The following is a 72089-nucleotide window of genomic DNA, read 5'->3' on the forward strand; positions in this document are numbered from 1 at the left end:
TTTCGTTCAAAAACCATTACGTTCATACATATTGTTTTCAAAATAGTTTAAACATTAGAGTATCCCCCAGAACCATATCACATAAATCATAAAACATGAGGAGCGGTACGATCACGCCTTCGCCTTGCCACGATCTCCTGAAGCACCTGAAACAATAAACCACAAATGTAAGCCCGAAAGCTTAGTGAGTTCCCCAAAAGTACCCATACACACATAAACATACGCATACAGTAAAGAACAACATACTACGGGTCCAATCAACCTTTCGGTTGGAATGCCCCTGGCCCTCAACCATCGGGTTGGAATACCTACAATACACTAGCCCAATCATCCTACCGGGATGGAATACTCTCGGCCCACAACCATTGGGTAGGAATGCCCAAACGCCTATACTTACAACAATAACTACAAAGGGTCCAATCATCTCACAAGATGGAATACCCCAAGCCCCTCAACCATCGGGTTGGAATGCTAACCTACTATGAGTCTGATCATCCTACCGGGATGAAATACTCCTGGCACACAACCATCGGTTTGGAATTCCCCACTCCCTATGCATACAGTAACTACTACTACTATGGGTCCAATCATCTCATAAGATGGAATACCCCAGGCCCACAACCATCGGGTTGAAATGCCAACCTAGTATGAGTCCAATCATCCTATCGGGATGGTATACTCCTGGCCCACAACCATCGGGTTGCAATGCCCCACACTGGCAAACATGCACACATAACAGGCAACCACAAAATAATCTACAAGACCAACATACTAGGGCCCTATCATCCTACCGGGATGGAATACCCCCTGCTACTGCTCAACATAAGGAAGGACCAACTACAGGTATATAATCATAACTGCTACCCAACTACCAGGGTGCTGATCCAACAGAACTAGCCATCTCTAAGCTATCCATTCCTCAAGGATACTATGCTAACAAGGCATATCCCCATATCATTATCCTATATATTAGGATACTAGCAAGCATATCATCACACAACATAATAAACTATAAACAATAATCCAAAGGGCCGGCCTTGGTGCCTTATGATGGGTTTTGGTCCTAAGAACATCCTATGTGCTCATACAAACCCTAATGCTTGGATCTAGGTTTTTGTATTGTACATGCAAGTTATCCAAGACTATAAACCCTAATTCTAACATTCAAGTAATCATATTAACATGAGAATAGTTTTAAGATGTTATCTTGATTGTTATGTAGCAATAACAATCCCAAATCTCCTTGTATTGACTTTAGAAAGCTTAGAGTCACAATTGTCACTCCTCTAATGGTTCACAAAAACCATAAGCAAGAGGATGAAGAGGAGAGAGGATAGAGGCTGCCCAAAACGTGTTCTAACCCTAGAATAAAGCTTTACCACGTTTTTGGGTCATAAGGGTCTTATATATAGTTAGGCAATTAGGGTTATCTAACAAGGAAACCCTAATTTGGATGCTTAAGCCCTAAGCAACCCATGGACTCCTTTAATTAGGGCCTTGGACGATTTCCTTATGGGTTTCCCCATAGAATTCGTCCACTCCTTAATTTAAGACAATCCATGGCCCAAATTGCAATTATCTTATAATTACAATTCCAGTCCCTTAAGTTTAATTAATCTCTTTTAGTCACAAAACTAATTACCAATTAATTATTGACTAATATTAATTAAACAATATGATTTCTCCTTTAATATATTATTCTCATAATATATTAATAAACCATATTTAATCCTTTCTCTCCATAATTCATCCTATCAAGTTGCTTTGGTGAAGGCAACCCAAAACGACCATGCACCATTGGGTCAAGTACATACCAAAATAGTTATGGACTTAGACACTAATCCAACCGTCTCCCACTTGGATAAGTCTAACAATTATTATGCGTATGACTTCAGATCCTGATCTGCAATCGTAGCTTTCCAAAGCCGCTGTCAACTCTGATCCTATCAGATACGCGTGTCCTTAGATAAGGGATCATATATTCCTCCATTCTAGATATCGTATGAGACATCATTTCAAATCATTCTCTTTGTACTATATCTCGATTCCCGATTTATGACGACTGACTAATTGAACAAATCAAATTAGCCCTAGCCCGGCCGAGCATTTACGTTTGTCATCACTAAACCATCGAGGGGCCCAAAGATATCGCTTTTATCCTACCTTGGATAAAAGGAACGGATAAACTTTGATACAATGCTTGCTTGCACTTACTCACCGAATCACACACAACAATATGTTTTATAACACCAAGTTACTAGTGCGTTTACATATTATCAATGTGCAACCGATTTTCAAGATACAACTCACACATCTCGGTTTCAACAATATAAGATGTTATCGTCTCACCAATTAGTCGTGATACAATTCATGGAGTGATCCAAGTGAGCGTGGGTTTAATCCAATGCTCAAATCATATTCATAAGCACTCATGAACGTTGCAGCAAACATTTGCTTATGTCTAATACTCTTTTAGACAAACCACACACCAATTCATGACAGTCTTCATTCATACCTACTTCCAACATATGAACGACTGTGGCCCGTTCAAATAATTTGACTGTTCTCAACCAATTAAATTATTCTGGAAGTCAAAACATGCAAATGTGAAACACAAGAATAATACTAATCCCATATGGCCTCAAACCTTTGAGTATAAATAAAACACCTTTTATTTATCACCATATCGATTACTCATTATTTGTCGTTTCGGGTAATCAACTTCTTACTTGAATTATTACACTTGTCCCATGCTCCTAGCATGCACACAATGTTTACTTATGGTTCTTACTTTGTGAAATAGATCACATTGAACACATTTCCAATCATACTCATTTCACAACTCCAAATCTTTTTTCATAAGTGTAAGAATATCAAATTCTTGTTACTTATAAAATATGCTAGATTCTAACATTCTATGCAATGATCCTTTTGTAATGTCACTGCACCAAAGTCACAAAGACTATTGCCAATGATATTACAAAGTCCTCTATCGGACATTTTTACAAGACAATTCCTCAAATTACCTTCCTTTGAACATCCTTTTGCATAAAATTTTCTAATCTAGACATAGATTTTCAATATCCAATTCTCAATATGGACACATGACAACTCATTCTTAATAGAATCTTATCTATTCGTAATGATGTTGATATGGTCCATCCAATATGGAAACATTTCCATAATTTCCATATGACAACTCATTCTTAATAGAATCTTTTCTATTCATAATAATGTCGATATGGTCCATCCAATACCATGCTTCCAACTACTCACAAGCGACCAATCCTCGTTAAACTTTGGATTGTCCTTTGATAGTTGTTTAATTATTTTAGTCAAAACCAATTCTAGTCCCTTTTCCCTCTAAATGCGCTCCACATTTGGAAAATTTTAGAATGGTCAAACATTAAAGCATTTGCAATCGATCTTATACCCGAAGCGTATGGGACACGACGCAGAATGTTTTATTTGCTATGTTCTCAAAATTCGAATTGTGAAGAGGAATGTCATAATCATAATCGAAATTTTAAGAACACACTATGTACCCTTGACTAAATTTATTAACATTTCTCAACCTAATCCTTTAGATTTGAAATGAAGCATAATATTCTCTCCCTTAATTATAGCAAAACAACTTTACAACCCTTACGACTTTGCAAGGTATAACTCTTGTTTTCTATAATTAATACTGCCAACTTGCAATACGTGCCTTAATAATCATACAATCATAACATTTATGCTCCCACTATCATGATGATTATTATAAAACATAACACTTATGCTCCCACTAGCTTTGACATGCATTCAGAAACAGCCTAACTTTCAGAAAAAAAAACAATACTTATTGAATTTCTTAAGTTCATGTTTCCAATACCTAATGCTTTGATAATCTTTTATCAAGGCTTCTTGAACTTATACACCTTTGCCTTAGATAGTTCATATGTGTGTCTAAACAATTGCCAAACCTCACAATTCAAATTATGGAAAGGGATACTGTAACCATAATTGAATTCGAGAATGCAATTTTACAATCACTATCTTCTTAAAATCTTTCTTAGTGAAAGCATTTCCTCACAATCATTTTCATGAAGGAGGAAATATTATGACATTTAGATTTAAACGGTGTATGTGTTCCTATCCATGTGAATTTGTTAAAACCAAGGTTTACGACAAATTCAAACTCATATGGACCGAACTTTCTTAATCTCGATTTCTTGCCTTATGGTAGCACAGCTGCCCACCAGGTCTTCCAAGTAGTTAAGCAGCTCACCTTTTCTTATCAATGTACTTTCCATTGATCAAGGCCCTTGCCCTTTATTCATTCAAATGAGAACTCATAGGACTCACATGCATAATTAACTCAATTGGAATGGCATAGAAACAAATTAATGTCAACACGATATGTTGTAAACCTCAACTTGTGTGCTAGTGATGATCGATAAGGTCTATTTGATTTGTTCTTGAAACCTTTCAAGACCAATAAGACTCCCACTGACTCCTTGACATATAAGAATCTCTTGTCAACAACCATTTCTTGACAAACAAATATTCAAGAGTTAGTGTAGCTTTTATCAAAACACTTCATAAATGGGTCCTAGTTGGTCTTTGTCTTATCCAAGACATCACAACTTTCCACATTTGATGAATGTTATAAACCTTTCTAATTCTTGTCACTCAATGTCACAATCTTTATTCTAAGACTTGTTTTGAACGAAGTATGATTGACTTCTTGATTTAACCATTTCTTCATTTCTTGATTCCTCTTCTTAACCATAAGACTCACTTAGAGGATCAATTGAGATATGGTTCTTAATCATTAAGACCTATCATAAAGCATAAAAGCTACTCTCCCTTCTTCTTAGAATGGAGAAACTTTTATCTTTCTGCCTACATGATTCTTCTTATTCGTTTTGCTATTGATTTAAATTTTTTTCAATCAATTCATAATTACACTTAATCTTGTAAGTATAATCATATTTACTAAACCTTTAGTAAATCACGACGAATATCATTGTTACTCTTATGGTGGATTTAATTAACACGCAACTTTGTGTACTCGATCACCTAGTCCTTCACTTGACACTTTGTCAATGAATTAGTCTAATTTCCAAATATGAAATTTCTCATTCATCGTGCAACCAAGTTGCATGATTCCAAGTTTCTGTCCAATTGAAACTTGGGCGATGAGAAACTCTCCCTATTTGGTAAACTCTCAACTTTCCATAAATAACATAATAAGAACCAAATCCATTATTGCTAATAATAGAAACATTCAAACATTAATTTTTCATATACGCCATTGCAAGGATAAATAAATAATATAAAATCAAAATTTATTTTATTGCGGAAAAATTTTGTCCTTACAATGTAATTCATTGAAAAACTATGCTAATACATCTTTCTTAGCTATCTAATTCTAACTCTAAGTAGTAGCTCAAGAATCTAATCTTCGAGAAATGCGATCAAAATCCATTCCTTCACGGTTAGATTCTGCTCACTTCTTCCCTTAATCTTCCTTTCTTTTCTTCGATCCTACAAAACATCAATTGTAATCTTATCACATTATGTATTAAGAATCTACAATAGAAGCTTAAAAGAGTTAGTTAATGGATTTTACCTATATTAGAGCCATACGTTTCGACTCTCCCATCTCTTAGATCTCTTAGGTAAATGGGGCAACTTCGTCTCCAAAGCCCTTTCTCTTGGCAATAAAAGCAAATTGACTCTTTTGGAACATGACATGGAACTAATTTAGACATTGCCTTTCTCTTATGATCAAACCTTTCGATCATAGCATGTCTTTCGTTGCCATCGTCTATATCCATAGAGGTCTTGAAGGCAGATTCACCAATCAACTTTGCTTTTCTATTGCGCCAAACCATTGCTGATTCAGCAGCAATAAGCATATAGGTGAGATCTATAAGGGTCACGTCGCGGTTCATCATATAGTAGTCTCGTACGAACTCACTATATGAGTTAAGAAGTGACTGAAGAACCCAATCAACAACCATTTCCTCACAAAAAACGGATCCCAACATTCTTAACCTATCAATGTGTGACTTCATCCCTAGGACGTGTGCACACACCGACTTTCCTTCTTTATGTTTACTTGCCAAAAGGGCTTGAGTGATCTTGAACTTTTCAAGCCTTCGAACTTGTGGGTTAGGGAGAATAATAGGAAGAGGTGGAGGAAATGAAGCGTGATTTCTTGATCCTCGATCAAATCGTGGAATATCATCTTCATGTGGAAAGCTTGTTCCACGGGATTTGGGAAGACCATAGTTGTAGAACTTTGACATCTACAAAACAGGAGAAAACAAATTCAAGTTAGTTGATTGATTGAGTCCTTAGTAAATCACCCAAATGAGATACTAAGGCTAGGACCCAACACAATATTCTACAACTCGGGAGAGGGATGCCGTAACCCAAATTGCAGAACATTTGAAGGTAAGTGAATGACGATTCACTAATTTCCACCATGAAAAACGAAAAAGAAATTTATGTTTTAAATCTATGAAAACTCCTAGATCCTTTGAGATTCATTGAACTTTCAATGGCATGTTTAAATCTCGATATGCCCCTCTTGTTCGTGACTGGGATGCCGAGGATCACAAAGCGGGTGTGAATAACCATGCAAACTTACATGGTGCCCTCACATGTTACAGTCATCTATTCGATGTGCCGGTAAACCACACACGCTCCACCGAACTATGAAAAACATTGATTCACCCTTTGCTACCTTTGCTTAGAACCATTTAGTGTGCCGGTAAACCACACACGCTCCACTAACGTCTTTGCAAGGGCACAAAGTGTAATTTCATGGAATTGCATCAATTCACTTTTGCCTAAGTAACTAAGATTGAGAATTTTATGAAAACATTTAGTTACTTTAATAATTCATTATACTTATAATGGAAGGTTTCGTCCTATCCTACCCGTTCGGCTAACGACCCTCCGCTAGTCAAGAGTGCGGTGGGTAAGAGTGGATACCCATTCAATCGCCATTTTATAGGCAATTTCCTTAAACACCCCTTATAGACCAGCTTCGTGAATGAGGCCTACTAACGGTAAGACTGACTTTTACTCATACATATATATCATGTTAGACTTTTAATGTTATATATGTAGTATAGGGTGTATTTTACACTTTTAAAGTACTAGGTGGTTAAATTTAACAATTATACTTTTAATTCAATTAAATTGTTAACCTAAACTTTTATGGATTTATTAATCCTCTTTTAGTTATACACCTTAATTAATTAATAAAACCATAAGGGAGTGATTTGAACTTTTCAAAACATTACTAGGGTTTTAGAGTTTAACATTCCTAATTAAACTTTTAATCAACTTTTAAATTCCAAAACTTGAGGGCAAGTTTTGAAACATTTCAAAACATTATGGTTTAGAATTTAAATATACATCAAAATTTAACTATTAATCAAAATTTAGATTCCAAAACTTGAGGGCAAGTTTTGAAACCTTTTTCAAAACATTAGGGTTTCAACTATTTAAATTTCAAAACAACAAAACTTTTGGGTTCAAATTTAAACTATAAAACCTAAAGGGGGAAAATATGAAACATTTCATAACACAAGGTTCAAATAACAAATAACCTAAATTTACATTTAATCACATAATTATCCATATTTGATTTATTAAATGATTTCTTGCAAAACAATTTACCAATTTAATCAAAATACTTAGTCAATTATCACATAAGGAAACAAATATTTTATTAATTGATAAATATCTTCAATTAGATCAAGAATATACTCATATATATCATAAAATCGGATTTATATTGATCTAATATGATAAAGGCAAGTATCTCAAAGATAAATAGCAAGAAATCCCGAAAATAGCTCCATCTGACGCTCGAACTCGCCGAGTACCACACTGTACTCGCCGAGTTGAGGCCTACTCGCCGAGTACACTGTTCTGCTCTCCGATTTCATCAGCCAGGGAGCTCAAAATTCGATTTTGCAACTTGAATAAACACATAATGCATCAATACAATCGAAACCAATCAAGGCTCCGATACCACTGATGGGTTTTGGTCCTAAGAACATCCTATGTGCTCATACAAACCCTAATGCTTGGATCTAGGTTTCTCTATTGTACATGCAAGTTATCCAAGACTATAAACCCTAATTCTAACATTCAAGTAATCATATTAACATGAGAATAGGTTTAAGATGTTACCTTGATTGTTATGTAGCAATAACAATCCCAAATCTCCTTGTATTGACTTTAGAAAGCTTAGAGTAACAATTGTCACTCCTCTAATGGTTCACAAACACCATAAGCAAGAGGATGAAGATGAGAGAGAATAGAGGCTGCCCAAAACGTGTTGTAACCCTAGAATAAAGCTTTACCACGTTTTTGGGTCATAAGGGTCTTATATATAGTTAGGCAATTAGGGTTATCTAACAAGGAAACCCTAATTTGGATGCTTAAGCCCTAAGCAACCCATGAACTCCTTTAATTAGGGCCTTGGACGATTTCCTTATGGGTTTCCCCATAGAATTCGTCCACTCCTTAATTTAAGACAATCCATGGCCCAAATTGCAATTATCTTATAATTACAATTCCAGTCCCTTAAGTTTAATTAATCTCTTTTAGTCACAAAACTAATTACCAATTAATTATTGACTAATATTAATTAAACAATATGATTTCTCCTTTAATATATTATTCTCATAATATATTAATAAACCATATTTAATCCTTTCTCTCCATAATTCATCCTATCAAGTTGTTTTGGTGAAGGCAACCCAAAAGGACCATGCACCATCAGGTCAAGTACATACCAAAATAGTTATGGACTTCGACACTAATCCAACACCTTAGACCCTTGAGTACAGTGAGGAAAACTCACCTTGAAACTGCCGAAATCCTGCAAATCTTTGACTGCTGACTCACCGGAAATCCCAACTATCACATGCAAATCATCACATTAGAATCCATCATGACTTTCTAGGCCAAGTGCCCACAACACTCATTAAGTCCATTATCCTCTTTTTGGGCCAAGACCCAAAATCAAATCCTCATGCAAAGCCCAATATTGGCCCAATTTACAAAATTGGGCCCACCTTTCCAAACGGGCCTAGATCCAAGGTCCATAATAATTATTGGGTCCAATATACTCCATCCATATTGTTTAGTCACGGCCCAAGCCCAGCTAGCCCATAAACAACCCAATTACTCAAGGCCCAAAATTAAAAACCCAACAGAGGGCGTACGCTGAGCGTACTCCTCTGGTACGCGGGGTGTACGCTTGTCTGTACCAAAAATCCTTCCAAGTGCTTAATGGCTTAAGCACTTAAGCCCATATGCTAGATCCAGTGACAAAAAGGGCCTAAGACTCATAAAGTCTTAATCTTTATCCTTTTAGACATCCATAAAGCTCTTAACTCAAGGTCTTAATCCATTAAGACCTTCCTACTTCTTATATGGGACAACCAAAGCCATTGGGAACTCATTTTTCTTACTCAAGACCTCCCCAATAGTCTGAAAGGACAGCTCATCTTAACCAAAACACATCATGCATCAATATGGGGCTTTTGGGACAAGAAATGGTGTCAAAACTTCACCATACATAGATCTACACAAAATAGATGTCAAGCAAGAAGCTTTATACCTTCAAGTGGTTGCAAACGGTGATGCTATCATGGATCTACAAGCTCCAGCCACCAAGTTCCTTCTTTTCCAACCTCTACTTTCTCTTTCTAAGCTTTTCTTTGCCAAACTAAGCTCCACAAGGCCAACACACCCAAGAATGAAGATGTAATGGCTATCTAGGGTTTTCTGAGGATAAGGGAACATATATGGAGGCTAGGGTTGATCCCTTATGTTCTTTAAATAGTGGCTGACCCCAAAATTAGGGTTTTAAGACTCTGAGAGTACGCTGGGCGTAACTCTAGTACGCTGGGCGTACGCGTCCTTGCACCTGCGGTCATTCCTCCTACTACGTTGGGCGTAACCCAGCCTAAACTAGGTGTACCCACGCGTGTCCCAAACGTATGTATGGCCCTTCGTTGACAACTTTTTCCATTAAGTTCCATAAATGTTAATATCTTCAAAGTGTCATAACTCTTTTATTCTAAGTTCGTTTCCGGCGAACTTTATATCCACGAAAAGGTGGCGAGAAGCCCCACGCTTCTAGCAACACACCCCGACCAGAAGCCTTCTCGAATAAAATCCATTGCCCATAAAATACCGAAACGCCCTTACTCTTGATCTCGGGGATCGATAAATAATTACTTTTAGAGCGGGGCGTTACATATGATTAGTGATCTGTTAGATCGTTTGACTATTACATACATGCTAGCATATAATATTTATGTGCACATGATTTTTTGATTGGGGTTGGGTTGAGGTGGACCTGCTTTATGCTGACAGCCAACATACCCTAGGCGGACCGGATAGACTATAGACCCGAGAGGGCATATTAGTCAGGCCGAAGGCCCGACGAGCGGTCCTGATAGGTAGAAGGCCCTGAGAGGTGGTCCATATGTGCCAAAGGCTCGAAGAGTGATCCAGATAGATTAAAGGCCTACGAGGCGGTCCAATCAGGCTGATGGCTCATTATGCATGTTGTTTGTTTATATGATATGATTATGATTGTATGACATTGATATTTTGGGGAAACTCACTAAGCTTCGGGCTTACAATTGTTGATTTTGTTTCAGGTACTTATGATGATAGCGCGAAGGTGAAGGCGTGATCGTGCACCTCATTATGTTTTTATGATTTGATTATCGGATACTCTGACATTAAAGCATTTTGAAAACATGCTTGTAATAATTATCGGTTTTTGAATGATTTAAAAAGTTTTAAATTGGCCTATATTTTATGGACGTTACAACAGAAATGAAAAAGATAGCTATGACATAATTGTTGGGTTATGAGGATATTTTTGCCACAAAGGTGCAAGCACAGCGGAAGCAATATCTAATAAAATTTAGTAACTCATAAAACAAGGGTTGGATCTATTATACAATCGATCACCACAACAAAATATGATCAAAGAGAAAAAGAAGAGAATGACACATTCATAGTATTTGATTTCTTCTTTCTCGCCAGGTCAACGGATGGAATAGAACCCAAAGGAGGATTTCTATGATGTAGTCACATCCAGGAAGCAAATAAGCAACACTTGAAAGGTTTTGAGAAAGGAGGTGCAACACATCAATCGTGAACTGATAAAGTTTTCAGAAGATTTGAGGGTATCCAAATTTCTTTGGGTTTTTCACTCTTGAGAGATCAACCAAATCCTATTTTTGGGTCCTCTATTTATAGGGGAATGATTAAATATCTAAGGGTTAATTACATGGTCACTAACTAATTGTCCTTAACTTTGGTTATTATGTGATTTTCAGATTCTTACACTTAGGCCCTTCAAGATCTACAAGATTCATTTAATTAGTTAAAGACTTAATTAATTAACAAACAAGCTCATTTTAATTCTTCTCTTATCTAATGTTGGGCATATTTATCCTTGCGTGTAACCTAACAGGACACTGTTATTAATAGTAATATTACCAACTTGTTGTGACTATGGATACTATCTTCTAACAGTTACAACACACTAGAAAGAATCAATGTAACCCCCTTGATTCTCATGTTTTTTATGGAAAATAGTTGTCTCGATTTTATGGAACACTCCTTGATGATGTTCTTACTTATAGGAGTAATGTTGGTGCCTTACAATATGTTGTCATCACCTAACCTGAACTACATATGATGCCAGCAAGGTATCTTAGTTTATTCAACAACCTACTGATAAAAATTAGACTGTTATCAAACTGATATTACGATATCTTCAAGGTATTGTTGCTCATGGTCTTATGATACGAAAAAAAATTATCCATATCATTACATACATATTCTGATGCATATTTGTTTGGGTGCCTGGATGATATGAGGTCAACGAGTAGTTTTTTGTGTTTTCTTGGTTCTAATCTCATTAGTTGCAGCTCAAAGAGACAACATACTTTGGCTAGATCTAGTACATAGGTTGTGTATCGACCCATTACTCATATAACTAAAAAAAATATGGTGGCTTATGTCTTTAACTCGAGAACTAAAATTGTCTTTTTCTTGTCCACCTACAATTTGGTGTGATAGTCTTGGAGCCACATATATTGATGCTAATATATATATATATATATATATATATATATATATATATATATATATATATATCCACTTTTTTTAGAGATATGGTGTTATCTCAAAGTTTACTTATACTTTATGTTCACACTGCTTCACGAATGGTAGATATTCTATGAAAGGTATTACCGGTTTCAAGATTCAAACAACTTTGATCCGAGCTTTGCATCTTACATGTTGTTTCATTGTACAAAAATGATTATCGGTTTCAAGATTCAAGCAACTTCGATCCAAGCATCACATCTTACATGTTGTTTCGCTTGAGGGTGGAGATTTTAAATGTTAGTTACATTTAAGTGTATTAGTTATACTTTGTTAGTGGGTTGACTCTCTTTTTTAGGTGGATTTAGATGTTATTTTAAGAGTAGATTATATATTATATTTGTTGGTTCAAATAAAAATAAATAAATAAATAAATAAATCATTCAATATAACCAAAACACACTTCATCTTTTTTCCATTATTTCTTCAATTGTTATATATATATATATATATATATATATATATATATATATATATATATATATATATATATATATATATATATATATATATATTCAAACAGTTCATTTAATTCGTAACAAAAATGATTTTTATATATATAAAACTTCATAAAAACATAAACTATTGCCTATTTATATCATTTGATCCACAGAAGACTTGATGGAAAAAAATAAATAAACAATTCCTGAATAATTTTTGAACATTAGAATTAAAAACATATACTAAAATTATCATTAATTTATTTTTAAAGAATACTTATAATCCTCTAGAAATAGAAACACATAATATTAGACTTGAATCCCCCCCTACAACATAATCATATTTTGATGTCTTACGAATTAAAGCTCACAAAATGAGGGATTAACCTAATCATGATTCATCTAATTAATCAACTTCCTACTTCTAAAAAACGAACGAAAAGTTAAAAAAGAAAATGGGAAATGGGAAATGGAAATTTAGGATAAGATTGCATATGATATCGGCAAAAAAAGGTTAACTTAATTGGGATCTTCTAATAACCGGATTGACTATCTTTCTCTTTTTCCTCTTTGGCATGTGGCACAACCACAAAATCTTAAAACTGTATCGAGACACTAATATGAAGACTTGCTTGCTGGTTCCCTCGGTGCATTGCATCTAAAGCATTCCATTCTACTTGCAAAGTTATGCTCGTTGCATCCAGGTCTACATAAATTAATAATCATTCTTGTTAGATTCCACAAGTATATGTGAATTTGTAAGATTTGCTCATCAAATGATGCATCATGAATAATTCCCAGGACATTGTAGAAAAATGAATGTCAAAATCTTTTTATGTTTGTAAAACATTTTTCTCGTTTGTTTTAATCTGAATTTATTTTTTGCTCTAGTAATTAATTGTTGCTTTCTGTCAATTTACAACTATAGAAATCAACCGATAAAGCAATGTTGCTTAGGGGATAAGAATAAAGATACTAAAAAAGGCTGCAAAAATAAAGATAATTGGTGTAATTAAAAGTATGTTCTTTTTCTTTCTTTTTAGGGAAAACCGTTAACTAAAGCATACCTTCCACATATCCAGTCACCGGACTTCCACCCTGAGCGGCTACTGCCACCACTTCCGCCACCCAACCCAAAGCTCCGGCCACGAACCATGTCACAGTCAAATCCACCACCTCCGGTGGCCAAGTCATCCTTAAACGCACCACACTTGAAGCAACTCGAGCGGCTAGCGAAGTTATGAGCTCCACAGTTTCCCACATTGCAGTACCAGTCTCCTGGCCTCACATCTGGCCCCGTGAAACCAAATACTGACAAGTTCATCCCCCCTCTGGCGCCAAAGCTTCCAAAATCACCACCATAGCCACCACTGCCACCACCACCACCACCAAAGCTCCCAAAATCACCAACATAGCCGCCGCCACCTCCATGCTTAGAATCACCACATCTTTGGCAGGAGTCCCTCCTTTGGAAGTTCAAATGCTGGCATGATCTACAGTTCCAATCTCCTGGCCTGCTCATCTTACTTTCCCTTCACTAAAACATACAATATAATTAAGTTTAAATATATGTAATTATCCATACGTATGCCATGCATCAAATGTCTAATATACCCTTAGAATGACAACAGGACTTTCCCACGTGAAAATGGGCAATTAGGTAATTTTCTTTTTTGCGTGAAGAAAATACCTAAAATACCCATTAACAATTACCAATCAAGAAATCCTTACACCAAAATATAACAACAGTTAATTTCCATGATGGCAGCAAGGATTTACCTTGAAAATCTAACGAGTAAAGGAATACGTTACTTTTGGAATTACTAAATTTAAATGTCTAAAAAAATCCCCATGCATATATTTTAAGAAATCAATACACACCCTTGATGACCAAATATTATCAATAATACTTAGTTTCTTACTAAGACGACAAACGAGTCGTTTTAGCTTCAAAATTATAAGTTTGGGATGTTTTTTCTTGTGTAGAAGAGAAACACAAACACACAAGGGTGAAAAAGAAAACAAATTTACCGATTCATGTATGCATCTGCGAGTTTGTAAGAACTCGAGTGTACGTTGTAGATAAATGTAAATCATCTTGGAAAGTTTGGAAACAAAAAAGAAATGTGAGAATCTGTGTATATGCGGAGAATAGAAGTAGGGCTTACCTTATGGTGGTGGATGGGTAGAGAAAAGTAAAGGTGTAAGTATGTGATGTGTTTTGGAGGAGTTAGTTTGAATATGGTGGTGAGTGAGGAGTGAGTGGTTTATATATACATAAAAAGGCCTCGAAATTCGATGGCAGCTATTGCTATTGCGTACACCTTTTTTCTTTTATATTAATTAGCACTCTATTGTTATTATACGTAATTAGTGTTGGATTAATCACTGAAATACCAAAAAATGAGGTAAACTATTACAAAACAATTATATATTAAGGTATGTTCAACGAAAACTAGCCCGGTAGTTAAAAGTCGTAAACTATACTTTTTAATTACGTAAAAATGTTTAGCAAAAATAGATATATATTTTTAAAAATTAAAAAATAACATAAAACATAAAAAACCCGAAAACCTCTTAAAGCCACATTAAATAATTTTTTGTTTAGAATATATACTTTAAACTTGTATTTACGAACGACGATTTTTTTTTTTTTTTAATTCAAGTTGTTTAGAATATATACTTTAAACTTGTATTTACGAACGACATTTTCTCGACAAAAAATTAAAAATATCTAAAAGCTCTTTAAAACTTATTGAAAAATATATGTTAGTTGAACATATATTACAAACGTATAAGTTCTACAAAATTCTTATCTTATGAAAATACTTTACATATGACATTCTCTATAAAAGAAAGAAAAGGTAATTCTTTTCATAAGATGATCACGTCCTTATGTTTATTAAAACAAAATGATTATTATACTTTATAGATTAATTTCAAAAATTAGTATATATTTTTACCCTATAGAAATTACATATTTTGGTCATGGATTAAACCATCTTCTACATTATTTTAATGATAATGTACCGTTGAAAAAAAAAAAACCTTATTATCATAAAAAAAAATACCCCTTCTTACTTAAAATAGGAATTTTGAGACAAGACAAAAACGTCTGAATCGAAATCCGCATCAGAGAGTTATGATTTGTATAAAATCATAATGGTTGTATAATTATAAGCTAAAAACAAAAGTTAGAATTAGCCAAATCGACCAAAATGAAAATTGTAGTAGACCTACGCTGATAAATATATAAGAGTCATTGGAAACGGAGTTCGAATGCGAGAGATATAAATTTTCAAATTTTATGTAAGGTCTGAGAATGGATCTTACCAGTGATCAAAAGCAAACACAATCACAGAAACAATAGTAATAGTAGAAGAGAAAAAGAATCAAGCTTGCACACGTTCTATTGTTGAAAACATCTTGTACAACTCGATATACGACCGTGAACAACTAGGCATCAACAACAAAACACGACTGACTAACCCTCTATATATAGGGAACTACGACCGTGAAGAGTTTACGACCGTAAGCTCATTACAGACTCGTAAACAACTACCAAACCCACCAAAATACTCTATCTATACACAACCACTATTACAATGCAAAGCCTAGACCAAACCACTAATTGGGCCTTTCAATCTCCCCGTTGGTTTGGTGCTAGCTTGAAGTTAACCCTTGTTGACCACCATAACGTCCGCTTGCCCCCATCGCCCCATTCAACATGCGCTTATTCAGAATCTCAGCAATCATGGTCGTATATACCTTCGCAGCATCCTCAAAACTATCCTTCGCAACCAATATCTGAAAGTTGCTTAGGTGATGAATGTCCCACTTTAGGAATTGTAACAAATCTCTTCGATCATAGAGTCGAATGCATCCATTCTTGAGCTTGATGACCGCAGCAGAAGTAATTTCATCGAAAACCCAACACTCCATTGAGCTTAGATATCCATCTTGATAATTTTGAAGCACATGGAATTGTTTAACCTGTTTAGTTGAAGGCCACATCCCAACTTGCAGAGTTTTGTCGGTTTTTGGATCAAGAATATCAGGATGCTCCAACATAACGGACTCAGCAGTTTTCATGGAAGGGAACCCCTTTTTAACCTGATCTTCAAGAAAGTGCTTGAATTGGGTCGCCTGCGGATTGTTTGTGAGATTTGAAAAAGGTGTTCGTGACAATTCTGTCAAATCTACCCTAGTCCATGAGCTGAAATCATGACTATCTCTATAAAGCTCAGAGTTGCCACTCTTTCTCAGCACGATCCACATATTGAGAGGATCATGAAATCCCCAAGAAACAATTCCTGATCTATCGCCAAATGTATCTCTAAATTGAAAAACCTCAAGATCAGTCACAGTAATCTCAGGTTCATCCCAAGAAGCATTCTGGTTAGGGTTCCTTTTAAACAACAATTGTCCCTTCTTAGCTGCTTCATCCTGAGCATCTTGTATCATTGCTGAGACATGAGGGGCTTGGGGAGGCTCATTCTCAACTCGATCAACATCCCCTGATGTCTGACCAGTTGGCATGGTAACAGGAAAGGCTTGAACATGAAGATTGATTTTGTATTCATCAGCAGGCGTTTGATACTTATCACCGATGTCTTCCTCAAGCTTCTTCTTTAGCTCAAAATAGCTTGAAGTCAAAAGATTGAAATGATCTTGAAGATCAGAAATCTGCTTTGACTTTAACGCTTTGTCCTAAAGAAGATCAGCTACTTGCACACCGAGCCTTGAATTGTCAGATTGAAGTTCAGATACTTGAACATTAAGCTTTGTATTTTCAACTTGAAGATCCAAAACACGGATGTCAAGCTCAATGTTCTTCTGACTAAGCACCGATATCTCCTTCTGAAGCCCAGGGATAGTGAGATTGTCTCCTCCAGAACTGCCGTCCCCAATAGAGATACCTTTACCGTGAGGGGGAGGCATCGAAAATTGCTCCTCAGCCAAGAGCCTGGCTAATCTCACAGAAGCATCATCGTCATCAGATCGAGGAGCAGAAAAACCTGGTGGAAAAGAAGATCCACCAACTTCAAAAGTGGTGTCTGGGCCCACAGTAAACAACTTGGTTGTAGTATGATTGGGAGTAGTGGTAGGTGGTACAGGAAGGCCACTAACAAGATCTGCAATTAAATCACTTTGCCTTGGGTCCTTTCTTCTTCTCTTCAATGGGGGTTGACCGGTCTGTGTTGATGTAAGATCACTCATGAATGGCTCTATGGTAGGAGAAGCAGAAACAGGAGGAGGAAGTCGTATAACCGTCTCCATAGGAGTGGAAGTAATCGCCATTTGATTTGTGGTAGGAGGTGTAGTTTCAAGGACTTCATCAGGCTCCCTTGTCTCTGTCGTTGGAGGAACGACTTCATCGACATTGCTGAAAATCGTGTCAAGCTTCTCGTTCGAGAAAAAATTACCACTACTTGCAAGAGATGTAGTAATATCATCATGATCAAATCCGGTAAGATCAAGATCATCAAAAGAATCATGTTTATCTCCCCCAGCCTCCGTCTCAGTTGCTACAATCCCTTCAACATAGTCACTTTGAACATTAGCAGGGATCAAATTATGTTCTTCCGCCACATCAGCTTCAGGAGTCAGAGTCTCTTCTTCTTATTCTCTATTCTCATCGTCAGATACGGTAATAACATTGTCGTTTGCAGATGATTTCTCAGAAGATGCAGGCTCAGAAGACGCCTTGTCAGAGGACCCATGAGATTCCGAGGACAAATTTAGTTCGGCGAACTTCCCAAACTTCTCAAGAGGATACTTTCCTTGAAAAATAACTTTTCCTCTCCGGTTTTGTTTGATGAGCCCTACAGTGTGAGGACCTAATGATTTCATATCAAGAGTATCGCCTTCCTTTACCATATCTGGAAACTGAGTGTTGATAAACAATTGAACGAACCTATGATAGAATAAGAAAGTATCCCGGGTTGAAGCCCTGATGTTTACTTTAAACTCATCCAAGATACATCTAGAAAAGTTTATTTTTATTCCGGCAGCAAGAGAAACGATCGCTCCAGTATTCCTCATTGAGATTTCATCAGCTCCTGATCTTCTTCCTGAAATGCAGATAACAAACACATGCGCCAAAAATCTCCAATACGGAGGTAAGAGCTTCTTTAAAGTTGGAGGTGAAGTGCCTTCATATCCCATCCTCCTTAGAATTCTCTGAGCATCCTCAATCCCAATCTCCGTGGGGAAATTAGGTTAATCGTCAATCAGCAATGTATCTCTGATAAAATCCTCAGTGATCACTATCTCGCGTCCTTTTACAGTAGCTTTAATAATGAAAACTCCAGCATCATCCATTTCCATTTTGACAGTCGCCCAGAACTCTCTGATCAAATTTTGGTAGACGACTGGATTCACAGTGATGGTTGATGACAGGAAGCATTCCTTGAGTATGTGGATCATCGACTTGAGGTCCGAGTGAACAGCTGGAGGATCCGCCAGGACAATAGCTAGATTATGCATGTCCGCAAATTTGAGGTTCGTCATTGATCTGCACTAACCATACCAAGTAAGATAGAAAGAACCAAACAAACAACAAAAATTGTAGAGAATTTAATTTTGATCCCAACAATAACATGACAATTTTAAAAATTAGGTCAAAATCAATTTTCTTAGTCAACATTGGAGTTTGCGGTCAACAAGGAGTTTGCGGTCTACAGGGGTTTACAGTCGTAAACTATCGACCATCTACGGAGTTTACGGTCGCAAGCAGTTTACGGGCGTAAGCTTGGGCCACAAACTCCGACGGCTCTTCTTTCTCGATTTCTGCCTAAAAAATGCGGTGAATCATGCAATAAGATACATATTAAAACTCATTACCTTCGAGACTATCGGATTAGATTTGCAAGATTTGACGAAATTTTTTTTGAAGAGAGAGAGGGTGGAGAGGAGTTTGCGGCCGGAATCAGAAAAGTGATGGAGATTCCGGCGATAAACTCCTATTTATACCCATTTCACCTTTACCTGATAGCCACTCAGTAGAATATAGTCTCCAACACAGTCTAATATTTTTTTAAAAAAACTTTTGAGGATTAATATTAAAACTAAAATTAAAAATAAAATAAATAAAATAAAATTAACTTTACAAAAATTAAAAATTAAATAAAACAATTTTATTTTTTGCAGTTAACAAAATAAAAATAAAATAAAAAATAAAAATAAAAATAAAATGAACATTAAATTTACTCCAATTAAAATATACAACTCAAAAAATAATTATCGAGGAAAAATTTGTGACGCTGGGATCATAGTTGTTGGACAACCTTATTCCACTTGTCGGTACCCTTATTTTTATGTCTTCGTCTGATCGATCGCCAGTATTGTGGTCCACTTAAACACGAAAAATTTGTGACAGTTTTAGGACAACTTACCAATGACATGACACATTAATGTAAATGATTTTAATTTTATTATCATGATTGGCCCTAATTCTTAAATAAAATTTTCTTATGACCATTTAACTGATTACAACCAGGGATATTGTTGTCCACCTAAATTGAGCTGCGAGATCTACAGACAACCTGTATGTGTTCAATTTTAATTGTACTAGAATGTGTTTCCCGCTTCCTGGCATGCCCCAACCATCAAGGACTTCAATAATACTCCATACACCGGGTGAGCAGACAATTATTAAGAGAGAAGATAGATTTAGAATGCATATGCTGTACATCCAGGTCGGATCTCTTCCAATCACGCAAAGGATGAAACATATGACTAACTGAAGTTTTAGAGGGATTAAGAAGAGAATGGTGCATATACTGTGTACCAGGTCGGATTTTTAGTCACGTAGAGGAGACAGTATATGGCTAACAGATAGAAAGAATTGCATAGATAGAAGATGCAGAGAAATAGAGTTGCATATGTTACAGTCCAGGTCGGATCTCCCGATGACGCAGAGGAGGCAACATATGACTAACAGACAGAAAGAAAGAAAATAACCTTCTACAGACCTAGTTTATCGGAATTCCCCAGTCACCCCCATCCAACCGGAATTAAGGACAGAATCCGCACATCGAGAAAAGTGAATCCACAGTTCTAGATACGGGTTATTTAATGTGGCCGGTAGATTCCCATGTATATGTCCCTGCTTAACCTATCCGAGCATCGTGAAGTCAGGCTAAACAGATCTAATTAGGTCAAAGTTTGTCAAGTCCTTAAATTTATTAGATTCAACTTTCCTTAGTCAAGTCCGTTTAAAACTTTCGTGCCTACCAGCGCATCGAGCACAGAGCGTAGACAATTCAACTTAGGTACATTACGCAGATTCAGATTGCCCTTTATCACTTGCTAATTTCATTTCCGAGTACATCACCTGCAAACAAGACTAACAGCAACATTTCTAATGTTCCGGATTTTTTTTAATGTTTTTCAATTTTTCTGATTTTTTATTGTTTTTGGATTTTTGTTTTTATTTCTCCCCCCTAAATTTGTGCATGGGAGAGAATTAAATAAAATAAAATAAAATGAAATAAAAATAACATGCTCAAATTTAATCTATCCAAAAAAAATAATAATAATAAATAAAAATAAAAATAAAAATAAAAATAAAGATTGAAGAATTAAGAAAAAGAAAAAAAAACTTAATCCTCAAAACGAATCATTTTCAAAAAACCCACAAGCACATCGAAGCGAGCTTTGTTAAATGGTTTTGTGAACAGATCCGCCACATTATTAGCAGTAGGGACCTGTTCCAGTCAAATTAGTAAACGCTCATAACAGTCTCTGATAAAGTGAATTTTAATGTCGATGTGCTTGGTTTTAGAGTGTTGGACTGGATTTTTGGCAATTTGAATAGCGACCTCACTATCACAGTAAATAGGGGTTTCTAAATAATTCAAACTGTAATCCAACAGCTGATGTTGGATCCAGATGACTTGAGAACAGCATGCCGATGCAGCAACGTATTCCGCCTCCGATGTGGAAGTTGAGATAGTGTGTTGCTTCTTGCAATGCCACGAAACTAGTCTGTCACCTAGGTATTGACATCCTCCTGAGGTTCATTTCATGTCAAGCTCACAGCCTCCATAATTACTTTCAGCAAAAGCATAAAGATCAAATTCAGAATTCTTCGGATACCAAAGACCCAATTTTGGGCTCCCTTTGATATACCAAAAAAATCTTTTGACAACAATAAGATGTGAAAGTTTAGGATTAGCCTGATAACCTGCGTATTGACAAACTGCAAACATGATGTCAGGTCGGCTAGCAGTAAGATACATCAACGATCCGATCATCGATCGATAGTGGGTTTGATCTATGGATTCGCCGTCAGGATCTGGTGTCAGAAGAGGTTGTTCAACCATTGGTGTCGAAGCAGATTTAGCATCGTGAAACCCGAACTTCTCAAGAATATTCTCCACATACTTGGCTTGATGTAGCAGGATTCCGGTTGAATTATGTTTAACCTGAAGCCCCAAAAACATGGTCATTTCTCCCAACGAACTCATTTCGAACCGCTTCTTCATTACACCTTCGAATTCTTTGCAGAGCTGCGGACTAGTCGACCCAAAGATAATATTGTCAACATAGATTTGCACAAGAATTTGATCATTGTCGACATGCTTGATAAACATGGTCTGATCGATAGTACCACGAGAGTAACCATGCTCGAGCAAATGCTTTGTTAGAGTTGCATACCACGCTCGAGGAGCTTGATGTAACCCATACAATGCCTTGTCCAACTTGTAGACATGATTAGGAAATTTTGAATCAACGAATCCAGGAGGTTGATCAACATAGATTTCTTCCTTCACCTTGCCATACAAGAAGGCAGTCTTGACGTCCATTTGATACACAGTAAAGTTCATGTAAGAAACATATGCTAGGAAGATGCGCATGGCTTCCAGGTGAGCTACAGGAGCATAAACTTCAGTGTAATCAAGACCCTCGACTTGTCGAAACCCGCAAACTACCAATCGAGCTTTATTTCGCACTATAACCCCTGAATCGTCCTGCTTATTGCGATAAACCCATCTTGTGTCAAGAGACTTATTTCCCTTTGGTAACTCACTTAACTTCCAAACACCAAGTTTTTCAAATTGATGCAGTTCCTCATGCATTGCATCTACCCAGCTGGGCTCATTCAGAGTCATTCCAACATTCTTGGGCTCTATTTAAGAGATAAAGCAAGAGTAGAGACAAGCATTAACATCTCCACTCTGACTTCTTGTTTTAACACCGTCCCCTAGTTGACCAATGATGTTGTCGATCGGATTATCACGTTGAATTCTTGAAGGTATCTCTTGGCTGATGTCATAAAGAGAGACAGGAAGAATGTGAATGTTGATACCTCCTTCATTTGCTGATTGAGCCGCTCCAAAAGGTTCTGCTACAAACTCATTTTAGATAAGTTCAGGAAAGAGTAGTTCCATAAAGGTTGGGGAAGCTGCGGAAGCGTCATTACACATGAATTCTCTTTCCATATGAGCAGATGCCGTAGCTTTAGCATCAGAAGTATCATTTTGACTATCATGTTGTACAGATAACTCCCCCTTTGGTATAGCGGAGGACTCCCCCTCAGACGAAACCGGGGACTTCTTCGTCTTCATCTTCAGAAGACTTCTTCGAACCAGAAACAGATCCAGACGAGCCACTCGATGACACATTTATTAATTTGAATAGCGATGTGTAATCAAACAGCCAATCCGGACCCACTCTAGCGTCTGTCTCATTTTCTTCCAGCCAACGCACGTCATAGGATTCCACAATTGGTTTTGTCTTCTTATTGTAGACTCTATAAGGAGTGCGAGCGGCATACCCTACGAATTAACAATCATCGGTGTTGGCATTAAACTTCGGGTTGGTATCTAAGTGAAGAAGGGTGCAAGGACAGCCAAATACACGGAAATGACTGACTGATGGCTTGTGATTATATAAAATTTCTTATGGTGTCTTCATCTGAGCTTTGTTGATCAACACGCAATTCTGAACATAGCAGGAAGTGTTTATCGCCTCGGCCCAAAAGAAGACTGGTAGCTTTGAATCACACAACATCGTCCTTGCAGCATCTTTCAATGTTCTGTTTCTTCTTTCACCAACACCATTTTGTTGGGGTGTGTGAGCAGAGCTGTATTGACGCATGATACCCTTTTCTGCGCAAAAGTGATCGAGTACAGAATTCTTGAACTCTGTTCCGTTATCGGTACGAAGCGCCTTCACTCGATTCTTAGTTTGATTCTCAATTAATACAATGAATTTCTTAATCAAATCAGCAACTCCAGCTTTGTTGGATAGAAAGAAGACCCACGTAAACCGAGAGAAATCATCAATCACAACCAGACAGTAAGAATTTTTGTTGATGCTGAGAACATTTACTGGTCCAAACAAATCCATATTTAGCAATTGAAGCACCTGGCTAATTGAGTTGACCTGTTTTGGTAGGTGTGGTTTTCTATGATGCTTTCCTTGTGCACATGACACACACTTTTCGAACCTAATGAAGTCTTTGACAGGAAATCCACGGACCGTCTCATTTTTCGCAAGACGATTCAAGTTCTTGGCATTCGCATGACCTAGTCTTCTGTGCCACAACATTGCAGCTTGTTCGGAGATCTTAGAGAAAAGGCACGTAACTTGCTCTGGAAGATTGCTATTCATATCAGTTATATAGGCATTCGCATCCCTTTTAGATTTTACGAGAATCCACTCTTCTAGGATGACAAAGCCTGGCTTGAGAATCATGCATTCCTTATCAGTGAAATGCGTAGAATAGCCCTTGTCACAGATCTGAGATACACTTAACAGACTATGCTTCAGTTCGGGAGCAAAATTAACATTCTTGAAACTTAAAACCTCATTTGTGACAGTTCCTCTTTGAGTGATCTTGCCACCTTCTCCACCCGCAAAGGAGATGTATCCCCATGAAATGATTAAATGTTGTGCAGTTGGGCGATATCTCCCGTCATATGCCGGGAACAGCCGCTGTCGACGAACCAGGGTCTGACGACATTCCCCCACAACTGTCCCTTCAAAATGTGTGGGTTTAATTAGATTTGGGAACCCAGGTCATTATTTTCCTAGTTGGTCCCGATGCCTTTTCAAATTGATAACTTTCGGATTTTTCAGAGGACACAGAAGATGAATTGGAAACTTGTTTGGGAAGCCATTGATAATTTGGTTTTCTAATAGTCCCAGGTGACCTTGAATGTTTATCAGTTTGCTTGAAGCATGTGGGTTTTCTACCAGAGTTGGTTAAAGACTCACTGCTGCTTGTTGACGAAACCGACATTGGCTTAACCGTGCTCGGTTTTGGCAAACTGCTTGGGACTTTGTAATGAAAAACCTTTTTATGATTTTGAAAAACGGCCCTTTTTCTACTCCTATCATCTTTCCAATCATCATTCCTGGAACGATTTCTAAAGGACTTTCTAGTTAAAGACCTTCCTCTGAATTCATTTTCTCCTCTTGGAAATTCGAAGTGTACAAACATACGATTTTGACAATTTCTAACTATATGACCACCAACTCCACAATTGAAAAAAATCTATTTGTTATTGTTATAACTTGTACTACATTGATCAGATTTGTTTTCCATCTCAACACCCTTGCTTCTCTCACAAGAACATGAATGAGAATTAGGTTGTGAGGCAAGTGAGGGTGCATTAGATTGGGAAAGTTGTGAAACTAGTGATTCTTTAAAATCATTATCACACACATCAGAATTGTTAACTAAATTATTCGAAGCAGACACTTTCAAACCATTCAAAACAGTACTAGAAACACTAGAAACACCACCACAAAAAACATTTTCATTTGAAACATCAGAAAAAATATTGTCTTTATTCAAAACTAAAACTTTAGGTTTAGACTCGAATTTATTTTCAGAAACACATCCTTCAACTTCGTGCTTTGACTGATTCAAGGATTGATCTACAGGAGAAGTAGAATTGTTAGTACTTTCAACATTAATAAATCCTCCCGAAATAAAACCAGATGGTTTGCCATAAACCATAAATGGTTCATTAGCAATCTCTTCTTTGGACAAAGGCTTGTGCTGATATGAATGATTGAAGGGGGGGGGGGGGGGGGGCACTTGATTATAATCTAGACCCTTTGATTGATTTCTCTTAAATTGCATGCAGTGGTCTATCATATTTGCAACTACCTCACTCGAGACATCATATTTTCTAAAATCAAAATCAGCAGTTTCAAATTTGTCCTTTAAAGATTCAGTTTCAGCCACTAATTCAGCGTTCTATTTCACTACATAATCATAATTTTCGCATTTACTACTGTAGTCTTCCTGAAGTCTCCTGAAGTCCTTTATTTTGGATTCCAATTGGGCTTTAAGTGGGTTTTGACCTTTTCGGAGTTGGTAACCTTCATATCTAAGGTCTTCTACTTCCCTTTTCAGTGAGTCATTAAGTTCGCGGAGAATTTTAAGGCTTTCTACTTCACTACCTAATGTCTCAATTTTCTCATGCATAATTTTAACATAATCAATACAAGCTTGAGAGCATGATGGTAGACTTACCTCGGTTGTATTCGGTTCATGAGAAGAAGATACCATCAACGCAAACTGCAGCTCCATCATTTTGTCTTCAGCTGCCACAATCTCTGCCGAAGCATCATCACATACCTGTGCTAGGTGAGCATTTTCAGGTGCAGACAAATTCAGGGCCTGTATCTGATCCTCCCAGTCGAAAGACTATGCAACCATAGCCTTCTCGTTGTTTATCTGAGCATAACTTCGATTATTTCCAACTGCAACTATTGTCCTATCATTATTTGATCTTTTGTCTGGCTGTGGACACGAGCAAAATGCCTTGGCTCGTGGAAGTTGAAACATCGTAGCTTTCCCTTTCTAAACCCAACTTTCTTGTCAGCACTCATCCCCCAGTTGTTCTTGCTAGTCTTTTTGGCAAATTGTTTCGCCCTAAAGACTACCATGGCAATTTTCCATGTAATATCTATTTCTTCAACGTCTTCAGGGTGAATTTGATCGAGATCAGCAAATGATAGTTGGAGTGGAAGATCTCCGGCTACGAGTGCATTGTAGCAATTAACATGACCTGAAGCAAGTGCAAGATTTTCATCACCCTCCTTTCCCCTTGAAGAAGACACCCCAGTTGAGGATGAAGCAGCTTGAGAATCCATGACCGATTGGTTTTGTGAGAAAGGTATGGCTAATGCAGAGGAAGCTGATGGAGTAGGAAAAGTCTGAATCTGAGCTTGCAGAGTAGTGAATGATTGACCTGCAGAAGGAAGAGAAAAGGATGAAAGAGCATTGTTAGTAGAGATGCCAAGGTTTGCAGCTGAGTATGAGTTCACATGGTTGATCTCTCGCTGCTTGTCATCAATATCACAAGCTTTGATGACAACCATCACTTCAGCAAGAGTGAGACGGCTAAGGTCCTTGGTCTTCTTGATCACAACTACATTCATGTCCCAAGATTTTGGGAGACCATTCAGTAGCTTCTTGTTTATATCTGACTTTGTATAAAAAATTCCAGCTACAGTCATTTCAGTATTGAGAGTTGTGAACCGCTGCAGCTGTGCTTCAAGAGTCTCTCCAGGAACATAGTTGAACATATTGAATCGTTGTCGCAGCAGATCTTGGCGACTCTCCCGCATGTCTTCGTTCCCCTCATATACCTCAATTAGGGCTTCCCACAAAGCCTTAGTAGAGGTATACTCCCTGAAACCTTAAGCAATATCAGGAGATAGGGCATCGTCAAAGTGGCCAAAGCCTTCTCCTGCTCTTCCACTTTCTCGAAGTCCTCATCAATGTAGTTTTCTATCTTCTTGTCAACCACTTGCCCTGCAACTATAGTGGTTATTTTGACTGGATCCTTGATTATACATTTCCAGATATTAAAGTCTTTCATTTTTATGTATTTCTCAATTTTGTACTTCCATTCTGGGAAGCCTTCAGCAGATAGGAGTCTAGGAATCCTGGTGGTCGTGCCCATTAGTGAATCAAGCACTTGGTGGTTTGTTTAACTTTGAGAATCCATTTTTTTATAATTTAATTAATGTGAAACAGAAATTAAATTAATTATGATTAAATTAAATTATGGTCAAACACAGTTTACAGGTCAAACACAGTTTACTGCCGTAAACTATGTTTACGGTCAAGATATAGTTTACGGCCGTAAACTCTGAGTTTACGGTCGTAAGAGGTTCACTGTCTGAAGCTTACGGTCCAAGAGTAAATAGTTTTCGGTTGATGAATATTCCTTATTCACGGTTCAAGAATTCGATTTTACGGTTCAAGAATTTTCAAGAGTTTGCGGCCGTAAACAGTGATTACGGCCGTAAGCTCAGGCCGAAAACTTGAATATTGTAGCTTTTTGACGGGACTAAAAACCCTTTTCGCAACAGTTACAAACTTTCGTCTCAAATCAATGAAAACTCGCTCCAAGATCGATTGTAGAGTGCCTTTGACGCTGGTTATGCTCTGATACCAATTGTAAGGTCATGAGAATGGATCTTTTACCAGTGATCAAAAGCAAACACAATCACAGAAACAATAGTAATAGTAGAATAGAAAAAGAATCAAGCTTGCACACGTTCTATTGCAGAAAACGTGTGGTACAACTCGATATACGACTGTGAACAACTAGGCATCAACAACAAAACACGACTGGCTAACCCTCTATATATAGGGGACTACGACCGTGAACAGTTTACGACCGCAAGGTTTTTACGGCCGTAAACTCATTACAGACTCGTAAACAACTACCAAACCCACCAAAATACTCTATCTATACACAACCACTATTACAATGCAAAGCCTAGACCAAACCACTAATTGGGCCTTTCATTTTAAAAATCATCCACACATGTATCTACGCGCAGCACGTAGCGTGCACCTTGACAACTCGATATAGATGATGTGGCACCGTGAGAGAGAGAGACACATGTCAGTTCCAATGTATTTCACGTGCAACTTGCACGTTGTGCACTGTACGACGTGCTCTCCAAAATTTTCTATAAATAGCAAGCTTCGATAGAGCATTTCTCACACCTTCAAAATCACAATTCTCTCTCTCTCTCTCTCTCTCTCTCTCTCTCTCGATTCGCGCGTTCCAGACTTTCAACTCTACCCTACATCAACGGTTTCGTGCATCAATGGTGAGTACATGGCCCTACTTTATAGTTTTCACATATTTTACAGGGGGGTGGGGGCGGATATGTGTTATATCAAAACTATTTTTCATATTTATTACTAACTGTATATCATTAGTTATATAATTACGCTTTGGACATTAGGATAATATTATGCCTAGTAGAAACCATGCTCAACTTTTATGGGTAATATTATGCCTAGATGTTACACTGACTCAACGAACAAAATTTATACCCCGTCGTTATGCTGATAAAACATTTAGGGGAAACTTTTTTTACCTAGCTGTTACGCTAGCCAACCTATAGCCACCCTTTGGATAACTTTGTACCTAGTGGTTACATTGCCCAAATACTCGACTAAACTGAATGCTATAATATATATATATATATATATATATATATATATATATATATATATATATATATATAGGATTAAGGTATATATATGTATAATAAGTAACTTGTATAAATGCAACAAAGAAAAACAACATGATCGACTAGTAGAGGGAACTGGAGCCCCACACAAACAAGTGTTCGATGAAACACAATTCACCCCCTAGCTAAATAACCTTTTGCTAGCCCCATCCTATAATCGTTAAATATTAAGTGAGTGGGAATGATATTTATAGATCTATATGGGATTGACACTCCCACCTGTGGTTGCTACCCACAAACTGACGATTAAGCGTCCTCATTTTTGGGGATTATTTTACACTAGCCATAGCTCGATTATATGAACTCATCATAACACTGCTAAACTTAAACTACTACTCTTTAAGGGACGCGTCAAAAGGAGCAGTAGCATAAGTACGTTAAAATAGATGAAGAATACTAGGATGGTATTTCTATAAAGTGACTATAAGAAACCAACTATACAAGATTCTAAGGAATAAAACACAAGAAAAATAGGAAACCATAATATACATTTTTCTTATTGATAAACAAAGATCCATATCTCAAATGTAGGTGCTAAACTATCAAAACTACTACTAGAATAACTCTAAGAAAACAGTTCGACATACACAAACCCACTAACACGACTTTAGGAGTACAATAAACGTTGACATAACAAATTTGATTAAAATTTTAAGGTATACAAAACCTGTGAACTCACGAACATTATGTTGACCATTCAAACTACATGTATTCCTAGGAAATCGATCGAAATAGAAGATCTTACAATAATCACTATGTAATAAATTGATGTCCTTGTGTAATACAACAATTGATAAATGGAAGTGATATTTATGTTATAAAGGTATTTACTAATTCAAGTGTATTCTTTAACTGTGAACCGACATCCTAACATCGTGCCGCCCGACGTTACTGCCACTGACCGGGGGTGTGTGTGACACGACGCCCACACCAAATATCTTGAGGATTACTGATGACCACCAAGTGAAGGTGGAGGCTTCAGTGGTGAAAAGCATGGCATTCCAGTTGACAGTCGATGAGGCTCGAGTGGCACCAAATGTGGTTAACAGTATGTATCTTTACCATGTCTTTTACTACCTTCCTTGTTTATGCTTATGTTTTATCTGATCATGTACAAGGTCGTTTTTAGTCAATAGTATGACTGATCATGTTCTGTTCGATTCAGGTGCTACTCAATCGTTTGTGTCTCTTACAATTAGAAATAAGTTTAGAGACATCCCACGGGATTTGGATTATCCGTTGGAAGTGGAGATGATCGATGATCATTCAATAAGTGCTTCGAGAGTTCATTAGGGTATGTGTTATGAATATGTTATGCGAAAGATATTCGATTAATTTGGTTATGATTCATTTACGAGGGTCGAACGTTATTTTGGGTATGGACTGGTTGGGCCCCAATGGGATATGATTGATTATGAGCACCATTTGGTGAGATTTCGAACCCTAAGTGGTAGCGAACTGGTTATTCCTGGCGAGGGTGTTCAGCATGAACTAGCAGTCTGCTCGGTTGTGACGGCTAAGTGGTATTTTCAATATGGGTGCTCCATATTCCTAGATTATGTGGTTTATACACGAGTGGATGGTAAGAAGATTGTGGATGACATGTCCATCATTCAGGAATTCCATGATGTGTTCCTTGAGAATTTTTCGGGAGTGCCTTCTAAGAGGCAGGTTGATTTTTAGATTGACCGAGCAGTTCACCTTGGGAGCACCGTTCCTGTTATTGAAAAAGAAGGATGGTTCACACGAGATGTGTATTGACTACCGGTAGTTGGACATGATAACGATGAAGAACTGTTATCCACTTCTAATGATAGACGACTTGATTGATCTTCTTCAGGATGCATCTTGGTTCTCCAATATTGATTTGAGATTGGTTTATCGTCAGATTAGGGTCAGATATGAGGATGTACAGAAGACGACCTTCAGGACCCGTTATGGTCATTACAAGTTTGTGGTGATGCCATTTAGGCTTACCAACACACTGACAAACATTCATAAATCTCATGAACTTGGTGTGTAGGCCGATGTTGGATCGGTTAGTGATAGTGTTCATTGATGACATCTTGGTCTATTCTAAGACCGATGAACAACATGGGGAACATTTGTGGGAGGCTCTTGAAACCTTGAAAAGGGAGAGGCTTGATGCCAAGTTCTCCAAATGTGAGTTCTGGTTGTGCGAGGTGCAGTTTTTGGGGCACGTCATCAACCAAAAGGGTATATTGGTCGATCCAGCCAAGATTGAGGCAATGTTGCAGTGGGAGGTTCCGAGGACACCGTCTGAGGTTCAGATTTTCCTTGGGTTAGCAGGGTATTACATGAGATTCATTCAGGATTTCTCCAATATTGTTGTTCCTTTAAGCCGCCTAATGAAGAAGAATGTTACTTTCCGGTGTGGGCATGATTAGTAGAAAACTTTGAGACTTTGAGGTAGAGGTTGTGTGAGGCTACGATTTTGATCTTTCCCGAGGGTATGGATGATTTTGTGGTTTATTGCGATTCACTCAAGAAAGTAAGGGTTTTTTTGACATTTTTAGGTTTTAGTTATCTATTTATTAGATGTTCAAATTTTGAGACTAAAATTAGGGTTTTAGTTATTAGATGCACACCTATTTGAGACTAAAGTTATGATTTTAGTTACCTAGTTATTAGTTGTTCAAATTTTAAGGAAAGTAAAGTAACAATTAAGGATATTAGGAAAACCCTATAAATTTTCGAAAAAAGTGAGGAAAGGGATTTTTTGAAAAACCCTAGAGGGCTAGGATTTTTTAAATCCCTGGTTTCTTTAAGGGTTTTCACTAATGTTCAAATTATAGAACAAGCTTTAGGCTTTGATACCATTTTTGAGTTTTCCAGATTACTTCTATGTACTCGTGTGATTTCATATAACTAATTATGGGTACATGCAACCAAGAAACTCTATGGCTTTTCACATAATAGCAACATATTTTAAAACTTCTTAATAACCCGATAGAAATAAAAATCATAAAGGCTTAAATCACATACCTATTACTATTATCATAAATAACAATGTACTTTCAAGAACCCTTCTTGGAATGCTAGCCCCAATAATGTGGAAGCCTCTAATGTGTCATACCTAAACCCTAGGAAACTGTAGGAACAAAATTAGGGAGAGGAGAAAGGAGAATTTTGAAAATCTCTTGAAATTATGCAGGTTTCTTAAGCCTTCTAAAGGTACTTATTTATAGGTGTGGGAAAACCCTAATTTGAATTCAAGATAATAATATTATATTTTAATTCAAATTACTTCCATATACACTAAAAGGAGGCTTCTAAGAACCCTAAGGAAGGTTCCCAAACCGTCCCTACTAGGGAGGTTCTAGAATGCCTCATTTTTCAACTTTTGAACAATTGCATTCTAGCCATTATACCTATTAATTAATTCTAATTAATCCAGGCCAATTAACTAAATTAGTTCTTAATAATTCTTAATTAATTACTTACTATTTTTACTTAAAATATTAATCAAATAATATATTAATAATCTTTTACCTCTCTTAATATCAATCCAAGCTATTTCCTGGTTATGAGGGAAACCTAAAAAGAATTTTACTATTATTCACTCAACATACCAATTTAGTTACGACTTTAGAGACTTTAATCCAACATTATCTCACTTAGATAAGTTGTCAAATATAATTGCAAGTATAACTCTCTGAATAATAGGTAAAGAGTGCATTCCAAGCCACAACCAAACTCTAACTAACAGAAGTTGGCCCTCAGATAAGTGATCACATATTCCTTCATTCTATAAGATATCATATGGATATGAGACATTAATACAAATAAATCTCATAGTCTAAGATTATGTTTCTCGATTTTCTATTTCTAAAGACTAAATTTTGACTACTAATTGAACACATCAATAAGTTCAAGCTCGGCCAAGCACTACAGATGTCGACAACAAATCATCGAGGGGCCCAAAGATATTCCTTTGCTAAATAGCCAAAGTAACGAATAATCGTTAACTATATAATCATACATTTCACTCATCATATCATACATGGAAATACACTTTATGTCATCCAGTTACAGATGTGTTAATTCAAAAGAATGTACAATAGACTTGAAAAATATGACTTATTTATCTCCATTTGAAGAATAGAAGATATTATTGTCGTATAATTACTCATGTTTTGAATCCATGAAGTAATGTCTAAGCGCGGGTTTAACCAATACTTAAAATCCCTATTTTCCAAGTACTCATGAATATTGCAGCAATCCCCACGATAGTCTTAAATCAATACCTACTCCCAAAAGTATGACTAACTGTGGCATTTCGAATAACTTAATATTCAAGAAGTAACATGTAAAATGAAACATAATAATAAACTAATTATTTTATGGTATCATACTCTTTGAATATAAATAATTCCCCATTATTTAATCACCATAACAATTGCATATTTATCTATTGTATAAATGTTTCAACTAAACTTGTCAACATTTCTCATGCCAATGATTTTAGCATGCATATCATGATTTCCTTTGGTCATCACTATTGTGAACGGATCATCAAAAATATTTCCATTTCACAACTAGTTCTCCATCCTCAACCCTTTTCTTGGATGTAGTGGATTTTCCTCTTTCTATGCATTGACCTTCTGTGATCTTAAAAATCATTAGTCAACACGACTTCACTTTCATGGAATATATCTAACGGAAATTTGTTAATAAAAAAAACTCCAAGGTCAACTACGAAACTTTCTAGTCCAGATACGCTCCTTGGATGCTTCACTTGACTAAAGTAATTCAACTCATGTTGTTGAGTCTACCACCATCTCCTACATGAAACGTTTTCACGTTACTGCACTATAATTTAAAATGAATGTTATTTAGACTATGACTCATAATTATCTCTAAAAATTCATATCACTATAACTCTTCTCAATCATGTTCTCTACTGTATACCAGCAACCAATTCTTGGCATCTTTCAATACCTCAGAATGTTCTTGACAGTTGTCCTATGATTTAGTCGAACCAATTTCTGATACAATCTCATGATGTTGAAAACATACGAGACATCAAAATAAGCACAAGTCATATCATTCTTGATCGATCCTATATCTGAAGCATATGAGACTCGACTCATCCTATCATTTTCATGATTCGTACGAAGGGCCTTTGAGACTAACTCAACTCCTTAATATGTAGCATATGTACAATTCCTTTGGAATTTTCCATGTTGAAACCATTCAACATATTGTCCTTTGACTGAATCTTAATTAAACATTTTGTTTTATATTTTCAAATAATAAGACCAAGTATCATCGTCATTCTCCCATGTCCATCATAGTGAAATAACTCCTTAGCTTTTACACCTTGTAACTTAAGGATAATGTTTCCAATGAGTAGTATTGTCATCAACATTCAACACCAGAAAGACAATGACACTCCAACTAGCTTTGAGATATACTCAAGACTCATTTGGACTTCCAGAAACACAACACTCTTTGACTTTCACATGGAAGAACAGATTCCTTGCTACACGATGCTTTCTTACATCTACGAATAGACTTCTCAAGATTACACACCTTATTAGGATACTCTATATGTCGAAATCCTTTCAAGATGTGTCATACACGCCTTCAAAAGTTTCTAATTAAGTAAAGTCATTTAAACATCCACTTTACCATATCTTATATCAAAGAATGCAACAATGGTAAGATATAACCAAGCGTCCCCTTTCTCAACTACTTATGAGAATGTTTCCTTATAATCAATTTCTTGAGTTTAAGAGAAGCCTATACTTGGTTATCCTACATGGACTGAATTTCTCTATCCTTAGAATCTTCAAATGGTAGCCATATTGTCCACTATTGTTTCCGTGTATCTATTAGGCTTGTCCAAATTGATCAATGTTTTATCACTAATCAACGTATTTCCTTCCACAATTCGATGAAACTCATAAGAGTGGAAGATGCACTAACTCTACTAGATCTATGAAGAGATAAGGCAATGTACTATGAATCAAATGGTTTCCAACCTCGGGTTCCGAACGAGTACCAACTAGGGATGAGCAATTTGTCCTAAATCCCGATCCTGTAGCAGTATTATACCAGAATCGGTACCGAACCGTACAGAATTTAAAAATATGGGACGGTACTCGGTACTCAAAATACATGAAATTAAGGAATCGGTACTGGTACTAGTACCGAAAACTGGTACCATTCTCGGTACCAAAACCAGTGATATTAATTCGGTTCAGTACTCGGGATTGAATTTCAATCAAATTCGGTTTTTCGGGAACCAGGAATAGTATGTGTTGGTACAGGTTCCGTCCCACGCTCATCCCTATTACCAACTATAGGTTCGTGGGCTGGAATGATGTTGCCCCCTCATTCATAGCCACCACAAACATCATGTGGGAGTCGAGAGCTGTTGCAGTAGAATTGGCACTGCTTGGTACTAATTCCTGAATGACGCCGCAGGGTACTTATACTTTTCACAGTCGGAGTAGCAAAAGTGGAGTCACAGGGTTAGTGTTTCAGGTGGAAGTCATGAGCCACTTAGAGCATTCGATTGGCCATGCACACAAGTAGTGAACGGTGTGTCTCTCTTGGGTTACGTAGTACTAAGGGACACTTTTCTATCAAATGGTTGGATAGATAAAATAAAAGGTTGAATAAATTACAAAAGGTTTGTTGCATATAAAAGGTTGAATATATAAAAAAAAGTTTGGTTTTATATTAAAAGGTTAAATATGTAGCAAAAGGTTGGTTATTAATGAAAAGAAGATGTTAAGTATAAAACATGAATGATCGAATAGATTCAAACAGGTAAAGAATCAAAAACACAGAAAGATGATCAATTTGTGTCGAATGATTAATATCACAGCCTTAGAAGATCTCAATGAAGAACTGCTACTGTAAAGGTTGTGTAGGGTTTACAAGATTGACGATTACAAGATACGGTGCATGCATGCACTTTAAATAGTAAAACCATAATAATAAATAAACGGGTGGACAGGCCCGACCCGGTATACAAAAAATGGACTAAACATTTAATACTCAATAACGCAACATATATGAGCTAACAATCTCCCCCTTTACGTTCATTAAGGCAGGAGACTTTCACTGTGGAGTTCGCTTCTAAACTTCAAAAAGTTTCGGAATGATGCTCAGCAAGGCCTTGCGAACCTGGATATACCAAACGATCATATCGGAGAAACACTTCTTATCTCCTTTACAATTCACTTTGCATTTATCCACGAACTCCAAGGTGTATTGCAGGCAAGAAGTGGAGTAAAGATGCTTATCAGCAAAACAGAAACTAACTTTATGGAAATCAGCATTTGTTCTTTCTTTGAGTTGAAAAGCCATGAACCAGCCTTCCTTTCATATTTTCCCTAGCTTCATTTTGTCAAAATCTTTTGGAACTTCCTGGGGGAAATAGTCGGCCTCTTTCCTAGAACAGTTGCAATCTCAACATCCATTTTGCCAATCTCTTGAATGTACAAAAATAACATTCGTTTGAGATGAGCAACAACGGGTTTATACTTTTGTTCATCCTTGAGAAACATATTGAGCAGCAAAATCCAATCATATGAGTTCAAGAAAGGTAGATCGACAAGTGTGAATTTACATACCTAACTCGTAGAACCTCTAGCAACCTTAAAGCGAGCATTTGGGAATCTATTAGTTTTGATTGGACATGAAACCTTTACAACTGTTATCTTTTTCGCACTCCAGGTTTAATACTAAGACTTCATGTGCTTTAAGTAGAAGGAGAAGAGCATATGGTCAGTACCGTTGTCAGTCAAAGGAACATTCACAAATTTCATGACGCTACGAAACTTGAAGGCTTTCAGTGTTATTGGAAGATCAAGTTGCAAATCTTCTGTGTTCTGCAAGTTGAAATATGCAACAAGCTCTAACCAATATTGGCTTGGATTGTCTATAGCCTCATTCATAACTCGATGCAAAGTCCACAATGGAAATAAAAGCTTCATGCTGTCACACCCCCAAACCAGACGGCGGAAACGTCCGAGGGCTATTGTGACTCAATTGAATACCATCACAATGAATATACATGAAACACAACATCATTCATCACCATGCATTGAATTAATACAATCGGTATTGTTTACATTTATTACATTGTTTCAAAACATTACACTTCCAAAACGTAAATTGTTCGATACTAATTAAACAAACAACATGACATCACTGGGTACATTTTTCCTTCGAATTTACCTGTTACCTGAGAATACAAGTATTTTGGAAAACGTCAACATATGAAATGTTGGTGAGTTCATAAGTAATGTTTGAAACACAATGTTTTGTATTATTTTGAAAAACCACCAGAAAATCCGATATTTTCTGAAAAGATTATTGCAAGTAAGAAAAAGTGTGAAGATCCGTAAGTATGCTTGTTTATTTCTACAAGTGTGAAAAATTGTTTGACTTGGTATGCATCACGTAGGTGTAAGTGTTGAAATCCCTAGGAAAACCCGATGTTTTCCTAATACTTTAAATTACGCGTTTTATATATTGTTATTGATGGGTTTTGGTCATAAGACATCCTATGTGCTCATACAAACCCTAATGCTTGGATCTAGGTTTCTCTATTGTACATGCTTGCTATCCAAGACTATAAACCCTAATTCTAGAATATGGAAATCGATATTAACATATAATTAGGTTTATGATATTACCTTGATTGTTATGTAGTAATAACAATCCCAATTCCTCCTTGAATTGACTTTGGAAGGCTTAGAATCACAAGTGTCACTCCTCTAATGGCTTACAAACACCAAGAGCAAATGGAGAAGGTATAAGGAGAGAGGAGAGGTATAAGAATTCGTTTCTAGGACCTCTTGGGAAGGCATGGACGAATTCATAAGCCTTAGGGGTCTTTATATAGGTGTAGAGATTAGGGTTTTAGTCCTTATCCTTATCTAGTTGCTTGCCCATCAAGTAACCATAAGATAAGCCTTGAAAACCCTTATCCTAGTCGAATTCTAAGGCCTTATCACCTTAAATTCGTCCAACCTATTAATAAGATAATCCTTACCTTATTTTGTAACTATCACATAATTACAATTCAGCCCCTCTAGTTTAATTAATTACACTTGATCACAAAATTAATTCTTAATTAATTATTGACCAATATTAATTAAACAAATATGATTTCTCCTTTAATATATTATTCTTATAACATATTAATAAATCATAATAACCTCTCTCTCTAGTTATTTCTCCAATCAAGTTGCTTTGGTGAAGGAAACCCAAAAGGACCATGCACCATCGGGTCAAGTACATACCAAAATAGTTATGGACTTAGACACTAATCCAACAGTCTCCCACTTGGATAAGTCTAACAACTATTATGCGTATGACTTCAGATCCTGATCTGCAATCGTAGCTTTCCAAAGCCGTTGTCAACTCTGATCCTATCAGATACACGTGTCCTTAGATAAGGGATCATATATTCCTCCATTCTAGATATCATATGAGATATGATTTCAAATCAATCTCTTTGTACTATATCTCGATTCCGATTTATGACGACTGACTAATTGAACAAATCAAATTAGCTTATGTCTAATACTCTTTGCTTATGTCTAATACTCTTTTAGACAATCCACACACCAATTCACGACAGTCTTCATTCATATCTACTTCCAACATATGAACGACTATGGCCCATTCGAATAATTCGATTATTCTTAATAAATTCAATTATTCTGGAAGTCAAAACATGCAAATGTGAAAAACAAGAATAATACTAATCCCATATGGCCTCAAACCTTTGAGTATAAATAAAACTCCTTGATGTGTATGAAACCAACTAGTTTTAATCCTACTAACTTAGACACAAAATAAACACACGAAAGGCAGTGTACCTATCGATTAGTAATATAGTTCAAGCAAGTAGGGTATCGAACACTGGGAACGGTAAACAATTAAAAGAAATGCTAATATTATCTAAATAAAACAAGTAATAGAAAGGGGGTTTCTCTAGTTTTGCAAGACTAGAAACTTAAACAATGAACTAAAACTTAAACTAAGAAACTAAGAGCTAAGCAAATAAAAATCAACTAAATTCAATAATAAAGAGGACTTCTGTTTTGTTCGACTCCTTTGTTCCCATGGATGATTTCAATGTATCAGATTAATTCTTCATTGGCTACCGACTAAGATGATTAGTTTCATGTTCGCTATTACTAATCCTTAGGAAACAAATTAACTCAAGCAGTGGCCAGCTGTCTAAATTAACGGATTTCCTAGTTATTAATTCGGGTTAAATAAGACTTGTAATGGTTAATTAAATTGGCCCTTCAATTAACCTCTTGCTGATGTTCATCAAAGAAGCTCACACATTAACTTACCTATCTTCTAGTTAATTCTAGTTTCACATTCGTTATTCCTAGACATACAACTATGTGGTCACAATAAATCATATGAAATTAATAACTAAGAGATGTTCATACAACTTAATTACTAATTTATTAACAGAAGAATAGTTATTGTTAACACATAAGGTTCTTTAACAAGCTTAATAAAACATAATCACCAATTAAAATTAATCCTAATCAAATAATCAATCCATGTTCACAAAATTGTCTACCCTAACAGAAGAATAAGTTTTTAGCTCATGATTGCAGTAAACATAAACTCAAAAACGAAATCAAAGTATGTAAACATGATTCAAATCAAAAAGTTACTAAGAATAAACCAAACTTGTCTTGATTCTCTTCACAATTGAATGCAGGGTTGATTCTTCAGTTCCTCACGACCTAGCAGCACTTCCAATCGTTTCTCAGCCTCCTAGGGTTTCTCTCTATGCCAGGGTATCGATCTGAAAGTCCCTTTATATAGATTTTCACAAAACAGAGGCTACTCGGCGAGTCCAGTGATCTACTCGGCGAGTCCGTCACTTAAAACCCGAGTACGGCAAGTCAGCGCGTCCAGAATCGCGAAAGTTCGATACAACTCGCCGAGTAATCGACCCCACTCGCCGAGTACGTCCGAAATTTTGTCTAGTTTTCAGAACATTTTGAATCTCATTAATCGGAGTTACGGTTCATGAGATATGGCCAAAACACTGACGAGGGGTCAAGCTGTCCAGCAACGTCCTTCTTTTTTCAAAATCCAAGATCCAAGCGTCCAATCGTCAGTTCCGCTTCCTTTTCCATCCAAGCATGTCTTTGTTGCTGAAAAATGAAATTATAAACTAATTAAGCACCTTTGGTTCATTATTTGAGATAAAATTAACATAAAGTATTAAGATAATGCATGAATTTTATAACAAAATATGCCCATATCAAAATACCCCACACTTGACTTTTGCTTGCCCCCAAGCAAAACTGAATTTTAGTACACTAATATTACATAAGACAATCCCAATCGAACCCAGCCATTATGCCAAGACCGCCACGCATGCATTTGTGTCTAAAATTTTTCCTAAAGACCTCCCATACTCCAAATACTCACAATCCTCATAAACACTTGCCCTACTCATCCCGAACTATGCTCATTTTATGCAACCCTCCGAATCCATCCTCAGAAAACCTCTTACCCTCAAGGTATTTTTAATTGAGCAAACCAAGCATACATAATCTATAATTACAACTTTTCGATACCACTATGGAGCTCTTTTGAATTCTTCACTTCCTTTAATAAGTTGATCTTTGATCTCTTTGAATTCACCACCTTGTTGTTTGATTTTTTGTATCTTCAACTTTTTGAATCTTTAGAATTTTGATCTTCTAATTTCATACTTAACTTTGATGCTCCAAAAATTCCTCAACTTTTCTTGTAATTCTCTCTCTTTTTTTAACATGTAACTCACTTTTTTTTTCACTCAAATCCCTACATGCATAAGCAGGGGCGCTCAATCTCAACCTTTATTTTCTAACGATAACAATCTTCCTGGATACATTTCAGGTTTAGGCTGCTAAACATATTGCATCCCTCGGGCTGAGCAGGGTCGTGTTTTTGTCCCATGATTTCACTGGAATAAGGAAGCCACAAATGCACTAGAACGTAAATAGGCTCAACTAAACATTTGGGTTATCATGCAATTATCAACACAATTCTAACATGGAATCCTAATTTTACATTTACCAAAATTTTCTAATTCAGATCCTAAATCCTAAGTAATACTTTTGGTATGCAAAATTTTTAAAATTAGCCTAAATTAAGATTCTAAGTTTTCTATTTATGCGACCAACCCCCTACCCCACACTTATTTTATGCAATGCCCTCATTGCATATTATGCATGGTAAAAACATAAAAAGAAAATAAAGAGGGAATTGGAACAAACTCCCCTGGGATAGCAGTGGATAGGTTGATCACTTCCTTTCCAGCTACAATTCAATTGACTGTAGACACGGGAACAGCTCATCCATGCCTTGGGTGTCAAATTTCGTGTGGGTAACTCCAAATACTCGGAAAAACAGTGTAAAATCTTCAGGAATTAATATGGAAAGAATAGATAGTCAAGTGGTACTCTAATCAGCATCAAATCAGCAGCCCTTTCAACATGAAACCAAACGACTCGTCGAGTATATACCAGACTCGTCGAGTTACTTCGGGAAATCTTCGCATTTGTGAGAATTAAGGGCGACTCGTCGAGTCAGCTTAGTGCACTCGACGAGTTGGTCGCTGAATGAAAATAATAGCATTATGCATCTGATCCAGCTTCCAATAAAGTCTCTATACTTTCTATTCACTTCTAGACTCCCTTGCCAACATTTCTAAGGACCGGACTCAATACTTCAACTCTAACGCTCCCTCTTTCTTGACTCTCTTTCTCACTTTGATTCTATAACTCTAAACCCCTTTTGAAGCTAGCACTCCTAATTCAATTCTGAAAAATTGTCAAAGCATTCAAACATCAAATAAACATCAAAAGCAAGTTTTAAAAACATCAAACAAACCAAATAAAAAAAAAACAAACACAAAAAAAAAAAATTGAAAATTGTTCAATAAAAATGCAAAGAACTCAATCCTCCTCATCATCATCATCTTGCCCTGCTCCACTTCCTCCAGCACCACTTCGTCTTGCACTTATCACCTCTTCCCATGATGGAATGTATGGAAAGTTACACCATCAATGTGCAGTATGTTGAAGTGGTCGAAAAGTCGTATATGTGATTGGTTGCTAAAATTCAAGCTCCGCGCCATTTGGTCTTGTAGTCGCCTCATCTCCACATTGTACCAATCCATTGGTACTTCTTCGTTCTCAACTGGAATCACCGGCGGCTCTTCCTCAACATCCCGCTCTCTCCTCGATCTAACCCTCCTCCCCGGTGCTTCAGGACCAACAACCGGATCATCATTCGGGATGGCATAATGGCCACCACCATAATCATCAATAATCCTCGCTCTCCGGAAAAGAATTGGATTGAACGGGGGTGTAGGGATCATCGTCATGAAATTCCACGCACCGCGGTTCATCAACCCGAATGAGTTGGCTAACCGGGTGATAAACATCCCACCATTGATTCGGGAAGTTTTGCGATCCTTGACCGCACCCTCCGAGAGATATGAAGCTAGACACCAAGGAATGTTGCAAAAAACGCCGGGTGTAATAATGCTCCATAAATAAAAGACATCAAGGTTAGACACCTTGTCATCATCTTTCCTTTGGTTGATGGTGGATGAAATGAGACGATGAATGAGGCGGTGTGTTGGGGATCGAATGCTCCCTTCCTGTGCCGACTTCGGAATATAGACCTTGTTACCAATTGTATTCCACCAGCCCGTACTCGTAACTCCTTCGGGAAACACCATATGGGTTTGTGCCAAAAAGGCTCGAAAGATGGGTGTTGAGACCAAGGGCTGATCATAAACCCCTAATCGACAGGCAAGATCCATCACAGAGCATTGACGAAATTCTCCCCCGAGGCAGAAACTGAAGCTTGACGGGTGATAAACATCCACTCCCCCGATGAAAGATACCGTGGAGAAGAACTCCAAACAAAGCTCCAAATAAACCGGCTCTTGAATACGGAAGACCCGGCTCCACCCGTCGCAAATCATTGTTTCGCCTTCATGGTGAAACTCCTTTACAAGATAAGGAGCTAACTCCTCCTCATAGCGAACACTCTGCAACCAATCCCAATATATCCAGTTGGGCACATAGATATCTTTCTTCTTTATGTCAGCCAACTTCTTCTTCCATTTCCGCAATGTCGAAGCGGACTCGATTTGTGGGAAGTTTAGCCACGGAAAATCCCCTTGGTGGCCACTGGAACTTTGCCCCCTTCTAAACATGATTTCTGCAAAACAAATACACAAAACCCAGAAAACACAGAGTATAATTAAAAAAAAACATCTCGCATATGTTCCCCAACTCGACTCGTCGAGTCCAAGTACGACTCGGCGAGTCGCACGAACTGCACGAGTCAGTCGGCGGGTCGATGAAAATTAGACCATGAAACCTGGAAATCGCGTCAAGGGTTTTGTCTAGGCATACATTATTAAGGTATTAACGCCAGAATAAGCTTTCAAAACAACATAATTCATGAAAAATCAAAACCCTAGAAATTTACTACTTTTCAAAAATGGGTTTTTTTGATGCAATTACTAGCATAGATGGCCTTATAATCAGGTTCTTAACAGAAAACAAGAAAAAATTTGTTACCTTTTGTGATGAAACTTGAGAAATTTGAAGAAAACTTGAAGAACAAAGATGAATGCTTGAGAGAAAGTTGAGAGAGAGGCGCACGGCGAGTGTGTATGTGAAAGAAACTAATTCTTAGGGTTAAAACCCTAGTTACCGGTTGTAAAAATAATTTCAAAATTATTTTTTTTCTGTAAATAATACCGACTCGTCGAGTCAGGGTCAGACTCGGCGAGTCTGGTCGCGATGTCAAAATTTTCTAAAATCCATATCGACTCGTCGAGTCGTGGTGAGACTCGGCGGGTCTTTTGCAAAAATTCATAAAAATTTTCATTTATCTAAAAAAAATTCACCCCACACTTAGCCCATGCACACTCTCAAGCAGACATGTCTGAAGAATTGGAGAATTAACAATCTAAAAACGAAAGAAAAATTTCAAACAAAACTAAAAAGTAAAAGAAAGCAAACTCTAAATAACGGGTTGCCTCCCACCAAGCGCTTCTTTTTAAGGATTCGTTAGCTAGACTACTTCCCATCTATGTTTCGTCATCCTCGAGCATCGTAAACGCACGCCTAACTTTTTGTGGTTTCTACTTGGTCTTGTAAGCGTGAATCTTCTTCTTGTAAGCCCTTTTCAATGCATCTCTTTTCTTTTTCACAGCATCACCCTCAGCGGCTTGGGCTTCCCTTTTCCTCTTTTTCTTCTTTCCCCTATTCTTTTTCACCTTCTCTTGCACCTCCTTCTCTTTAAATGTAATTACTTCATATTTCATGATGGTTCGTGCTTTAGGTTTAGTAGTGAATGGTTGATCAGCTTCCACCCTCCTCTCCTTTGTCTCTTCATCCTTTCCTGTGCTCAACCCATCTTCAAACGAAATCGTATCAAGACATGCTACATCGGCGTATTGAACTTTTCTTCCCTTTCCTCCTTCTGTTGTTTGTTCTTCTAAAGAATCATGAATAATATCTAAATTCAAGGTATATGAAGAACTAGTAACAAACAGGTCTAAGTCAGCCAAGTCTTTGTCAAATTCGACTGGACTCGTCGAGTCCATTAGAGTGACTCGGCGAGTCTGATCGGGTTCCATCAATTCTTGGGTGTTTTCTGAGTTGGCTCCTTCCAGTAGCTTTTCTAACTCTTCCAAGTCCTTGTTAACATCTACATCTTCTTCAGAGTGTATCAAAAACTTGGTTGGATCTTCTTTTAGCAAAAGTTCAAGCTCTTTTTGTAATATCTCATCATCCAATTGGATAAATGAGATGTCTTCATTCTTTTCTTCTCCTTGCTTGGCTTCTAGAATAGCTTTAAACATTACAGATTCATCACCCACCCTTAAGGTCAATGTAGACTCACATATATCAATTAAAGCACACGCGGTGTTCAAGAATGATCTCCCCAAAATAATTAGAATTTCAGGGTCTTCTTCCATATCAACTACCACGAAGTCTACTGGGAAAATAAACTTGTCAACTTTTATAAGGAGATCCTCACAAACGCCTTGTGGATGAATTATCGTCTTGTCCGCCAAATGGATCTTCATATTCACCGGCCTTGGTTCTGGTAAATTCAACTTCTTAAAGTATGACAAAGGCATCAGATTGATGCTTGCCCCCGAATCTGTTAATGCTCGGGTGGAAACTTCATTACCAAATTGGCACGGAATTACAATATTTCCCGGATCACCCTTCTTTTCAGGTAGCTCACTCATCAATATTTCCGCGACTTCAGCCAAATCTTTCCTAGCAGCAAAAAGGCCCTTAAGCAGGTTGAAGTACTTAGGTGTTTGGAGCATTGTTTCCACAAATTGCACATTAACTTGTAAAGCTTTAACATGCGTCATGAAGGTTCTGTATGCTTCTACTTTTTCTGCAGGCATGGATTTTGTTGGATATGGTAGAGGAGGATTATAAGGCTTCAAAGAACTGGCAGTTTTATCATTTACGTATGGACTCGTCGAGTCCATTGGAGTGACTTGACGAGTCGGATCGGGTTTTGCTGGTTCCGATTCTTCTACCTTTTATGCCTTCTTCTTGGAGATTCTCAGTGCTTCTGTAAATGTTTCTTCACTGCTGGAGGTTATTACACTTACATTCTCCATTCTTGGATTGGGTTCGGTGTTACTTGGAAGTTGACCCAGCCTTCTATCATTCACTTGATGCGCAAGCCGCCCCAGCTGTTTCTCAATGTTGAGAATTGATGCTTGCTGATTCCTAAGCATGTTTCTGGTCTCGTGTATGGCAGCATCGTGATCATTGTGTCTTTTTTCGGACACGGCTATGAATCTGGTGAATAACTCTTCTAAATCGGCTATCTTTTCTACCGGTTCTTCCTTTTGGTATAGTCCCCTCTCCTTCTGCTTGTATTTCTCCTCCTTTGCCTTCTTATACTCTTCGTATGGTAGCCATTCCTTCTTAGGTTTACGCCAATTTTCATCATATCGGTCGCCACTTGAATAGAAGACTTGAGCTCTCTTATTTCCATTCTCATCCAAATCACAATCCTTTATGAGATGGGGCCCTCTACAATTTTTGCATCCTACCCTAATAGCATGGATTGTTTGATCCATTTTTGTCATTCTTCGATCTAGACTATCAAGCTTAGCTATCACCGCCGCCATGCTATCATTTGCCGCGTTCACTACCCCACGACTTACTTCGTTTCTCGGATTATGGTATTCTCTAGAGTGCTTAGAGAATTCTTCAATTAATTCTTTAATTACCGGGGGCGCCTTCTTTGTGAGCAGGCCTTGAGAATCAAGCAATTGCCTTGTGGTGACATTGACTCCATCATAGAAGATGGAGACCTCTTGTTGGCTATTAAGGTCATGGTGTGGGCAATTTCTAAGTAGGCTCTTGTATCTTTCCCAAGCTTCATAAAGAGATTCTCCGGGTTGTTGCTCGAAGTTGGCAATGGCTTTCTTTAGCTTGGCTATCTTGGAGGGCGGACAGAAATGGTCTATGAACTCTTCTTTCATCTTGGCCCATGTGGTGACCGATCCGGGAGGAAGTGACTTTAACCAATCTTTTGCAGCTCCTTTAAATGTGACAGGAAGCATGCGAAAAAGCTAGGTATCGCGTGGAACATTCGGGACGTTGAAGTAATCGGCCACATCATTCACTTCGTCCAAGTGCTTGTAAGCGTCTTCGTGATCCTTCCCGTAAAAAGGAATCTCCTTGAGTTGGGCGGGAATATGGCCTTTTAGTTCGAAAGTAGCGGTCGCGGGAATTGCGGGTTGCACAAGTCCCGGCCCGGTGTCATCACGCATCCTTTTCTTCCATTCCCCCATAGGGACTTCATCAATGTTAGCCATTGTGATAGCTAACTCTTCTTCGGAATCAGTTTCGTGCTCGTAAGTGTGCTCTTCTTCTCCCTCGGTCTCGTACTCGATATCTTCTTGAATTGGTTCTTCAACTGTCAACGAGGCACTGGATGCTCCTGATTTGCTGCTCTTCTTCTTGCTGAAAATGGATTTTAAGTTTTTGAGTGGTGAGTTCTTTGAAGATGTGGTTTCTCCAACGGCTTTTCCTTTGCTTCTTCTTAGTGCGGATTCCGGGTCTTCCAAATGAGGGACCAGAGGTGTATCAGATCCTCGGGTCATGAAACAACTGTAAACAAACAAAACAAAAGAAACAGAACGCGTAAAAAGAACAAAAACGAAATAAAAAAATAAAGACTCAAACAGCGATGCACTCGCCGAGTCGGCACGAGTGCACTCGGCGAGTTCAAGGCAAAAACAGAAAAGAAAATTTCTAGTTATTCTAAAAACGAATTTTTAATAAACTAATTCTACTTACTGAATTACTTTGTAAATAACTTTATGTAAGATAAATCCCACACAAAGGATCGATTAAACTAGAATTTAATATTAATTTTAGAACCGTTCCACGGCAACGGCGCCAAAAACTTGATGTGTGTGAAACCAACTAGTTTTAATCCTACTAACTTAGACACAAAATAAACACACGAAAGGCAGTGTACCTATCGATTAGTAATATAGTTCAAGCAAGTAGGGTATCGAACATTGGGAACGGTAAACAATTAAAAGAAATGCTAATATTGTCTAAATAAAACAAGTAATAGAAAGGGGGTTTCTCTAGTTTTGCAAGACTAGAAACTTAAACAATTAACTAAAACTTAAACTAAGAAACTAAGAGCTAAGCAAATAAAAATCAACTAAATTCAATAATAAAGAGGACTTCTGTTTAGTTCAACTCATTTGTTCTCATGGATGATTTCAATCTATCAGATTAATTCTTCATTGGCTACCGACTAAGATGATTAGTTTCATGTTCGCTATTACTAATCCTTAGGAAACAAATTAACTCAAGCAGTGGCCAGTTGTCTAAATTAACGGATTTCCTAGTTATTAATTCAGGTTAAATAAGACTTGTAATGGTTAATTAAATTGGCCCTTCAATTAACCTCTTGCTGATGTTCATCAAAGAAGCTCACACATTAACTTACCTATCTTCTAGTTAATTCTAGTTTCACATTCGTTATTCCTAGACATACAACTATGTGGTCACAATAAATCATATGAAATTAATAACTAAGAGATGTTCATACAACTTAATTACTAATTTATTAACAGAAGAATAGTTATTGTTAACACATAAGGTTCTTTAACAAGCTTAATAAAACATAATCACCAATTAAAATTAATCCTAATCAAATAATCAATCCATGTTCACAAAATTGTCTACCCTAACAGAAGAATAAGTTTTTAGCTCATGATTGCAGTAAACATAAACTCAAAAACGAAATCAAAGTATGTAAACATGATTCAAATCAAAAAGTTACTAAGAATAAACCAAAATTGTCTTGATTCTCTTCACAATTGAATGTAGGGTTGATTCTTTAGTTCCTCACGACCTAGCAGCACTTCCAATCGTTTCTCAGCCTCCTAGGGTTTCTCTCCATGCCAGGGTATCGATCTGAAAGTCCCTTTATATAGATTTTCACAAAACAGAGGCTACTCGGCAAGTCCAGTGACCTACTCGGCGAGTCCATCACTTAAAACCCGTGTACGGCAAGTCAGCGCGTCCAGAATCGCGAAAGTTCGATACAACTCGCCGAGTAATCGACCCTACTCGCCGAGTACGTTTCGAATCAGCATTTTCTCAAAACACGAAAGTCGTCCGAAATTTTGTCTAGTTTTCAGAACATTTTGAATCTCATAAATCGGAGTTACGGTTCATGAGATATGGCCAAAACACTGACGAGGGGTCAAGCTGTCCAGCAACGTCCTTCTTTCTTCAAAATCCAAGATCCAAGCGTCCAATCGTCAGTTCCACTTCCTTTTCCATCCAAGCATGTCTTTGTTGCTGAAAAATGAAATTATAAACTAATTAAGCACCTTTGGTTCATTATTTGAGATAAAATTAACATAAAGTATTAAGATAATGCATGGATTTTATAACTAAATATGCCCATATCACTCCTTTTATTTATCACCATATCGATTACTCATTATTTGTCGTTTCGGGTAATCAACTTCTTACTTGAATTATTACACTTGTCCCATGCTCCTAGCATGCACACAATGTTTACCTATGGTTCTTACTTTGTGAAATAGATCAAATTGAACACATTTCCAATCTTTCTCATTTCTCAACTCCAAATCCTTTTCCATAAGTGAAAGAATATCAAATTCTTGCTACTTATAGAATATGCTAGATTCTAACATTCTATGCAACTATCCTTTCGTAATGTCACTGCACCAAAGTCACAAAGACTATTGCCAATGATATTACAAAGTCCTCTATCGGAGATTGTTACAAGACAATTCCTTAGATATGATGTCTTTCACTCAAAGTACATTCCTTTGAACATCCTTTTGCATAAAGGTTTCTAATCTAGACATAGTTATTTCAATATTCAATTCCCCATAAGGACACGTTTCCATATTTTCCATATGACAACTCATTCTTAATAGAATCTTTTATATTCATTATAATGTCCATATTGTCCATTCAATATGGAAACATTTCCATATTTTCCAATACTATACTTCCAACTACTCACAAGAGACCAAGCCTCGTCGAACTTTGGATTGTCCTTTGATAGTTGTTTAATTATTTTAGTCAAAACCAATTCTAGTCCCTTTTCCCTCTAAATGTGCTTGACATTTGGAAAATTTTAGAATGGTCAAATATCAAAGCATTTGCAATCGATCCTATACCTGAAGCGTATGGGACACGACGCATAATGTTTTATTTGCTATGTTCTCAAAATTCGAATTGTGAAGAGGGAAATTTTAAGAACACACTATGTACCCTTGACTAACTTTATTAACATTTCTCAACCTAAACCTTTATATTTGAAATGAGGCATAATATTCTCTCCCTTAATTATAGCAAAACAACTTTACAACCCTTACGACTTTGCAAGGTATAACTCTTGTTTTCTATAATTAATATTGCCAACTTGCAATATGTGCCTTAATAATCATACAATCATAACATTTATGCTCCCACTATCATGATGATTATTATAAACATAACACTTATGCTCCCACTAGCTTTGACATGTATTCAGAAACAGTTTAACTTTCAGAAAAAACAATGCTTATTGAATTTCTTAAGTTCATGTTTCTAATACTTAGTGCTTTGATAATCTTTTATCAAGGCTTCTTGAACTTATACACCTTTGCCTTAGATAGTTCATATGTGTGACTAAACAATTGCCAAACCTCACAATTCAAATTATGGAAAGGGATACCGTAACCATAATCGAATTCGAGAATGCAATTTTACAATCACTATTTTCTTAAAATCTTTCTTAGTGTAAGCATTTCCTCACAATCATTTTCATGAAGGAGGAAATCTTATGACACTTAGATTTAAACGGTGTATGTGCTCCTATCCATGTGAATTTGTTAAAACCAAAGTTTACGACAAATTCAAACTCATATGGATCGAACTTTCTTAATCTCGATTTCCTGCCTTATGGTAGGACAGCTGCCCACCATGTCTTCCGAGTAGTTAAGCAGCTCACCTTTTCTTATCAATGTACTTTCCATTGATCAAGTTCCTTGCCTTTTATGCATTCAAATAAGAATTCATAGGACTCACATGCATAACTAACTCGATTGGATTGGCACAGAAACAAAATAATGTCAACACGATAGGTTGTAAACCTCAACTCGTGTGCTAGTGATGATCGATAAGGTCTATTTGATTTGTTCTTGAAACCTTTCAAGACCAATAAGACTCCCACTGACTCCTTGACATATAAGATTCTTTTGTCAATGAACATTTCTTGATAACCAAATATTCAAGAGTTAGTGTAGCTTTTATCAAGATAAAACACTTCATAACTTTAGTCCTAGTTGGTCTTTGTCTTATCCAAGACATCACAACTTTCCACATTTGATGAATGTTATAAACCTTTAATACTTTTCACTCAATGTCACAATCTTAACTTTAAGACTTGTTATTGGAACGAAGTATGATTGACTTCTTGATTTAACCATTTCTTCAATCCTTGATTCCTCTTCTTAAACATACAATTGTAATAAGACTCACTTAGAGGATCAATTGAGATATGGTTCTTAATCATTAAGACCTATCATAAAGCATAAAAGCTACTCTCCCTTCTTCTTAGAATGGAGAAACTTTTATCTTTCTGCCTACTTGATTCTTCTTATTCATTTTGCTATTGATTTAAACTTTTTCAATCAATTCATAATTACACTTAATCTTGTAAGTATAATCATATTTACTAAACCTTTAGTGAATCATGACGAATATCATTGTTACTCTTATGGTGGACTTGATCAACATGCAACTTTGTGTGCTCGACCTGCTAGTCCTTCACTTGACACTTTGTCAATGAATTAGTCTAATTTCCAAATATGAAATTTCCCATTCATCGTGCAACCAAGTTGCATGATTCCAAGTTTTTGTCCAATTGAAACTTGGGCGATGAGAAACTCTCCCTATTTGGTAAATTCTCGACTTTCCATAAATAACATAATAAGAACCAAATCCATTATTGCTAATATTCAAACATCAATTTTTCATATACGCCATTGCAAGGATAAATAAATAATATAAAATCAAAATTTATTTTATTGCGGAAAAATTTTGTCCTTACAATGCAATTCATTGAAAAACTATGCTAATACATCTTCCTTAGCAATCTAATTCTAACTCTAAGTAGTAGCTCAAGAATCTAATCTTAGAGAAATGCGATCGAAATCCATTCCTTCATGGTTAGATTCTGCTCACTTCTTCCCTTAAGCTTCCTTTCTTTTCTTCGATCCTACAAAACATCAATTGTAATCTTATCACATTATGTATTAAGAATCTAGAATAGAAGCTTAAAAGAGTTAGTCAATGGATTTTACCTATATTAGAGCCATACGTTTCGACTCTCCCATCTCTTAGATTTCTTAGGTAAATGGGGCAGCTTCGTCTCCAATGCCCTTTCTCTTGGCAATAAAAGCAAATTGACTCTTGTGGAACATGACATGGAACTACTTTAGACATTGCCTTTCTCTTATGATCAAACCTTTCGATCATAGCGTGTCTTTTGTTGCCATCATCTATATCCATAGAGGTCTTGAAGGCATATTCACCAATCATCTTTGTTTTTCTATTGCGCCAAACCATTGTTGATTCAGCAGCAATAAGCATATAGGTGAGATCTATAAGGGTCACGTCGCGGTTCATCATATAGTAGTCTCGTACGAACTCACTATATGAGTTAAGAAGTGACTGAAGAACCCAATCAACAACCATTTCCTCACAAAAAACGGATCCCAACATTCTTAACCTATCAATGTGTGACTTCATCCCTAGGACGTGTGCACACACCGACTTTCCTTCTTTATGTTTACTTGCCAAAAGGGCTTGAGTGATCTTGAACTTTTCAAGCCTTCGAACTTGTGGGTTAGGGAGAATAATTGGAAGAGGTGGAGGAAATGAAGCATGATTTCTTGATCCTCAATCAAATCGTGGAATATCATCTTCATGTGGAAAGCTTGTTCCACGGGATTTGGGAAGACCATAGTTGTAGAACTTTGACATCTACAAAACGGGAGAAAACAAATTCAAGTTAGTTGATTGATTGAGTCCTTAGTAAATCACCCAAATGAGATACTAAGGCTAGGACCCAACACAATATTCTACAACTCGGGAGAGGGATGCCATAACCCAAATTGCAGAACATTTGAAGGTAAGTGAATGACGATTCACTAATTTCCACCATGAAAAACGAAAAAGAAATTTATGTTTTAAATCTATGAAAACTCCTAGATCCTTTGAGATTCATTGAACTTTCAATGGAATGTTTAAATCTCGATATGCCCCTCTTGTTCGTGACTGGGATGCCGAGGATCACAAAGCGGGTGTGAATAACCATGCAAACTTACATGGTGCCCTCACATGTTACAGTCATCTATTCGATGTGCCGGTAAACCACACATGCTCCACCGAACTATGAAAAACATTGATTCACCCTTTGCTACCTTTTCTTATAACCATTTAGTGTGCCGGTAAACCACACATGCTCCACTAACGTCTTTGCAAGGGCACAAAGTGTAATTTCATGGAATTGCATCAATTCACTTTTGCCTAAGTAACTAAGATTGGGAATTTTATGAAAACATTTAGTTACTTTAATAATTCATTATACTTATAATGGAAGGTTTCGTCCTATCCTACCCGTTCGGCTAACGACCCTCCACTAGTCAAGAGTGCGGTGGGAAAGAGTGGATACCCATTCAATCACCATTTTATAGGCAATTTTCTTAAACACCCCTTATAGACCAGCTTCGTGAATGAGGCCTACTAACGGTAAGACTGACTTTTACTCATACATATATATATATATATATATATATATATATATATATATATATATATATATATATATATAATGTTAGACTTTTAATGTTATTCATAGTATAGGGTGTGTTTTACACTTTTAAAATATTAGGTGGTCAAATTTAACAATTATACTTTTAATTCAATTAAATTTTAAACCAAAAATTTTATGGATTTATTAAACTTCCTTTAATTATACACCTTAATTAATTAATAAAACCATAAGGGTGTGATTTGAACTTTTTCAAAACAATACTAGAGTTTTAAAATTTAACATTCCTAATTAAACTTTTATTCAACTTTTAAATTCCAAAACTTGAGGGAAAGTTTTGAAACATTTCAAAACATTAGGGTTTAGAATTTAAATACACATCAAAATTATACTATTAATCAAAATTGAAATTCCAAAACTTGAGGGCAAGTTTTGCAACCTTTTTCAAAACATTAGGGTTTCAATTATTTAAATTTCAAAACAACAAAACTATTGGGTTAAAATTTAAACTATAAAACCTAAAGGGGGAAAATATGAAACTTTTCATAATACAAGGATCAAATAACAAATAATCTAAATTAACAATTAATCACATAATTATCCATATTTGATTTATTTAATGATTTCTTGCAAAACAATTTACCAATTTAATCAAAATAATTAATCAATTATCACATAAGGAAACAATTATCTTATTAATTGATAAATATCTTCAATTAGATCAAGAATATAGTCAAATATATCATAAAATCGGATTAATATTGATCTAATATGATAAGGCAACTATCCTTTAGCAAAAACAACAAGATATCCCGGTTTTCCCTCCATCCGACCAGCCGACTCACCGAGTCAGGCATGGACTCGTCGAGTCAGCATGGACTCGGCGAGTTCATCTATGGACTCGGCGAGTCCAGCCTCCCGAAACACAAAAAACGAATTTTTCAATCATATAATGCATCAATACAATAGAAACCAATGTAGGCTCTGATACCACTGATGGGTTTTGGTCATAAGACATCCTATGTTCTCATACAAACCCTAATGCTTGGATCTAGGTTTCTCTATTGTACATGCTTGTTATCCATGACTATAAACCCTAATTCTAGAATATGGAAATCTATATTAACATATAATTAGGTTTATGATATTACCTTGATTGTTATGTAGTAATAACAATCCCAATTCCTCCTTGAATTGACTTTGGAATGTACAAAAATAACTCGTAGAACCTCTTGAATGTACAAAAGTAACATTCGTTTGAGATGAGCAACAATGGGTTTATACTTTTGTTCATCCTTGAGAAACATATTGAGCAGCAAAATCCAATCATATGAGTTCAAGAAAGGTAGATCGACAAGTGTGAATTTACATACCTAACTCGTAGAACCTCTAGCAACCTTAAAGCGAGCATTTGGGAATCTATTAGTTTTGATTGGACATGAAACCTTTACAACTGTTATCTTTTTCGCACTCCAGGTTTAATACTAAGGCTTCATGTGCTTTAAGTAGAAGGAGAAGAGCATATGGTCAGTACCGTTGTCAGTCAAAGGAACATTCACAAATTTCATGAAGCTACGAAACTTGAAGGCTTTCAGTGTTATTGGAAGATCAAGTTGCAAATCTTCTGTGTTCTGCAAGTTGAAATATGCAACAAGCTCTAACCAATATTGGCTTGGATTGTCTATAGCCTCATTCATAACTCGATCCAAAGTCCACAATGGAAATAAAAGCTTCATGCTGTCACACCCCCAAACCAGACGGCGGAAACGTCCGAGGGCTATTGTGACTCAATTGAATACCATCACAATGAATATACATGAAACACAACATCATTCATCACCATGCATTGAATTAATACAATCGGTATTGTTTACATTTATTACATTGTTTCAAAACATTACACTTCCAAAACGTAAATTGTTCGATACTAATTAAACAAACAACATGACATCACTGGGTACATTTTTCCTTCGAATTTACCTGTTACCTGAGAATACAAGTATTTTGGAAAACGTCAACATATGAAATGTTGGTGAGTTCATAAGTAATGTTTGAAACACAATTTTTTGTATTATTTTGAAAAACCACCAGAAAATCCGATATTTTCTGAAAAGATTATTGCAAGTAAGAAAAAGTGTGAAGATCCGTAAGTATGCTTGTTTATTTCTACAAGTGTGAAAAATTGTTTGACTTGGTATGCATCACGTAGGTGTAAGTGTTGAAATCCCTAGGAAAACCCGATGTTTTCCTAATACTTTAAATTACGCGTTTTATATATTGTTATTGAGGGGTTTTGGTCATAAGACATCCTATGTGCTCATACAAACCCTAATGCTTGGATCTAGGTTTCTCTATTGTACATGCTTGTTATCCAAGACTATAAACCCTAATTCTAGAATATGGAAATCGATATTAACATATAATTAGGTTTATGATATTACCTTGATTGTTATGTAGTAATAACAATCCCAATTCCTCCTTGAATTGACTTTGGAAGGCTTAGAATCACAAGTGTCACTCCTCTAATGGCTTACAAACACCAAGAGCAAATGGAGAAGGTATAAGGAGAGAGGAGAGGTATAAGAATTCGTTTCTAGGACCTCTTGGGAAGGCATGGACGAATTCATAAGCCTTAGGGGTCTTTATATAGGTGTAGAGATTAGGGTTTAGTCCTTATCCTTATCTAGTTGCTTGCCCATCAAGTAACCATAAGATAAGCCTTGAAAACCCTTATCCTAGTCGAATTCTAAGGCCTTATCACCTTAAATTCGTCCAACCTATTAATAAGATAATCCTTACCTTATTTTGTAACTATCACATAATTACAATTCAGCCCCTTTAGTTTAATTAATTACACTTGATCACAAAATTAATTCTTAATTAATTATTGACCAATATTAATTAAACAAATATGATTTCTCCTTTAATATATTATTCTTATAACATATTAATAAATCATAATAACCTCTCTCTCTAGTTATTTCTCCAATCAAGTTGCTTTGGTGAAGGCAACCCAAAAGGACCATGCACCATCGGGTCAAGTACATACCAAAATAGTTATGGACTTAGACACTAATCCAACAGTCTCCCACTTGGATAAGTCTAACAACTATTATGCGTATGACTTCAGATCCTGATCTGCAATCGTAGTTTTCCAAAGCCGTTGTCAACTCTGATCCTATCAGATACGCGTGTCCTTAGATAAGGGATCATATATTCCTCCATTCTAGATATCATATGAGATATGATTTCAAATCAATCTCTTTGTACTATATCTCGATTCCGATTTATGACGACTAACTAATTGAACAAATCAAATTAGCCCTAGCCCGGCCGATCATTTACGTTTGTCATCGCTAAATCATCGAGGGGCCCAAAGATATCGCTTTTATCCTACTTTGGATAAAAGGAACGGATAAACTTTGATACAATGCTTGCTTGCACTTACTCACCGAATCACACACAACAATATGTTTTATAACACCAAGTTACTAGTGCGTTTACATATTATCAATGTGCAACTGATTTGCAAGATACAACTCACACATCTCGGTTTCAAGAATATAAGATGTTATCGTCTCACCAATCACTCGTGATACAATCCATGGAGTGATCCAAGTGAGAGGGGTTTAATCCAATGCTCAAATCATATTCATAAGCACTCATGAACGTTGCAACAAACATTTGCTTATGTCTAATACTCTTTTAGACAATCCACACACCAATTCACGACAGTCTTCATTCATATCTACTTCCAACATATGAACGACTATGGCCATTCGAATAATTCGATTATTCTTAATAAATTCAATTATTCTGGAAGTCAAAACATGCAAATGTGAAAAACAAGAATAATACTAATCCCATATGGCCTCAAACCTTTGAGTATAAATAAAACTCCTTGATGTGTGCGAAACCAACTAGTTTTAATCCTACTAACTTAGACACAAAATAAACACACGAAAGGCAGTGTACCTATCGATTAGTAATATAGTTCAACCAAGTAGGGTATCGAACACTGGGAACGGTAAACAATTAAAAGAAATGCTAATATTATCTAAATAAAACAAGTAAAAGAAAGGGGGTTTCTCTAGTTTTGCAAGACTAGAAACTTAAACAATTAACTAAAACTTAAACTAAGAAACTACGAGCTAAGCAAATAAAAATCAACTAAATTCAATAATAAAGAGGACTTCTGTTTAGTTCGACTCATTTGTTCCCATGGATGATTTCAATCTATCAGATTAATTCTTCATTGGCTACCGACTAAGATGATTAGTTTCATGTTCGCTATTACTAATCCTTAGGAAACAAATTAACTCAAGCAGTGGCCAGTTGTCTAAATTAACGGATTTCCTAGTTATTAATTCAGGTTAAATAAGACTTGTAATGGTTAATTAAATTGGCCCTTCAATTAACCTCTTGCTGATGTTCATCAAAGAAGCTCACACATTAACTTACCTATCTTCTAGTTAATTCTAGTTTCACATTCGTTATTCCTAGACATACAACTATTTGGTCACAATAAATCATATGAAATTAATAACTAAGAGATGTTCATACAACTTAATTACTAATTTATTAACAGAAGAATAGTTATTGTTAACACATAAGGTTCTTTAACAAGCTTAATAAAACATAATCACCAATTAAAATTAATCCTAATCAAATAATCAATCCATGTTCACAAAATTGTCTACCCTAACAGAAGAATAAGTTTTTAGCTCATGATTGCAGTAAACATAAACTCAAAAATGAAATCAAAGTATGTAAACATGATTCAAATCAAAAAGTTACTAAGAATAAACCAAAATTGTCTTGATTCTCTTCACAATTGAATGCAGGGTTGATTCTTCAATTCCTCACGACCTAGCAGCACTTCCAATCGTTTCTCAGCCTCCTAGGGTTTCTCTCCATGCTAGGGTATCGATCTGAAAGTCCCTTTATATAGATTTTCACAAAACAGAGGCTACTCGGCGAGTCCAGTGATCTACTCGGCGAGTCCGTCACTTAAAACCCGTGTACGACAAGTCAGCGCGTCCAGAATCGCGAAAGTTCAATACAACTCGCCGAGTAATCGACCCTACTCGCCGAGTACGTTTCGAATCAGCATTTTCTCAAAACACGAAAGTCGTCCGAAATTGTGTCTAGTTTTCAGAACATTTTGAATCTCATAAATCGGAGTTACGGTTCATGAAATATGGCCAAAACACTGACGAGGGGTCAAGCTGTCCAGCAACGTCCTTCTTTTTTCAAAATCCAAGATCCAAGCGTCCAATAGTCAGTTCCGCTTCCTTTTCCATCCAAGCATGTCTTTGTTGCTGAAAAATGAAATTATAAACTAATTAAGCACCTTTGGCTCATTATTTGAGATAAAATTAATATAAAGTATTAAGATAATGCATGAATTTTATAACAAAATATGCCCATATCAAAATACCCCACACTTGACTTTTGCTTGCCCCCAAGCAAAACTGAATTTTAGTACACTAATATTACATAAGACAATCCCAATCGAACCCAGCCATTATGCCAAGACCGCAACGCATGCATTTGTGTCTAAAATTTTTCCTAAAGACCTCCCATACTCCAAATACTCACAATCCTCATAAACACTTGCCCACTCATCCCGAACTATGCTCATTTTATGCAACCCTCCGAATCCATCCTCAGAAAACCTCTTACCCTCGTTAAAGGCTATCGTGAATGCGAAAGGCCCTTGGCCCGACTCGCATTTGACTTCTCGACTTTAATAGCAGTGCCAAAGGACCCTTGGGGCCCAACAGCACAAAAGCTATTGAAAGTCCTTTTACACAGTATTAGGTCGTGTAAGACCCAACAACATGTAAGCGCGTTTCCTTCGGGCCTAAAGATCATGTCATTGGGCTAGCTAGGCCCAACAAGCACGATTTGAAATTTTTGGGCCCAAAGATCGTGTATCGACGTCTGGTGAATTCCCACGTGTGTATTGACTTCCCATAATTTCCGCGTGTGTATTGACTTCCCATAATTTCCGCGTGTGTATTGAAGTATCGTCGTGTATTGATTTTTGATTCGTTATTGATTCGAGACCGAATCAATTCGTTTGGTAACGATTTTGGTGTTGAAGGTGTATTATGTTTCGCCAGTAGTCGTGGTACTCGTATTTCATATTAAAGGATTTATTGTTTAAAACATTAGAATTTTTCTTTTTTTTTGAAGCCCCTTCTTAGATAAATTTACACTTTTAACCCTTTATATAAAAGAATTTCCATTTTAGTCCTTAAACCATTTTTGTTGACACTTTAGTATCAAAACTTGTTGAAAAGGTATTTTTCAGCTCAAATTTTCTTGAAAAACAGGTTTAGTCCCTCAGAATGAAGTTTTCTCGGTTGAAACCTCTATTTTCGCAATTTTTACAATTTTGACCCAAAATGGAAAATTTTTGCATCTTTGGTCCCTTTTAAATTTGAAAAGTATTTTTAACCCTTGAAATGGACTTGGTATACTAGTAGTCCCCTGTTTTACAGAAAAGTGCAGTTTCAGCCCCTTCTAAATTAAAAATCTCGCAATTTGGGCTTCATTGGGCCGAAAAATTCATTTTTGGCCCATTATGTTTAAAAATTCACATTTTAATCCTTCAAAAGAGTAAATTTTCAGAAAATACATATCTAAAACTGTTTTGACTCATCTCAACCTTCAGAATTTGTATTTTGTCGTTTTGGGCCCTTTAGTTTTATATTTTTAGCATTTTGAGCCCAAAAATGGGTTTTAAGCCCATAGATGTTCATATTAACCAACTTGGTTATTTTTCTAGAATTGATTTGTGTGAAATAACATAAGTTATACTTATTTCATTCAACACATTGTAGATCTCGGTTTTTAAGCTCTTTTTGACTAGAACCTACACCACAATCACATAGGAACATATATATAAGCATGGAAATCACACAAAGCATACATATACTCATAGATCTACACATTTGCTTGTATTCTCCCCCCAGAAAACTTATAAAAACCGAAAAATAGGGGGTATGAAGCTCATCTTGAGTTGTGGTTTTGATTTGAAGAAGAAAAGGAAGAAAGTGAGGTAATTTTCGGCCCTAGCAACACCTTGGTGAAGATCTCGAATTTGGGGTGGTTCTAAGATGCAAGATCATGATTTCATATGAGTTAAGAAGAGCTTTTTGTATAGAACAAGGAGTCTAGAGTGTGGATTCAAGCATCAACTTACCTAGATGATGATTTTTGTGAAGAATTATCCTTGCAAAGTCCTTGAATCTCGAAAATATGGAGGAGGTATGGGAGAGTTTTCTTGAGAGAAGAGTGAGTGAAATGTGTGTGTGTGTGTGTGCTTGAACTCGGCCGAGAGCAAGAGAGAGAGAAGAGATAGATCTTGAAGTGATATGTGCATGGAAGTATGAGATAAGATGCATGGAAAACCATAATGTAAAAATGAGGTGGCCATGAAAGTCGACTCTCCCTTTTTACATGGGCTTGGGCCGAGAATTTGAGAGGAAGAGAAAAGAATTTGGGCCTTGTAGGCTTAAGCGTTTTTCATGATTATGTTAAGTGGTGTTTGGTCCAAATAACCATAAATATGATTCTTATGACCTACTAGGGCTACATTAGGTTAAATATGGCCCATAAGGGTTCATATAACTAATTTATTTCATTCTAGGCCCAATATGGCCCAAAATGTAGAAATAAATGGGAGTGGGTCCAATTAGAGCCCATTTATGAGTTCTAAGCCCAAGATGGTCAAATTGGAAGCTTATTGGTCCATTGGGCCCAATTAGGAAGTCCTAGTCCAAAATGGACCTAAACAAGAACTTCTAGGGTTTCCAATTGGTTGTTGACCATTTGTAATGCTTGCATGGTGTATTTGATTGCAATTTTGTTGTCATAGAATAAGCATCATACATGCTCTTATGTTTTTGGATTCATAATTTGACTTAAGTATTGTAGTTACAAGGCACAAAAATTCCTGATTGTGACACATGCCTTCCAAAGTGACTTGAGCTTCTCGTTTAACTTTCTCTTTATCTTTTTCTTCTCTTACGATGCGATTATGTTCATCAATTTGAGCTTCACGAGCCTTCCTTCATTTCAGCTCGTTCTCATCAGGTTCTTCTTCTTCATTGTCCTCCATGATCCTTTCATTAGTGATCTTTTCTTTACCTCTAGAACTCGAAGCTACATTAACCTTCAGTTCATTTTCTGACTTAGGATTTACAATTATGTTGGCTAGTTTCAGGATTTCTTTTGCAGATTGCTTCACACTGACTCCCCCTTGTTTCGGAAGTGTGTCAGACTCCGAAACACCCTCAAGTTTGTTTAGCATTGCAAAGACATGCCTAAGTTTTTCAGCAATATGCTTCTTAATAGTGATCATGATTAGAGAATCATAAAACTCAATAATATTTGAGAGAAAGGCATTCACATCAGCAATACAACTCTTCATTGCAGCTTTTTCAGATAAGAGTTTGTCTATTCGTGCATTAGCATGAGAGAGATAGACAGATAAAATTTTCACCTTTTCTGTCTTGACTACGAGCTTATCAATTATTTTGTTGTCCATAGCCAAGTCTTCATGAAGCTTGTCTATGTTGGAAGAGATGGAGGAGTTGAGCTCTGAATTGTCAGATTGGATTCCAGTGCGAACCTTTTCTAGAGCATCTTTCTTTGTGGGAAGGGTTGATTCAAGACTAGTTATCACTACATTCTCCTTTGCATTGTTTGTATCAACAGATTTCTGAAAGGTACTTATAAAGGATCGAGCATCGGTGTTTATTTTATCAAATTTTTCGGTCGTATCCTTGCATATTGAAGTTGAAGCCTCGATAGCTTGATTTGTTTTGTCAAGGTTCGCAGAGTGTTCCTTCATCAGCGTTTCAAAGAAGGCCTTGACGGTTTCTTGAGAGTAATCACCACGAGAGGATGTTTTGGTGGACTCACTTAAGAAATCCAACTTTTCAGATAATGCCTTTAACTTCCCTCTGGTAACTGGAGCTTCATCATCACTCTCTGTTCTGATGTTGATTGGATTGTAAGTGAACCCTCCAAAATCGTCTTCATCATCACCATAATAGTATCTGGATCGTCTTGGCGTAGAGGTAAGATAGGTGATGTAGAATGACCAAGAGTGAAACCTGAAGCCCTGCCCCTGCGTTAGATGCATTGACTGAGATTAGAGGTTCACTAGTGGCAGTGGTTGTAGTTGATGTCGAATCTGTAAACAGTGGAGTTGATTGTACAATAGTAACTTGGGGTTGTGGAACACCCATAGGAGGACATTTTGCGATGGTAATGGGAGTAGTAGGGGTAATAGGAGAGTGAGGAGGAGTGAAACTTTGGAAAAAGTCATCTAAAATTGGAATAGATGTTGGCATTTGAAAAGTTACCTCCGGGTTCGTTGTTGCAGACTCCGATACTTAGAGGTGAGATCTAGCAGCAATATCAACATGTTCGTTGTGAACATTGTCTTGAATCAGAATATCTGAAACTGTGTTGGACTGCGAATCTTCATGGTCACTCGGTGTGGGAGTATGAGGCTTGAGAGCCACTTGCTTTACCTTCTTCTTGGGGGTTTGGGCTTGTTCAGATGGACCAGCTTTCGTAGCTCATTTCTTTCTGCCCTTCTTTGGTTTTTCAACCTCTTCAAGTACCTTTTCTACTGCATCAGTCATTGGGCGAAGACCGGAGGCTGGTAGTCTGCGATAGGTTCACATGATTTCACTCGCTGCAGGAAGGTTGTGAAGCATGACCTCAAGGATTGAACCGATGAATGAGAATCTTGAATTCTCATTCAAGATGATGTTGGTGGTTTGGAAGATCTGAATAGCGACCATACTTGAACCCTCAATGACTGGAATGTTGAGCCGATCCATAGCTCTTTGAACCACGAGAGTCCAAAAACAAGCATAGGAAACCTCGCTGTGTCATGTAGTCGAAAGGGTACTCTGGAGCAGTTGAGCCCATAGCACAGTCCCATAGTGAAGATAGATTCCTGAAAAGATGTCGTACATTATCGTCATGAATAGCTTTCTTGCATAATTGGAGCCGGTTACCCTCTCAGAAAAGCTTTTAAAGATGAGGGTAAACAACCCATTCCACATCGGTGGTAGATTTGGCTTCTTGAACTTTGAGACGGCAATCAAAACTTCCTTATATCCCATTTGGTAAAACATCGCTAAGATAGCAGAGTTTGAGATGGATTTTGAGTCTATTAAATCACGCCCTTGTGGAAGCCCTAGCAGGTGACAAGATCGAGATTTCGAGATGTGGTTTTTCTTGTTAGTGATTTCAAAGGTAATCTATTCCTCTCCTATTTGGTAGCTTGCAGAAGAATACGCCTTGGACAGATGAACCAAGGGTACGATTTCTGATTTCGTCAGTGCGATGACTGGTTGGGAATAGCGGAGACACTCGACGAGAGGTTAAAGAAAACCATCGTACTTGGCTGGATCAAGGTCCAAAATGAGATTCTGGTTTGCCTTGATGTTGAGAAGTGAGGGTTGATCCATTTGATCTGCGACGGAAGTGGCTTCTGATGAGGCTTCCATGGATGCTTGATGAAGATGATGATGAACAGTAGAGAGAGTCATCGTCGGGAGAGTTTTTGATTTCTTTTGAAAGTAGCAATGAATAAAGAATCATCAAAATCATTTTTATACCATATAGTAAGAGGGGGAAATCTGATGGTTGTTTGCATCAAACACTGAAAAAGTTTCCTAAAAAAGTGTGAGTGACAGCTGTGATGTGAGATAAAGTGTGTCAGGCGGCGTGACATCATCGACAGTTTCAACTTTTCATGTGCCCAAATCTTATCCTTTTAAAGTTCCATTTTAGTTATGCCCTTTCGCAACCAATTCAGTTACACCCTTTCACAATTAATTGCCATTAATTATTCTGCAAAACTGAAAGTAATCATGAGTACAACAAACCAGACTTTGGAAAATCACAAGGATCTTCTTGCGAGAGTGTGCCAAAGATAAAGAAATAAATCAACATTATTCTATGGGATTCTAGTGATGTCTGTTAAGACATGAAGCAGATGGATCCCGGGTAATGATCTCTTCCTTCGGAGTCAAGACAGACTCTAAAGTGTATGTGTAGTGTCCCGTTGAATTACACTCATCTGTTTGTTGAGAAACAGTGAAAGACTTCTTTTAATTAATTTTAAAGGGTGGCTTCATCTTCAACCAAACTACGAAACTTAACATAAGTCCGAACATTCGGATGAAGTACATATATGACCAGTGTAGCCATAAGAACAAGTAAGCTTTGGAATTATTTTAAGTGACTTGGATAAGTATAGAAATCTCAAGAAAAAATAAAAATTGGATCTATTGGGAAGAAACGTCTTAGGACTAGAACATTTCATTAAGATTGCACAAAAAGAAAAAGAGATTTCATGGTACTGACCACGAAGGTGGACATTCGTTAATTCTTTTTTGAATAAGCTAGAACATTTAAATTGTTCACCGTCAATTCGTAAATATGTGTTGGATATTGGGTTTCACTCAATTCGTGGTGATAACGAATTTAAGATCATAAACCTCAGTGGTAATATCTGAGAGTCTCAAGAGTTACGTTCATGAATGCAAAAGTGATGGAGAAGTAGTGGGAGGTGGTTTCAAACAAAGAAGTACCTCCTCTATGCGAAAGTGACCAAGTAGTCAACTCTTAATTCAATACGAGAAGAGTAAGGTAGCTCATGACTTATGTAAATGAACATCCTAATTGGGAAGAAATGATTGGTGTTATCGATTCATTAAGGCTTCAACATAGAGTCTCAGAGGCTTTAGACTACATGCAACAACATGCTTATAGGGACACTTAACTAGTCTATAGATTAGGAAATTTATACATGCCCCATCATTCATAATTGAGATCACCAAGATATGTTCCTTCAAACTTGTTCAATTATCTAATATTTTGGTATTTTTGATTATTTTACAAAAAGAAATAATTCATCAAAATAAAGAAAATATTTTTGTATTTTTGATTTTCTGAAAAAGAAATAAAAACAGAAAGAATTAAAATATTTTTGGATTTTTGATTTTCTGAAAAAGAAATAAAAATAGAAATAAATAAATAGCAATAAAGAGAATGTACAAAGGATACATGAAGTTCCGAACCACGAATGAAGAGTAGACTGCGAGTCACTGTGAGCGTTCACACCAATTCGCAGTGTAAACAGTGGACTGCGAGCCACTGCAAGCGTTTGCACCAATTTGCAGTGTGAACAGTGGACTGCGAGTCACTGCGAGCGTTCGCACCAATTCGCAGTACAACCAAAACTTTATGAGTGTGAAGGTAGTTTCGAAATAGATTCATCCCCTATCATTCCTAAGCCTTGAAGAATGCGATTAAAGGTTTGTTCGGGCAAGGCTTCCGTGAAGATGTTTGCCAGCTGATCAGTAGATCTAACAAAGTGTATCTCGACATTTCCATCTTCCCCATTATCTTTAATGAAGTGATACCTTAGTGCGATGTGTTTGGTCTTTGAATGTTGCACTGGGTTGTGACATATGCGAATGGCACTCTCATAATCGCAAGACAAAGGGACTCACTTCATATTTATGCCATAGTCACGAAGCTGACTTTGAATCTGGATAACTTGTGAAGTACAACAGGCAGTGACTATGTACTCTGCTTCAGCAGTTAATATGTAGACGCAAGTTTGCTTTTTAGATTGCCAACTTACAAGTTTGCCATCAAGAAATTCACATCCTCCCATTGTACTTTTTCGATCCAATCCGCAACCTCTGAGATCAACATCCAATAACGCTTGCACAAAGAAACCTAAACTTGAAGGGTACCAAATTCCTAGTGAGGATGTTCATTTGAGATACCTACAGATATTCTTAACAACAATCATGTGGGGTTCGCGAGTATTCGCTTGACACCTGGCACAATAGCAGACAGAAAACATGATGTTCGGACGACTAGCAGTTAGATACATCAATGAACCTATAATTTGACGATAGAGTGTCATATCAGTAGCTGGTTTGTCCTTAGACGGTGTTAGTTTCCTTCTGAATTCCATTGGAACCTTCACCTTTGAATCTCCCACCATTCCAAACTTATAAAGTAAGGTCTTTGTGTAAGATTCCTGATTGATAAAGATACCTTCCTGAATCTGTCTTATATTCAAATCAAGGAAAAAGTTAATCGGACCCATGGAGCTCATCTGAAACTTAGTTTCCATCAACTTTCGGAACTCAACAGTTAAGTTGGAGTTAGTTGATCCGAAGATGATTTCATCAACGTAAATTTGGACGATCATCAAGTGGTCACCATCTTTCTTGCGAAAAAAATTCGAGTCGACCGATCCTTGTTTAAATTTAGATTGTTTTAAAAAAGCGAGTAAGAGTTTCGTACCAGGCTCTTGGAGCTTGCTTTAGACCATAAACTGCTTTTTCTAGAATGTAATAGTGGTTGGGATACTTTTCGTTTATGAACCCTAGTGGTTGTTCCAGATATACCGTTTCTTCTAGTTCCCCATTCAAAAAGGCACACTTGACATCCATCTGATATTCTTCAAAGTTCTTGTGCAATGTATATGCCAGAAAGAGGCGAACAGACTCCAACCTTGCAACTGGTGCGAAAGTTTCTTCATAGTCAATGCCTTCTTCTTGGTAATACCCCTTAACAACTAGTTTCACCTTGTTTCGTATCACATTTCCCTTTTTGTCTAGCTTGTTACGAAACACCCATTTTAGACCAACAACAGAAGCATCCTTTGGAGTGGGAATTAGTCTCCAGACCTTGTTTCATTCGAATTCATTGAGCTCCTCCTGCATTGTTTGCACCCAATCAGAATGATCAAGAGAAATTTGAACATTTTTAGGTTCAATTTTGGAGATAAACGAGTTGACCATGCAATGCTCCACTTTAGAGAATAATGCAGTTCGCTTCGCCTTTTGTTGTGCTCTCGTAAGAACTCCTGAAGACAAATCTCCTATTACATGAGTTTTTGGATGATCTCTGATCCATTTGGCCAACGGAGGGTAATTAGGATCATAGGTTGGATCCAACTCAACATTTACATCCTCAAATTTTGACTGCACATCCGAATCATCATCGTATTTTCATTTTCCCCCTCGAATGATGTATGTATATCTTCTTCTGGAATCGTATTCTCTCCCTGTAAAGGACTTTTGTAAGTCACTTGAGGAGTTGAATGCTCCCCCTAAAAAGTTGTATCAGGTGTGGAGGTTGAAGTAGAACCCTCCCCCTGAAGTGGTGGACTCGCTGCTTGAGGAACTTTTGTACTTGGTGGCTCTTGTTCTATATCTTTCGCAATGTCATCAATTATTTTCTTCAGTTCGTCTTCCTTGTTGTCCGTTGCTTTGGATTCTGAGGAGATTACCTTTTCTGGCTCATCGAATAAGTTCATAAACTCCTCGTAGTGACTGGATTTGATTGACTGTCATTCTTCTGATACTTCTTTAAATAATTGTCATCGAATGTGACATAGTAGGTTTCTTCTATCTTTTTGGACTTTTTGTTGGGAACCCTATATACATCGAATTTGTTCCTTTGCTCTTTAGAATTGAAGATAAAACACCTTGAACCAAACACATGAAAGAACTTAAAATTTGGTTTTCTATTATTCAATATCTCATTCGGGGTGACAGAGAATCGCTTATTGAGGATTGATCGATTTTGGGTAAAGTAGGTTGTTCCAATAGCATCCGCCCAGAAATAAAGAGGCAGATTCGCAAATGACAACATGGTTCTCGCAGATTCACACGAAGAGCAGTTTTGTCTTTCAACGACCCCGTTCTGTTGAGGAGTATAAGGAGCCGCAAATTTGTGAATTACTCCTTTCGCAGTCGGAAATTCTTCAAACACAAACCGTTATCACTACGAATGTTAAGAACCAACTTTCGTAGTTGTATCACAATCTGCTTTATGAAATCCTTGAGCTTGGGAGTGGCTTCTGGTTTCTGCTTAAGAAAATGCACCCAGGTAAATCTATAAAAATCATCAACAATTACAAGATATATCTGTTACCACCAATGCTTTCAATTGCAGAAGGACCACAAAGGTCTATATGTAAGAGTTCAAGTGGTTCTATGACTTTCTTATTCATAATTGTTGGATGACTCTTCCTGCTCTGCTTCCCCCATTTCACAGGCTGCACAAAGATGTTTTTTTATCAAACTTCAAGAGAGGAAGCCCTCACACATGATCACTAAGAACAAGTTTATTGATGTCTTTGAAATTGAGGAGCGAGAGTCTTTCGTGCCAGAGCCAGCTATCATCTATAGAAGCTTTCATAAGTAGGCAGATGGCAGGCTTCCCTTTGATTGGTTTCAAATTGAGTGGATACATCTCGCCTTTGTGCTTTCACTTTAAGAGCACTGTTTTGGACTCCTTTTCAATAATCTCGAATCCCTCATCATCAAACGATACTTTCAATCTGATACTAACAGCCAAATGTGAGACGCTTATTAGGTTGTGTTGTTAACCTTCCACGTATGCGACCTTGTGAATAGAAAGTTCCCCGTTCATGATCATCCCATAACCCTTTATTTCTCCAATTTAATTATTTTCAAATTTCACTTTTCCACCATTATTTAATGCCCTGAACTCTCGCAGTTCTTCCTTCCTTCCTGTCATGTAACACGAGCAGCCACTATTAATATACCATTCGGAGTCATACTGCTCCTTAGGAATCACCTAAAAAAATGAAAGAGATTTAGGAACCCAAAGTTGTTTAGGTCCATGTGAGGCTTTCATAGAAAAAGGAAAAGTAATAACAACATCAACTAAATAAGATCTTTTAACCAAGGGGGTTCTATCTTTCTTTTTAATTTGAAAAATAGTGATCCTATTATCTTTTAAGTTCCTATCCTTTGTGGATGTTTTCCTTTGTTTATTTTGGATTTTTGCTTGACAACTTTCTTCTCAACTTTCTTTTCGGACCTCTTAAATGGAATTTTAGGCACCGAAACTATCTGTCCTTTGCCCTTAGCATCTTGCGATATCTTGGCAGAATTTGAAACACTTTTGTTAGGAAAGAAGTGAGACTTTAAATTCTCCATAGGTTTCGCATGATTTGAAAAAGATGGTTTTTGAAAAAAAAAATTGTTTTGAAATCTGTGGAGACTGACATTGAGTTTTTGAAATACTCCTATGATTCGCATGTGAAGAGACTTTTGCAATGATTTTTCTTGATAAACGAAGGATTTTTGGATCTCCAGAATTGCTTTCTTTCATTTAGATTTTTGTTATATCTCACATTTCTTTGACGTTTTTGAGTTGCAAACTGCTCAGAGGATTTATGAATATTAGTCCTAGATTTCAGCTTTCTAATGGGAGTTTCGGTTTGTACAAATGATGTATCACTTGGAATATTCTTGGGTCAACTTGGACTCCCTTTTTCGTAGCTTGAGTTGACTTTGTTCAGCGGTTCTGCTACATATCTGGTCTTTGTTTTCCAAGAGGTCATTTCAGATAGACCTTTGGTTTCATCTGCATTGTCGAAAGCAACGGACCAGAAAAATTCATCACAGCCATCTTTATTGTCTTCTTCAACCAGGTACATTAGTTCTACAATCTTATTTTTATTCAGTCCCTTAGTTACGAAAACCTGATTAGGAACAGTTTGAACCTTTGGGAAAACAATTGCTTTTTCTTGTAAAACAGTTGATTTAATTTTAGGAAAACGTGCAAACTCAACTGAATTTTTAGAAATTAAGACTTTCATAGGTTCAAGTTCGCTTTTAACAAATTCTGAGCAATCAACCTCATCCTCCACAGAGTTTTCACACATATCACTATCATCATCGAATTCAGATGTATTTTCAACATCAAGTTTATTTTCTTAACTCAACTTAGTGTTTAATGAGTCAAACTTTTGTACAGTATCAAATTTAATTTTCTCTTTGTCATTCTCATCTAAAAGTTGTTTAACATATTTTGTGATCTTTGGACTGTATGAATGATTCAATTTTGTCCAGTCCTATTCTATAAGCATCCGAGAGTTCGTCAGACGATACGATGGATTCACACCTGTAACAATCTGCATCGATTTCGACATCTTTCAATTCAAGAAAGGGCAAAATCATCTTATGGATTTTCTTTCCAATTTCACAATCAAGATGTAACTTGGTAATACTAAAATAAAGTCTTTTAGCAATTAAACAAAAAATGTTTCGCTGCTTTCAAAATCCCCAAATTATGTCTTTGCAAATAAATCAACTCATCCCTAGACATAGAAAAATACGATTCCAACTTTTCAATCCACATGCACCTCACTTCACTTTTGTTCGAAACCCTGCCGAGTTGATCGGTTAAGTTAGAATTATTCAAACGAGTTCTTTTTAAACCTTCACTAAAACTAGACACTGTATATTTTAGATCATCTAATTCAGTTTCATATTAAAACACATGAATATTTAGAGATTTAAGAATTGTGTGTACCTTGTTTATCACCTTCTCACACTTACTGATCTGCTTAGGGACGGGTTTCATAGCGAAACAACGGTCGGAGACACGGCCGCCTTCAGTATCATATCCTCTAAGCTCTGAAACTTCATTGGTCACCATCAAGCACCTTCCACTGAACCGTGAATCATCATCTTTCGCTACAAAGCTTTTCCTATGAGTTGGCCTATGAACCTATTCGTCCTCAGAGTCAGTTGACCACACTTCGACTCTACCAAACTCATCACCTTGTTCCTTCACAATTAAAGCAGGTTTAGCGTCATCAACATTTTTCTTCTTCTTGACTTCCTCCAGCTTTCTAAGAAAATAAGCCTCATCATTCTCCTATTCTTTCTTCTCATTCATTCGTCTCAGCATGCACTTCTTTGCTAGATGATTTTTGCCATGAAAATAATTACAGTCATAGCCGGAGTCCCTTACAAGCTTCTTTTCTTTCTGCGCTTCTTCCTTTTGAGAGTTGTTCACACTCTCATCCTTCAACTTCTCAGAACTGTAACTACGCTGCAAGTTTCGGTTTTTGTTGCGACCGAAATTCTTCTTTGTGAACCTCTTATGGTTGGACACCATCATAGAATACTCGTCCTTTGAGATTTCGCTATTGGAGAGATTTAATTCCGAACAATCATCAACAATCTTTTTACCCGTGGCTACAAGAGCCAAAGAACCCATTCCAGAAACTATATTTCCCTCACTTGTCACTTCTCCCTCATGTGACCTCAGAATACCAACGAGCTTTGTCAATGAGTAATTTCTGAACTACTCGTGTGGCTTAACTTTCGACACCACAACTTTCCACTCAGACCTTAACCCGTTCATGAACGTGGCCTTATTCTCTATCAGTTCACATTTGATCTTGTGCTTCACCATCCTGCTTGATAGATGGTTGTAACGGTTGAACGTTTGGTCAAGTTTCTCCTCAGCCTTCTGAACGAAAGCTCCAAACTCCGAAAGTAACAGAGTCTAGATGGAATGTTCAAGATCAACGTCGCTTGAGTATACTTCCCTAAGCCTATCCCATATTTCTTTTGCAGTTTCACA

General features: G+C 36.8%; 1 protein-coding gene and 1 non-coding gene across 3 annotated transcripts; one reads left to right on the forward strand and one right to left on the reverse strand.

Annotated features, from left to right (window-relative positions):
* Positions 1 to 12886: 12886 nt before the first annotated feature.
* On the reverse strand, positions 12887 to 14906 carry LOC145052615 (RNA-binding protein involved in heterochromatin assembly dri1-like). Of its 2 annotated transcripts, none has more exons than XM_079000452.1 (3): positions 14825 to 14906; positions 13724 to 14193; positions 12887 to 13362 (listed from the first exon to the last, which is right to left on the reverse strand). In XM_079000452.1, exons 2-3 carry the CDS (start codon positions 14176 to 14178, stop codon positions 13272 to 13274), a joined length of 546 nt encoding a protein of 181 aa, XP_078856578.1. In that variant the 5' UTR covers positions 14179 to 14193; positions 14825 to 14906; the 3' UTR covers positions 12887 to 13271. The 2 variants fall into 2 exon arrangements, with proteins under 2 accessions (XP_078856578.1, XP_078856579.1); XM_079000453.1 differs by having other exon boundaries at positions 14688 to 14825.
* A 31697-nt stretch (positions 14907 to 46603) lies between these two features.
* LOC145056182 (small nucleolar RNA R71) lies at positions 46604 to 46710 on the forward strand. The gene has a single exon (XR_013685713.1). It is a non-coding gene; the product is annotated as a small nucleolar RNA R71 (small nucleolar RNA).
* The last annotated feature ends 25379 nt before the right edge of the window (positions 46711 to 72089 follow it).

Source organism: Lactuca serriola, chromosome 5 (genome assembly GCF_051521515.1).
Source record: "Lactuca serriola cultivar US96UC23 chromosome 5, Lser_US96UC23_V15, whole genome shotgun sequence".
NCBI classification, from domain to species: domain Eukaryota; kingdom Viridiplantae; phylum Streptophyta; class Magnoliopsida; order Asterales; family Asteraceae; genus Lactuca; species Lactuca serriola.

Excerpts from the sequence above, each read along its gene's own strand:
- LOC145052615 (XM_079000452.1), bottom strand. The coding sequence starts at position 14,178 with ATGAGCAGGCCAGGAGATTGGAACTGTAGATCATGCCAGCATTTGAAC. Across the intron at positions 13,363-13,723 it reads GGTGACTGGATATGTGGAAG|ACCTGGATGCAACGAGCATA; the intron begins GTATGCTTTAGT and ends TAATTTATGTAG.